Source organism: Euprymna scolopes, chromosome 22 (genome assembly GCF_053919585.1).
Source record: "Euprymna scolopes isolate OS-2025 chromosome 22, ASM5391958v1, whole genome shotgun sequence".
NCBI lineage: Eukaryota > Metazoa > Mollusca > Cephalopoda > Sepiida > Sepiolidae > Euprymna > Euprymna scolopes.
This window is the reverse complement of record NC_136503.1, coordinates 35,226,794-35,292,764: the sequence shown is the minus strand read 5'-3', so window position 1 is coordinate 35,292,764 and position 65,971 is coordinate 35,226,794. Positions and strand designations below refer to the sequence as shown.

General features: G+C 34.4%; 1 protein-coding gene across 1 annotated transcript; it reads right to left on the bottom strand.

The window, feature by feature from the left end:
- Positions 1-6,597: 6,597 nt before the first annotated feature.
- LOC145243964 (uncharacterized) lies at positions 6,598-34,952 on the bottom strand. Its single transcript, XM_080107093.1, has 2 exons — positions 31,673-34,952; positions 6,598-6,892 (listed from the first exon to the last, which is right to left on the bottom strand). The coding sequence occupies exons 1-2, from the start codon at positions 33,098-33,100 to the stop codon at positions 6,638-6,640; spliced, it is 1,683 nt and encodes a 560-aa protein (XP_079963219.1). The 5' UTR covers positions 33,101-34,952; the 3' UTR covers positions 6,598-6,637.
- Between the last annotated feature and the right edge of the window lie 31,019 nt (positions 34,953-65,971).

Genomic DNA, 65,971 nt, shown 5'->3' with positions numbered 1-65,971 from the left:
AATTCTTACAGATTCAAAATGGCGTTAGTGACTGGATGTTTCCACAATTTCTGACACAATAAGATACATCATATATCATTCGTGCTGCATTTGAACTACATAAGCTCATGTAACTGCGCTATTTCAACCTGAGTAAGTTGACAACTCTATATTTTTCTTATTTTAGACTTTAATTGCATTTACAAACAAAAATAAAATGATTGCTGCGGTTTATTCTTTGAGACTTTGCATTCAATTTTTAAATTCGTTCTTTATTTCACTATTTCATTGTAGTTCTTTTTTCTCTTTGCATCCAAAATTTTTAAACAAAAAAAGGGGCATCTCTTAGGTTACAAATAAGTATTCAGTTTAGGGGTTTATTCATTTTATGCAGAACGTTTTCATTTGGAAAATGAACACATTCTAAAAACAAATTGGGTATTTATGCATCTACAGTACTGTACTGAAGTAATAATATTATTTCAAAAGTCATTCTTAACGTAGCAATGGGGGGGGGGGTCTTTCTTACTATTTTGTACTTTCATCTAACAATGTAATATACAAAAAACACCGTAGAAACTAAATTAACTCGAAAATATTATTAAAAAAAATTTACACGTTAGTATAGATGCTTAAGCATCTAAAATATTAAAGAATAGTTTAACAATTAGTCAACTCACAATATCAACAATGGCTTCCTAAACAATCTTCTGCATTTTAGTGATCCATATAAAATACTAACCTTGCTTGGAAGGACATTAACTCGTAAAACTTGTGAGCAAAGTTTACACAGCTACAGCTGAAAACGATGTGCATTCTCATAGGCTGATGAAGAGAGCAATTCAAGCTCCTAAAGTGGTTGGTCTCATCTCAGCTTCGCCTTGCTTTACCTATAGGCAGTTACATGTATGATGTTCATGCATAGGATGCGGACAACGTCTATATATATTAGCATCAGAAGTTAAAACATCAAATATTGTGTATAGAAGAGCTTTATACCAATGCTCCATTCTTTAAACACATTTGCTTACAAAAGAAATCATTTAATGAGTTTGTATTACTACACACATAGATTCGAAAAAGTGGTAAAAAATCAAATATATAAAAGAATAAATGTTATCGAAGGCAAGATAAGTTACTCTTCTACCTATCTGCAAAAGTTTTTAGTGGTTTTACTCACTTTAAAACGTGTAATCGGTTTGAAAATCATACAGTGTTTATCGATATATTTGAAAAAGAAAAATCGCAGCATGCTCGCTGTTGAACATGGTAAGTTTGAGAAAATGAGTTCAAACAAACAAATTATACAAAATACTATTAGAAACCCACCAAATATATGTCTGCCTATGTCACTGTAACATATATTGAGTGAGTTTCTAACAGTATCTTCTATAATTTTTTGTTTAAACTCGTTTTCCCAAACTTACCGTGTTCAACAGCGAGCATGCCGCCATTTGCATTTTTCAAATATATGGGTAAACACGGTATGTTTTTCGAGACGAATAAACACGTTACATTAAATAAAAACACTAAAAAATTATCCAGTTAGGTAGAAAAATAATTTACCTTGCCTTTGATAACATTTATTTTTTATATATTTGTTTTTTGACAACTTTTTCGAATCTATGTGAATAGTAAAACAGACCCCATTTAACTTATATAATTTCATATCTATATGTACTGCGACTCTATCAAACACCAAACAAGTGTCAGGTATGAATAGCCAACCTCTTTATTAGTTCACTTTTTTCAACAATTTTTTATCACATCCACTATTCTAGAATACATTCATAAATAACAACTTCTATTAATTCTTATATCACATATCACATTTTCTTTACTTTATACAATCACGGCTATTCATTAATGATAATTAAAAGGCAGTTTAGAATTTTTTTAAAAATCTTACTTCAGTCAACTAAACTGCAAAACATTTTTGCTGATAAGAATAGATCCCTTTTGGAAATACATACGTCTGTTTGTGCCAGATAATTATATTTTCATGTGTATGCATGTGCACAACAATTTCGTCGATAACTTATTTTCATTTATTTTTCAAAAATTTACCTTTCTTTCCACATTCAATTTTTTGATTGGCACTATTTTATGTGACTCACATATGATGATGCACCAGATAATCATAGTTTAATTTATTTGTTTTGGGATCAAGGGGAAAGGATTCTCTTAGTGAATCTATTCTGGCTTTGTACCATACTTCCAGTGAGCAATGCTAGTACATGGTTACGTAGCAATTCAAAAAGAATATCTAATAATATTTTTTTACTTAACATTTTTTATATCTCCTCAGGCAATGCCGAGAAACGGGTCCTGCTAGTACATTTATAAATTATTTAAAAGAAGCATAAGAAAGACTTTAATACAACTTAGAACATTGTTGATGAGATATGACGTTGCATCTTTTTACAATATGAGATTTTTTTCAGTAAAACCGTGAGTGCATGTAGAGAATAGTCGACTTTGAAACAAAAACGCATTTTAGGTGAAAACATTATTACATACTTACATGTCATCTTGAGATTAGTGTAAATTCTAAAAATTATGAAAAATGATCCAGTAGAAGTTGTGCTAGATCCAGTTTTTACAAAAATATCATTCACAATAACAGTTCAACATTTTGCATTTTGAAATGGGAGATTGTCAAACTGATTAGTTGCAGTTACTTCCCCTGGATTTTGAGAACTTTTCTATGTTAAAACACGTGATAAAATTCTACAAATCGATAAACTCAATAAATTCTATTTTTACTCATAATTATTTTTCTACTAGATCAGTTTTCATAATTTTTGGAATTTATACTAATTTCGACATGACACATACATGCATAATAATGTTTTCACCTGAAATGTGTTTGCTTTTAAATCCACTATTCTGCACGAGCACGAAACGGTGTTGCTTCCTTTCCTTTTCCTCATCTTCCTTCATCCTTTTGATCCAATCCAGTTTCCTCTAATTCCTATTTTTGACATAGATGTTGTATCACATACAGATACAGCTTATTAATTTAAAGATATCACTTATTCGTTTCCCTAATAAGTAAACTAAATGAGACACTTTAAAAAAGTTTTATTGCATTTTCACCCCAAACAAGGCACAGTACCACTTTGATGTAGGGGGCTACTATCTGAGACATAATTTCTAGGGGTACTATGTAGGGCGTTGAGCAGCAAGATGTCTGTTTACATTACATTTGAATTCTGCGTGTCAGTACAGTCAGGGAAACAGGTACCTGGAAGGGAATTCCAAAGTCTAGTAATTCTAGGGAAGAAACTATTAAAGTAGAAGGCTTTCTTACATCTAGGGATTTCTACTGTTTAGGGGTGGAATTTTGCTGCTTGGGTTTGTTGGAGATATTTACGTCAAGGGGGTACAAGGGCATGTAGTTCGTTGGAGCACTTATCATTAAAGTACTTGTAAAACAGGCAGAGGAATGCAACATTTCGTCGATGGGACAGCAGTTGAAGCCTAGCTGATAGTGCAGGACCTATTAGATTGGTGACTCACTTTTGAACGTTGTGAAAGAGGGAGAGGCTAGTAGCAGATGCACCAGCTCAAATGTGATAACAATACTCCATGCATGGGGGAATAGTGGCCTTTTAAAGTTACAGGACATTAAAGATGGCTTTCCGTGTGGGAGGGATATCTCCAAAGAAGACCCTAATTTACCTTATATGTGCTTCCGGGTTGCACTTGCTTACACCACTGCATTTATATTTGCCCTCTTTCGCCCCCACAACAGCGGAGTTACTATCTTTAAGAGCATATCTGAGAAAATTGACCACATCCTGTCTGCTAATCCTTCAGCTAACATTCACATCTGTGGTGACTTCAATGTCCAATATGGAATGGCTGACCCATTCAAACAAGACAGATGATGAGGGGAGGTTCTGTCATGACTTCTCCATTACCTATGACCTCCTGAGATTGTTCACGAACCCACCCGTGTGCCCGATACTACCGGTCAGTATGCAAGCCTTCTAGACCTTTTTCTCACAACTTCCCCTGAGCTATGTTCATGTTCTGTTCTATCTTCTCTGAGATTGTATCAGTTAAGATAAAAATGAAATGCAACAAGTCTTCAGATGTACCTCTCCACTGTACAGTATATCGATACTCTATGGCTGACTGGGATAGCTTCCGCACATTCATATCTGATCTACCTCTGCATTCCATGTTTAAAAAGTATGTGTCCTCTATAGCATCAGACCTGACTGAATGGTTAATTGTAGGTATAGACCGATTCATACCATCTAAAAAATTCCAACAAAAACCTAACAGTCAGCCATGGTTCTCCCCAGAATGTGCTGCTGCCATCGCGCACAGAAATCACTTTTTCCATGGCTACCAATGTAATAGATGCACTGAGACTAAAGCTGCTTTCAGGAACGCCAGCAACCACTGTAAAAGAGTAATAAAAAATGCAAGAGAGCTATATGCTCAGTCTGTTAAATCCAAAGTAGCTGAGCAGCGGCTTGGTTCCCACCAGTTTTGGCAAATAACAAACAGGATCCTGAACAGAAGTGTGCGTTCTATCCCAATCATCATCATCTCGTCAGCATCAGACAAAGCTAAGCTATTTGCCAAGAACTTTGCAGCTAATTCTACCCTATGGGACCAAGGTCATCAACTCCCCATATTTCCTCCTATAACAGACAACACACTATGCAACATACAAATATCTGTGCATGATGTCACCAAGCTAATGAAGAACCTTGGTGCCAGTAAAACAACTGGCCCTGATGGCATTCCAATTATAGTGTTGAAAAAACTTCGACCAGAACTTGCCTTACAAAACTGTTTAAGCATTGTCTTAAAGAGAATTACTTCTCAACACCCTGGAAAACCTCATCAGTATGCCCTGTATTTAAGAATTCAGGTGACAGGTCATCTCCCTCTCAGTACAGACCAATAAGTCTCCTGTGTGTCATGAGTAAGTTGCTGGAATCCATAATAAATAAAGAAGTAGTCAACCACCTCAGCAGAAATAACCTTAGTGATATGCAATATGGTTTCCATTCTACTAGATCTACAGCAGATGTGTTAACGGTTATATCTCATAGGATTAGCGAATCTCTCGATAAAGGCTTCCTTTCTAGGGCAATTGCTCTTGACATATCAAAGGCCTTTGATAAGGTATGGCATAAAGGACTATTTCACAAGATTTCCAGCTACAGTATAACTGGAAATGTTTTCTCAATTATTAAATCATTTCTCTTTGATAGGTTCATAAGAGTAGTGCTTGATGGGCAGAAACTAGAAGCTCTCAGTATTAATGCTGGAGTCCCTCAAGGGTTCATCCTGGGCCCAACTCTCTTCCTGATCTACATCAATGATCTCCCAAAACACATACTTAAATCATTCGTTGACATCTATGCTGATGACGATCTATGGCAACACATGAAAGGTTGTAAATGACAAAGTTCTCTCTGATTCTCTCTCCTCTGATCTTGAGCGCATGGTACAATGGGGGAAGAGGTGGCTGGTTACTTTTAATGCATCTAAAACCAAGCTTCCATCTTTACAGCATCAACGTTCTGATCCCCATCTGGCATCAATTGAAATGGATGGCTCTCGTCTTGAGGAGGCTCCATGTTTTGACAAGCTTCTGGGATTGATCTTTACTCCTGATCTGAAATGGAACACGTACACCAAATCTGTTGACAAGGCCGCTGAAAAAATGGTGGGATCCTTCTACCGCACCAGTAGATATCTTACTGCTGATACAATTCTCTATCTATATAAAAGCCAAGTACGTCCAAGGATGGAGTACTGCTGCCATATCTGGACAGGAGCTGCTAAAAACAGTCTATTCTGCTTTGACAGAGTACAAAATAGACTTCCTAGCCTAGTGAGGGATGCCCTGCAATCTCTCTCCCACAGAATAGACGTTGCGAGCCTGTCTTTATTTTATCATTATTTCCATGGCAAGTGCTCGTCTGAGCTCCAATCTCTGGTCCCCCCTTGCCAATCTTTCTTGAACAACACCCGTCTAGCTGAACCTACTGTCAGTAATTTCCCCCACTCTTTATCTGTACTTAAATCAAAACGTAGATTCCATGAACAAAGCTGCTTTCTTAGAAGTGCACGCCTGTGGAACTCTCTTCCGTTTGCCTGTTTCCCACCTGACTACAACTTGGATGTCTTCAAGTCCAACATAAACAAGTTCCTGATGAACCGCCCCCTTAAGTAAGACACTTTATCAGATCTCCATTACTAGCGATTACTATGATATTGTCCCATTGATTACTGTACACGCAATAACCTTTATCCCGAGTGGCTTCCAGGTCTTGATAAGTGGTGACTTCCTTGTAAAAAAAAAAAAAAAAGTATACTCTCAGACATAAGTAATTTTCTAGCATGGTAGAGAGAGCCCACCTTCTTTGCAGCAGCCCTGGCAATGCTCTCAATGTGTCTGTTCCGACTCATCTTCCATGTGAATGTTAAGCCGAGGTGTTTGAATGAAGTATTTTCCGGTAATGTATAATTAGCCATGGTTATTAGTGGTTGAGAATTTTTCTTGTAGTTATTAAAGGAAAGGAACTTAGTCTTGGTATTGAAATAAAAAATTACAAATCAACAAAATCAACACGAAATCAAATCTTACGAATTAAATTCTCTCTTTAATGAAAGGATTTTTTATTCAACTACATGAAAACCGTCGAGAACAGATGTTCATTTTGGTAAGTCCGCAATGTCGAAGTTTAGATCCACTATGTTTTAACTTTGGCGTATCACAAAGGTCGAGTAGCCTGTCTCGGTCTTCCACTTCGTCAATCGCATCGTCCAACAGATCCTGATGATCCAAGCAGGCCCGTTGCACTTTAAGGATCTGGATGTCCCTGTAAATCTGCAGGAATTGGCGGGCTAGATTCTCATCATGATGCCGTAATTGTACCTGAAAACACATCAACAGATTAAAATTTAAAAAAAAAAACAAATGACATTAAAAGAAAAATTAATAACTTTTTTTTCACATTATTATATGATTGTTATACTAAATCTCAACTAACAAGGCCCCATTATAGAATATTTTTATATAGAAAACTTTAATTCCAAAATGTAAAATAAGTTTATGGGCATTTTATACAATACACAACAAAATTAAAAAGTGGCCAAGAAACAAATGTATAACAAATAAATGTTATTAAAGGTTATTAAAGACAAGTTACTCATCTTCCTAGCTGGAGAATTTTCTAGTGTTTTAACTTATTTTAAAGCGTTTATTTAATTAAAAACAAGTAGTGTTAAGTATATATATATATATATATATATATATATATATATATATATATATATATATATATATATATATATATATATATACTAGCCTTTCAGCCCGGCATTGCCCAGGTGTTTGAAGGTGTATGTTGAGCAAAAAAAAAAAAAAGGCGGTCAATTTTTTTAACTTTGACCCCTATTATGACCCTTAACATTTATTGTTTTGGGCTCAAATCAAGTTATTAAGTAAGATCCATGCCCAAGGAACTTAGATCTAAAATTTCAAGTGTTTAGACCCAAAATTGGCGGAGGAGTTTGGTAGAGTTCTCAAAGGTCAAATCGTTGAACTTTAACCATTTAACAGCATAATTTCTGGCCGGAAATGGATTACAAAGATTTTCCAAAATCTCAGTACCCTGTATATCAAATTTTGAGTCTGTAGACTGAAAATTGACAGAGTTATTGCATAGGAAAATGTACACACACACACACACACACACACACACACACACACACACACACACGTTCACTTTTATATATATAATAGATATATATACTGCATAATCATGTTGACTCACCGGTTCTCATTGGGTCACCAAAGAAGCAACGTTGAGCCTGGTCAGTACCAGGTGGGTGAGCATTTAGAAAAGCAGTCACTGTTAAGTCGGAGGACGTCAAAAACCTTCTACCCTAATAGTTTCTTCCTTCAGACTGCTAGACTTTCGAACCCTGTCATAATTTCCTGCTTCTCTGACTGTATTAATATGCATAACTTTAAATGTAATATGAACAGACACCTCGCTGATGAACTCCCAACATGGTCCCCTGTAGATATGGTCCCAAATAATAACCCTTTCATTCGTCAAAATTTGTAATATATTCAAATAAAAAATTAATACCATCATTGTAGTTTTATAGAATGTTGTGTTTCTGAATTTTGGAGATGAGGATTGATAATTCGTATTGTTTCGATTATTCAGACTACTGTTCTCATCTTGAGGAGTGTTATTTGCACAACGTTTCAGCCGATGTAACCATTGAGCTTTTTCAGATGCGTCTTGTTGAAGTCACGAGTCTTTCTGTCAAACTCGGGAATCTGCATAGAATTTTGAATGAAATCCTTTACTTAATCCACTGGAGTAGAATATGCTTGTTGCACCAGCCATGACTATGTAGAAGTTCCAAGTAATTCGCAGTGGTATTTGGAGTGTCGTTTGCACTGAGGATCGAACCTTCAACATCGGGAAGTGTAACATTTACAACTGAATTTTACTAAATCCTTGCAGACAATTCTAAATATAATTATAACCAAGTATAAATTTTAGCAGCCTTTAAAACTATTTTTTCTAAATGTACAGTCTTACCACTTATCAATAAATATGATTATTTATTACTACATATTATCACTGCGCACACACACACACACACACAAACACACACACATATTTGTATATTTTAGCAGCAAGTCATTATTCAAGCACGTCTGATTGAACTCCAATCTAATAACGAAAAACAATAATAATAATAACACCACACTAAACAAAACTAATGTAGTGTATGAATTTATTTGTCCCTTCAAAGAATGTCTCCAAACCCACTCTAAAAACTCATACAAAGCATACATAGGCCACACCACAACAACTCTCCCAATGATTAACCTATCATTTAGCTGACAATAGTGCCATAAAATAACACCTAACATTCCATGATAAAAACTTACGATCGTCCAAGATTAGAAATATCTTAACTAACAATATTAAAATCTGATACCTTAACAATTTCACACAAAAACTAAAATTATTAGAAGCCTTACTAATTAAAAAAAAAAAACTACAGCAAAGCCTCTTTGGACTTGTGGGTCAGCGCCAAGTTCTACCCCCACACCTAGGGTCCACCACCGGCCACCTGATTGCACCTGGAGATCACCACACTCTTCAGCACATCCAGGTACATTTTGGTGTTGACTTTCAAGCCGACTTCGAAGATGCGAGGTGGCATAATGTGGCCCTCACTTGAAACCATACCAAAGACCATAACCATGGTTGGAAGCTTTGTTTTCATCACCCTGGGCACGTCCCTATTATTCATGGCAATCCAGAGATGCATTTTGAGAGTGTTGGCAATGGTCCTATTGTCATAATTTGGATCGGTAGAGAGCATGAGTTTTACAGAGATGCGTACACAACTGGCCAACTAGTAGATGGTCTATAACAACAAAAAGAAAACTGGTTTTCATCAAACAGAAATGAAATCATGTTATCTTTTCTAGGGCGACAATTTTATCATTCTACCCTGTGTGTGTATCTTTTATATATATATATACATTCTTATATAATAAAATGACTGCAAAAATTCCTCTCTGGACCAAAGAAGTATCGTAGGCTTGCAACAACAGACGCCACACACAAATACAATACATCTAGGCTAATAGCCACTATCTTATGTAGTTTTCGAACACCATTTTAGACAAATTCAGTCGAGAATGGTACATTACATCTGACGAGCAACACAATCACAATCACAACATCTTCAGAGGAAGGATTCCCTAATTTTTTTCTCTAAATATTTAGTCCTACCACTGCACCAGTTTACATCAGGACCAATTCTGTGATTACACCTATCATAACTGGCTCATAGATACATAGACATAACATAATCTTTCCAGTATTTGATTCATAAATAATAAAGTCTCCCTCTCCAAATTCCGTCCATTCTGTTTGGCTGCACTCTGATAGTTCTCATATTCCGGTATCCAGTTATTCGCTTTATAAATGAACGCTACTAACATTAAAATATGGCGTCACTAAGAGACATATTTTTGGTCCAGGATTCATGTTCATTTAATGCATAGGTAAGATACATAGGTTAGAGAGAAAATCATTGAACAATCTTAAAATAACCCATTAAATTGCTTTCTATTATAAAGTTTAAAATAGGATATCCCCTATAAGATTCTTATTTATCTTTTCCTAAACATAGACAAAAATAACAACTCCGATTTCTTTGTTGACGATGACGACGCCTTCTTCAAAACATCAACAAATCTGATTTCTTTTACCATGAGACACTACATTGGTGATGTTTCAAAACTATGCATTTCATATGTATTTATATATTGAAAAGTTTACCTCCTGAATATATGTGACTTTTATATTGAGATTTTTCTTTAACAAAAACAATACTGCCGCCAATGACTACACCTTTGTCAAAACATCAACAAATCTTAGTTCTTTTACCATAAAACACCCTGCATGCACACTGTTGCTGTTTCAAAACTGCGCATTACATATATACTTTTATATTAAGGAGTTTAGCTTGTGACTTTTATATTAAGATTTTAATATTTCCTGAAAACATAAAAAAAAACAATGACGACATCTTTGTCAACGACGACCTGTTTGTCAAAACTTCAGCAAAACTGAGTTCTTATACCATTTAAACACACTGTGTGTACATTGGTGATATTCCTATTTACTTTCTTCCCCACGAGAGCAGAGTTAGATAAAAGGTTGGTTTTTAATGTTGGGAAAATCCAGCTCCCCCAAAAAGGGCACTCTGTATACTCTGAACAAAAATAAAAATTGTCTCAGTCATGAAGGATTTTTTTCTCCACTGAGCGAGAACAGAAAAGGTGAAGTGTAGCCTCAGAACAGATACTACATTGTGATCTTGACCCACTGTGATGTTTTAAAACGACGCCTTTCATATGTATTTATATATTGAAGAGTTTAACTCCCAAATACTTGCGACTTTTATATTAAGATTTTTCCTAAAACCATAAAAAAACAGCGACGACATCTTTGTCATAACTAAATTGAAGGGGTTAGCTCCCAAATATTTTTGTGTTTTTTAAGAAAAATACGGAAGTTTATTAAACGGAATGAAACAAACTTAATTTTTGTCAACAGTTTTATTTACGATACATATTTCTTTTAATAAAATTCAATAATTTTTTCTTATCGGAATAAATTCACGGTACATTCATTTTATCCATGGGTGCCAGTGCCCATTATTATACTGGTCTGGTTGTGACACCCACTAACAACCGTAGTTTAATTGATTTCTTTTTACAAGTGGAGGCATACTTCAACCGTACAACGCCGATACACGGGTCTTGCTAGTATATATATATATATATATATATATATATATATATATGCAAATGATTTTTTTTCAGTTGACACTTCTATATTAATGTCGGAACAGGTTATTGTCATTTAAGTCAATAATACAACACATTTTGAAATTTTAATTTTTAATTTGCATAACTATTTTATAAACAGTCCATAATAAATTAATCTTTGGTGTTATTAATTTTATTCTTTAAAGCAGTGAGGTAATGAGATCTCATTACCTCACTGCTTTAAAAGACAGTTACCTTGGATTTTACCGCGCAATTTGGAACTAAACCTTTATATCCTTTTCATCAATTTCCTCTGCTATGTGACTTCTATTTAATCAATTTTTGATTATGATTTTCCATGTCTAACTGACTTTAGCAAATAGGGTGAATACCGTTATATCTATTTGCTAATATTTTCTCCTCTGAAGAGATGGTAGGCATCGAAACCCTATAGGATAAGGAGATAAAATTTCTAAAATATTCTTTGTCTTACTTGGAATAATAAAAAAATCCTTGATTTAAATAAAGGTTTTTTAGAATTTTATTGAATCACTATATATATATTGTATACATTTATATATATATATATATATATATATATATATATATATATATATATATATATATATATACATACATACATAGCATACTCCATATAGCTACTGTCCAATCCTGTTAAAATTCCATTCTAGCATATTTAAAGTATCATAATTATTGAATAATCCCCTGGTTAATCCCTTGGATAACCCTCTCTCTCCTCTCTCTAATATATGCCCCCTATAACAGATCCCCTAATATACCATTGCTAGATGTCACATCCATATCTTGTTACTTAATATAATCCCTCCTCTTCTGATGAAAAGCGTTATGCTTTGAAATGTCTGTCATAAAGAGCTTTCATAACCGCTACACACTGTATTGTATTCTCTTGTTTCAAACTGATTAATAAATCTATATACATTTTTTTAAATTTTCTTCCTTTGAAGATTGTACTGCTGGGTATGGGGAAGCCAAATCAGCTGCCAACATTACCCTGCTTTTTATTGAAACCAGCCGAGAGCTCTTTTTAGTATCCCTGTTTTTCCCTTAAGTGCAATTGTTTGGATCTCTTTCGCACTTGGTTCACCAGGAATATTAGTTAGGTAGGATTTCAGGTTCTTCTTCATAACCCCTGTGGCACCTATAATAACTGGTATGATTGGTATCTCCTTAAGATTCCAGTTTCCTTTTTTTTTCTTTTTTCTTTTCATATCATACATGAAACCTTGATATTTGGTCTGTTTCTCCCTTTCAGCTCTGTTCAGACCTCCATCATTAGGGACACTCACTTCAACCAAGGTTGCTACTCTCTCTGACTTATTCCATATAATTATGTCATGTTCCACAGCTGCATTTTCAAGGTAGGTGGCTGTAGGGATTACATGGTCGTATATCAGTATAAATTTTTCTGTTTTCAATATATTTTCCTCTTGTGTCTAATCTCCTCCTCCATCTTGAGCTTTTTATTATATCAAATATTCTCTATTTAAAGAATCCTTGTATACTTCTTTGATCCCCATTAAGCAACACGGAATTTCCATGCACAGGGTTTCTTTCCAAGAACTTTTCATTTGTGGAACATAATAGCACAGGACTGTTACTCTGCTGACTACAGCTTGATTGTCCTTAGTCCAATGCAACAACTAGTTATCAAGTCATCTTAAGTAATCAAATTCTATCAATTAATTATCTATCAATTAATCTATCCATTTAAACCTATCATTTCCAATCCTCTGATTATAATAATCATCATCTAAGTGACAATTTCACTTATTCTTCTCCTAAAGTGGCTTTTGGCCTTTGTAAGTAGCGACTCTCTTCTATATAAAAAATAGATGTAGTTAAACACGACACGCAAGGTTAAATAAAGCAAAATGACAGCGTTAGGTATGGTCACGTCTACGTCAGTAAAAAGACATTAACGTTAGAATAATATTGGTTGGATAATAGACCATTTTTGAATCATTGATGACACTCCCAGCCAGTTATAATAAACACTGCGCCTGTTCCTGACTTACATGTAAATCTGTGGATATTTTTGTAACAAAAAACTCAATTAAATGTTGAGTCAGAGAAATAATGGATTCAATTTTCACGTTGTTGGTTTAAGCCATGACTCAATATTTGTTTCATTAGAAAATTGTACAAACTCTATAATCAAATAGTGAAACAGAGAACTTGATTAATAAAACGAGTTTCTATTTATTTTCCTCCCCACAAGAGCAGGGTTAAACACAAGGTCGGTTCTTAATGTGAAAGGAAATCTAGCTCCCTTAAAAGGGGAACACTGGGATCTGTTTTTTTGGTTTTTTTTTTACTTAATCACTCCAAACAAAGCATAGTGCCATTGAGATGTGAGGGATTACTTTGAATTAGGATTAGATTTACAGGGGCATGCTAAGGGGGGAGTTGTACAGTGAAATGTTTGTTTGCATTACATTTAAATTCCTGCATATTGATTCAACAAGAGAAACAGGGAACAGAGAAGGAATTCCAAAGGCAAGCAATTCTGAGGGAAGAAGCTATTAAAGTAGAAAGTTTTCCGGCATCTGGGGGCCTCTACAGTGAAGAGGTGGGATTTTGCAACTTGTCAGATTGCTCAAGTGAAGGGGCACAAGAGCAGCAAGTTCGTCAGAGTACATTTATTCCGTTGAAGTATTTGTAAAACAAGCACCGAGATGAAACAGAGGCTGGAACTTTGCAGACAGTGTGGGACCTATTAGTTTAGAGGTTCTTTTTTGGACCCTGTTCAAGAGGGAGAGACTAGAGGTTGGTACAGAAACCCAAATGTGCAAAACTGCTACAGTCTAGAAAGATTTCTCATTCATCGACTGAGGACAGAAAAGATGAAGGATAGTATCAGAACAGATATTACACTTTGCGCCTAGCCAAAACGCTAGCATGAGTCTTTCTCTTTATTTGTTCTCTATAAACATGGAAAGTCCTGAGTGAATTTTAACTACATTTAATACTTAGATGACAAACTGCTCAGCAGGGATATCTTTTTCCCTTGACCCTACAATCAACAGAGTCTTTGCCATTCTTAAAATGGTATTTTCCCTGTTGATTGCGGTATATTACTGATCTTGTGCAAGCTTTTCCTGTTCTCTTTAAGAAGAGGTTAGTTTACTGCTAATCGCCTGAGTCGTTTCTAGCGGGGAATGCTCACGGAGCTGTCCAGGCATTTTTTGTAGGTCAGGTTGCTCCTCCTTTGGGGCGCTGGCTCTTCACTCCTACTTTCTGACCCTTGTGTCTCATCTTGCTATGGGAAATAGATACTAGTAAACTGAAACCTCTTGAAAAATTGAAAAGAATGTTTTTTTAATATATTTTTTTAATAATGTGAGATTTTGATGTTCAAGCCATGTGCTGAGAAATGTAACATTTAGAGTTTACTAGCAGAGTGACCCGACGTTGCCCGGGATTGAATGATGATCAACAAATGTTTCACATCCCCATATTTTTATTGTTATCAAAATCGGTGAAATCGCTCATTTTTCAATCAAATCGATTGATTGTCTTCTCTAGTTTAGGACCCATCACAATGCACCAGGAGGAAGCTCACATGCCTTTCCACGGTAACTATGTCCAGAATATATTGTAGTCTACATTGCACTCTAGAGAACCTACTTTTAATTTTATAAAAATTATTTTTTATATATAATGGCTTGAATTAATGCTTAAAATGCAAAAGTCAAGTATCATACTTCAATTGTGCTCTAAAGAGAAGCATTCATTTCGAATGCGCCCCTTTCATATCATAGAACCTACTGTTTTTATATGCCTGACCTTAGTGCTTGTGTGGTGATAATGGCTTAAATTTAAGTTTAAAATGAAAAAAAATCAAGTATCATCGGACAATTGAGGTTTAAACAGAAACATTCATTTCTAATGCTTCCCTGTCATATCAAAGAACCTACTGTTGATTTTATATGTTGAGCCTTTCGATTTGTGTGGTAATAAAACTTCTCAAATGCACTTGTGATGTTAGGCTGTGTAAGGTGTTAACCTTGATCAAAATCGCCTGTTCCTTCTTTCATTGGATTATTTTGATTATCGATTATTGATACTTATCAAAGATATTCGGATTTAAAATCTATCTAAGCACATAAAGTACTTTTGTGTGAAATTTTATAAAAATCAACCCAGCTGTTTTTGAGTCCATAGCGAACAAACTCACACCCACAGAGACAAAGTTTATTTTTATATACAAGGGCCCGACAATATTTTTCGGACACTTTAGTATTCCAAGTACCAAAGAGTGGCGAGATTCCTTCAATAGAAAAGCATAAACATATAAAGACAATACCTGTAATAAAAATGGAAGAAAATCAATTAAGTAAGAAAAAATATTTAATTTTCATCATTTTTTACAAAACACATGCAACATTATTTTTTGGACATCGTTGAAAAACTGTTAATAGTTTGCAATATCACCTTTCTTCTCAATAACTTTTATCAATCTCTCTCCATAATGATCAAACATATGCACAATAACATCTCTACATTTTTCTATTAGTTGTTTTCTGGCATCTAATATTCGTTCCCATAGTTGAGCCTCTTTCATTATTTCAGGTCCATCATAGACATGTTGCGCAAGCATTTCCCAAACATTTTCCATTAAATTTTGATCTGGGCTTTTTGCAGGCCATTCCAAAGTAGTCTTTAGCCATCCATTCTTTCATGAGTTTTGACACATGGATGCTGCAATTGTCTTGCTGTAGAACAAAATGATTCCCCATCTCTCTTCTTATCCTTGATAGGACTTTCTCATCCAGCAACTATTTGTAGCTTTCACTGTCCTATCGTCCTTTCAGCCACTCCAACCATATATTTCCATTAGCAAAGATCATACCCCAGACCATAACTCCTCCTCCTCCTCCTCCCATCTGTCATTTGTTCTGTACAACTGGCTCACCCCTTTTCAACAAAGTACACCATTCAGCGGGGCCCATCAAACTTGAAACGCTTCTCATCAGTAAATATAACCTTCTTAAAGTCAACATACTTTGTTAACCACCTTTTAGCACTCTTTAGTCTTGCTCCTTTGTGTTTCTTTGTTAGTGTAATTTTTTCTTAGCCTTTGCATACTTCAAACCAATCCTATGCAGCGTTCTTTGTACTGTTTGGACGTTTACATCCAATTCACATTTCTCCTTCACTTTTCTTGCTGTAATTTTTCTCCAGATGTCAAAAGCCGTGTCACGGTCCTTTTCATTCTTCTTTCAGTCCTCTTGCTAACTGATCTTTTCCATCCTCTCTTCTTTTTCCACTCGGAGTTTGTCTTCAGCATGTATTCGACCGTTGATTTTGACAGCTTCAAATCCATAGTGATCCTTCTGATGCTGAGACCATCTTCCCACTTCTTCTGTGCCAAACAAACGACTTCTTTTGAATGCATTTTACCTCATTAAACTTAATTGCTTTGCCAGTAGAATAGAACAGATAATTGATTCTAATGATGACAGCTAAGTGTACAAGCAGAAAATTTGCATACAGCAACATATACATGAACATAGCTCTTAATAAAATAGGATTTTTTCTCATGTCCGAAAAATAGTGTCACGCAAGTTTTTGCAAAAATCACAAAAATCTAAAATTATCAAAGCCAAACTAAAAAAAATGATTACACTAGTAGTGGATTTTCATTCCTCAAGTGCGTACTGACAATCGCAAAAGTTTTTGGCACTAGTAACCACATTGAAGTACTTTTTTCAAAGTGTCCGAAAAATATTTTTCCTGTAATAGTAGAGATAGAGAGAGAGATATTGAATTGAGGCAAGTTTTACAATCAGTTAATAGAGATCGTTTTAATAGCTGTTAACACTTCAATGTCATTGCTCATAGAAAATTTTATTATGAAAAAATTCTAACCTGGGTTTAAGTAGGGATTCTCTAAGAAATAATCTCAATTGAAATAAACATTTGCTTTTGTATATTTAAAGTTGCTGTCTCTTCATTTATGGGAAATTTGTTAATAATTGTCAAATTTATTAATTAACTAACTGTGATTCTTCATATTTGATACTGATTTCTTAATATTTGATACTTAATATTTGATACTAACATTTGATACTAATATTTGATACTAATTTATTAATTAGCTAACTGTGATTCTTAATATTTGATACTAATTTCTTAATATTTGATACTTAATATTTGATACTAATATTTGATACTAATTTATTAAATAGCTAATTGTGATTCTTAATATTTGATATGTAAAGCACAAAACTGATTTCATAGGGGAGTTTTCCCTTTTGTTTTTAAATGTTACATCAATTATCTTAGAAAATTTATATCACGTCTAGTAAAATATTCCAGTTGTGCAATTGCCTCATCTCTTATAGAGATATGTTAAATCGGTAAAGATACTAAAAAAAAACAAAAAAACAAATGAAATAAACATAAATTTAGAGTGACTGAATAATGTGGTAATATTGACTTCGGCAGGAAGGGATAATTTTTGAAAACAAACACTAACTTAAAAATCGATTTAAAAATATTCTAATCTGAAAAAAAAAAAAAAAAAAATTTGCTTGAGCAGCAAAAATCTGAATATTACTTTAAAAAGAAATTAATCAACAGACATTTGAATGGGTCATTTGGATTATTCGAACTATTCTTCTCATCTTAGGTGTAATTCGTGTTGGTTGATGAAACCTCCGACCTTCTTTGGATGTAGCTTATCAAATTCTGGAATCTTTTTGTCTCAATAGTGTGATAGTGTGTGTGTGTATATATATATATATATATATATATATATATATATATATATATATATATATATATATATATATATATATATAGTAAGTTATAAAATATATATGGCGATTAAGCTACACTGAATATTCCGTGTTTCATCCACTCTAGGACTCTTCAGGCGGAATATTCAGTGTAGCTTAATCGCCATATATATTTTATAACTTACTAGCTCTACCTACATATTGAGCACTGTTGAAGTAAATACTTAAAGTTTACACATAAATTTATACTTTCGTATATTAATTTATGTGAGTAAATGAAGTATATATATATATATATATATATATATATATATATATATATATATATATATATATATATATATATATATATACGGCATAATCAGATTGACATGCAAGTTCTTGTCAGATCACCAAAGTTAAGACACTTTGAGCCTAGTTAGTACCAGCTGAGTGACCATTTGGGAATTCTAGGCACTGTATGCACATCCACTTATCTCGGCATTTGTTTCCAGTCGTCCTGTACATACACTTCACTTGCCACTGGTATTTAACAATGTTGACTTAGGAGAGGTGTGGTTGGAGATTGTGCATCTCCTGCAGATACACCTACATGGGTATCCATAGTCTGTCAAAAACTGAAGGAGCCTGTATATATATATATATATATATATATATATATATATATATATATATATATATATATAAAATGTATATATATATATATATATATATATATATATAGGTTTAAAAGAACTCTCTTTTCTGTCATATATATATATGGCAGAAAAGAGAGTTCTGTTCAACCCAATACATCTTTCCATCTTCATCATTTGGATTTTAGAAAAAAGGGAAAAAGAAAGGAGGAATTATGCCTCTTCAATTTGAAGTTATTTTTCTAAATTGACGTGAACACTAGACTATTTCAATTAAAAGTCAAATATGAACAGGTAAAATTATAGAAGAATAAAAACCAATTAAATGAGGTATAGTTTGTTTAAACAGTTACATTAAATTTAGCTTAAATTTGCAGTTTTTGAAAAAATTACAAGTGCGGACTTTCTTTTTGGCGCCTATATATATATATATATATATATATATATATATATATATATATATATATATATATATATATATCTTTAAGTAATAACAACTTGAGGAAGATGAGTCAGTTTATGTCAAGCTTTCATAATAAAATGAACCCCCGTTTAAAACTCGAACAAAACAATATAAAAAAAATTATCTGAAAAAGTTGTGTTTAATCGATAAGAATCTTTAGATTAAAAAGAAATTAAATAACAAAAATGTTAGAGAGTGGAGAATTAATTTGTTGTATATGACAGACCCCAACTGCTTCCACACACCCTGTATTTTAATCAGAAACTTTTGCACCAGGAAATTTTTCCCTCAATCCCAAAATTAACAGAATCTAGACCAGCGTTTTCCAAACTTCAAAACACCATGGCGCACCTGAGTAGGGCAAAGGTTTTTCACAGAGCACTAACAAAATAATTTCTGAAATAAATATGAAAAACATCAATTTCAAATTATAACTTATACTTGTTCATTAGTTGTTTCTGTTTGTGATTTTACTATATTTTCGTGTTTACAACCATTTTTTGTTTTTGATTAATCAAAAATTGTTGCATTTTTTGTTAATTTATTTTTTATTTACTTTTTCATGAATCATCCTGAAACTCTTTGCATCTATAATTTTATGTATCATATCTCTTTCAAGTAAAAAAGATTAATAATTAAATGTCTGCAATTATTTGATTTTTCCATATAAAGCATTTGGTCTTCTTTAAGAAAGGGCTTACAGAGACCCTCAGCCTCATTCACGGAGTCCCAGGACTCCATGGAGCCCACTTTGGGAAACTGGTCTAGACCATTTGTGTAAGGACCTTTTTCCTGTTGATTGTGATGTAAAAGTTGGTCCTGTACAGTTCTAGGAAGTCTACTGTCTCAGAGGACCGTTTCCAATTCAACTTTCCGACACGTGTGTCCCATTTTTCACTGTGTGAGAAAAATGAATAACTTCATCAACTTGTTAAAATTCACAGATAATTTTAAACTGGCAGGGATGGTCATGTTCATTGACAGGATATAAAAACTTTTAAATTTTCAAGATTCAAGTGTCAATTAAGTTAAGGGTAAGAGTGAGGAGGAGGAGAACACTAATAAAAAAAAATAATGGTTTCAGTATTCTAATGATGGGTCAATGAAGAAGAGTCAAGAGTTCTTTGGAGAACAAGGAGTTCCTCTGCCACAAATGAGCCTGCAAGCCCTGCCAAGGAAAGAGGAGCGCCATATCATGTCTGATAGTAAAGAGCCTAGAAAAATCTTCTTTACTAATGATTAGTCTATAGGGAAGAAGCATGAATCATCATCGTTACGAAATTAAAATATTCATTGACTCCTCTTTTTCAATTAATTGGCATCAACTTTTAGAGAATCACTTCTTTTTTTTTTCCGGAAGTGACAAATTAATTAGCAATTTATGAAGTACCCTTCACCTTTATATATATATATATATATATATATATACTAGCAGAGAGACCCGACGCTGCCTGGAACTGAATGTTGATCAACAAATGTTTCATACTCCCATATTTTTATTGTTATCAAAAACAGTGAGATCGCCGATTTTTTAAAACAAATCAATTGAATGCCTGCTCTAGTTGAGGACCCATCGTGGTGCACTGGGAGGAAGCTTCACATACATCACCACAGTGACTTAGTCGACAATACATTGTAGTTTACATTGCAATATAGAGAACCTACTGTTGATTTTATAAAATTATTTTTTATATTAATGGCTTGAATTAAAGTTTAAAATGAAAAGTCAAGTATCATGCTTCAACAGAAACATTCATTTTTGAACACGCCCCTGTCATATCAAAGAACCTATTATTGATTTTATATGCCTGATCTAACCGCTTGTGTGGTGTTAATGGCTTGAATTTAAATTTAAAATGAAAAAGTCAAGTATAATGGCGCAATTGTCCTTTAAAAAGAAACATTGACTTCGAACACACCCCTGTCATATCAAAGAACCTACTGCTGATTTTATATGTCAGGCTTTTCGGCTTGTGTGATAATAAAACTTCTCAAATGCACTTGTGATGTTAGGCTGTATAAAGTGTTAACTTTGATCACAATCGCTTGTTTCTTCTTTAATCGGATTTTTTCGGTTGATTATTGATACTTATCAAACACATTCCAATACAAAACCTATCTAAGAACACTGCCAGGTACATGAAGTACTTTCATCTAAAATTTCATAAAAATGGGTTCAGCTGTTTTTGAATCCATAGCGAATGAATTCTCTCACACAGACACAGATACACATAAACAAATTTCCTTTCATATAATAGTAGAGTTTATATATATATATATATATATATATATATATATATATATATATATATATATATATATATATATAGTAAGTTATAAAATATATATTGCGATTAAGCTACACTGAATATTCCTTCACTCTAAGATTCTTCAGGCTTATGCGCATAAGCCTGAAGAATCCTAGAGTAGATGAAACGCGGAATATTCAGTGTAGCTTAATCGGCGTATACATTTTATAACTTACTAACTAGCTCTACCTACGTATTGAGCACTTTTGAAGTAAATACTTAAAGTTTACGCATAAATCTATACTTTCGTATATTAATTTTATGTGAGTAAATTAAGTAGTTATATATATATATATATATATATATATATATATATATATATATTTATATATATATATATATATATATATATATATATATATATATATATATATATATATATGAAAAGAAATATGAATTCCTTGAACAGTTTTGGACCACTTTATGTCCCCTAAAAATCAAAATATAATGCTATTATACCTTATGTTTAGAATCCTTATTCTCATTTTGATCAAAATGATTTTGATTCTAGAAAATCTTTAAATTTAAGGTTTAAAGAGTATTAAGAAGAAACTGAAATTCAGGGAATATTGCTTAATTAATGTCTAATGACTCTGGATCAAGATCAGTCTGAAATATTTGAATTTTCAAATGGGAGGTTGTACCCATACTATCATGGTTGCCGAAAGTAAAGAAGGCTGATGCACATGACAGCGTGACGTCATTAACAGATCCACTTGTAGGTATATGGTCTAGGCTATCAGCAGTAATTTCGTCTAGTTTTCAGTTTGCTGTCTAACATGGTGTATTCTTGCATTGTTCTAAATTTCCAGGGAAATTATCCAAAAGGCCTCAAAGTACATATATTTTCTTTTCTTAAATTTTCTCAATTTGGATACGTGCCATTAGAAGGGAAAATTTTATTCCAACCAAATATAGTAAAGTAAGTAATGTTATTTGTTAATAATTAAATGTGTATTTAATTAGAACTGTATTCAAGTACTTTCATAGCATTTAATAACATTGTTAATATAAATTAAAGAAAAAATTCTATTTATTGCTAATACAGCAAATATTATGTTGATATTTTTAACTGTTGATTTTCTTATAAGGCTAAAAAGTCTCTCAGGAATGTTGAAAATTTGATTCAATCTTGTTTTAGTTTTAAAATTATAAACAAATAATTTTTACATGAGAATAATTGTCAAAATGTCTTTTTAATCATAAATAAACCCTTTCATTGAGTATTTCCAAATATTTTAAAGTTCTATGTTTTTTCTAAAGTCGGTTTGAAAATTATTCACCACGCGGCTATTAATGAAATTAGCTGTGACTGAACGTTATATATTACAAGTGATTGTTTCTTTTTAGAATTATAAACAAATAATTTTTACATGAGATTATTTGTCAAAAATATATTTTTTTTAATTTATTTACTTGCCTCCCCACGAGGGTACAGTTAGACACAAGGTCGGTTTTTAATGTGGGGAAATCTAGCTCCCCAAAGAGGGGCACTCAGGATAGGAACAAAAAAAAGATAAAAATTGTCTCACCCATGAAGGATTTCTCCTCCACTGACCGAGGACAGAACAAATGAAATGTAACATCAGAACAGATACTACACTGTGATTATTATTATTATTATTATTATTATTATTATTATTATTATTGTAAATGTTTGTTTACTATCTTTTCTTAGATTTTAACAATAGTTTACATTATGGTATGAATGCTTTCTTTAATTATGTTTTTAGGTATGTTGCCCTGCTCTGCGGATGTAATAAAGGAGAAGTTAAGATTCGATGATAAAACGTTGTGAAATAAACATGCAAGATGAGAACATTCGTCCAAATAATCTCTAAAGTTCCAAAAAATAACATTCAACCCATGTGATTTTTCTCTACATTAAATTTAAAAAAATATTTCTGCACTAGTAACTTTCATTGTTTGTTTGTATTTAAATTATTTGTTTGATTTCAATTTTTTGTATTTTATCGTTTGTTTTCATTCTTAAAATTATTTATCGTTTGTTTTCACTTTTAAAATTATTCATCTTTGGTGTTTAATGTTTTTTAATTTGTTTCCTGAATTTATAATTCAGTTTTATCAGTATTAAATTGTATATTGCTTTAAAATTACTTAATTTTACATAGATAATATTTACATTTTATATTGAATAAAGTTCAGTTTCAGTATTAATCGAACTGCGTTCCTTTTTCTTTTTAAAAAATGTTTTATTGCTCTTTTTCAAATGGCCCTCATATAGTACTGACAGTCTGGCAAATCTTACCTACATTTCTTGCTGGCATTTTTCAGTTAACAGGCCGTCTTCTTACTCTCAATGACCGTGAACCTTTTAAAATACTTTAATGAAATTGAAATTCGAGGAACATTTATTAATTGATAACCAATACCTGTTGATAACATTTCACAAAAATTAGAGGTATTTGACTTTTCATAAAGGATTTCCACACACTTTTTACCTTTTTTACATAAACCTAAATTAAACGAAATATATCCCATATTTGGACACTACAAGCCTAACAGTTGTATTCGAAAATTCATAATGATCGATTAACTAGCTTAAGATTGTAATCCTGTACATACTAATATATACAAATATGAACGTACACTTATATATATACATATGACAGAGTACCACAAAATTATTTTGGGTGGTCATGGCTGTGCAAAAGCCACGCACACACACTTTGCCTATGTTGCTTCCACTGTGGCTCAATAAAGATGAGAGGCAGCCTCCACGATGCAGGTTACATCGACCTGCCGGGTCTTTGATTCACCAAAAACCCACCTTGCCACCTGTCCGACAGGCGTTGTCCTGCTCTGCTGATGCTTTTCGTTCTGCTGTTAGGATCTTATTGGCTTTATTTCAGGGTTTTCCATCACCTAGCCTTTGTCTAAAGAGGCAAGCCCTACAAGGCAGCAGGGGAAGTCAGATTGTACCGTCTGACTTCTCGGTATATATATATATGCATGAAGCTAGTTGGCCATTGACCCCAAAAGGGATTAACCCGCCCTTTGAAAGGTCTTGTTTTTAATCCTTTTGGGTGACTACACCTTGGAAAACCTCATCAGTACGCCCTGCATTTAAGAATTCAGGTGATAGGTCATCTCCCTCTCACTACAGACCAATAAGTCTCCTGTGTGTCATGAGTAAGTTGCTGGAATCCATATTAAATAAAGAAGTAGTCAAACACTGCAGCAGAAATAACCTTCTTAGTGACATGCAATATGGTTTCCACTCTGCTAGATAAACAGCAGATGTGCTAATGGTTATATCTCATAGGATTAGTGAATCTCTCGAAAAAGACTTCCTTTCTAAGGCAATTCCTCTTGACATATCAAAGGCCTTTGATAGGGTATGACATAAAGGCCTACTTCACAAGATTTCCAGCTACAGTATAGCTGTAAATGTCTCTTCAATTATTAAATCATTTCTCTCTGATACGCTCATAAGAGTAGTGATTTTCCTGATCTACATCAATGATCTCCTAAAACACATACTTAGATCATTCGTTGACATCTATGCTGATGACACAACCATCTATGGTAACACATCAAAGGCCGTAAATGACCAAGTTCTCTCTGATTCTCTCTCTTGAGCACGTGGTACAATGGGGGAAGAGGTGGCTAGTTACTTTTAATGCAAGGTTCTACTGATCTGGTATCAATTGAAATGGATGTGGCTCATCTTGGGGAGGCTCCATGTTTTGACAAGCTTCTGGGCTTGATCTTTACTCTTGATCTGAAATGGAACACGTACATCAAATCTGTTGCCAAGGTCGCTGGAAAAATGGTGAGATCTTTCTACTGCTCCAGTAGATATGTCACTGCTGATGCAATTCTTTATCTATCTAAGAGCCAAGTACATCCAAGGATGGAGTGTTGTGTCCACATCTGGGCAGGAGCTGCTAGAAGCAGCTTATTCTGCCTGGAAAGAGTCCAAAATAGACTTCGTAGCTTAGTGGGAGACGCCCTTTTCTCTTCCTTGCAACCTCTTTCCCACAGATGCCACTCAAGGATAAGGGTTATTGAGTGTACAGTAGTCAATAGGACAATGTCGTAGTAATCGTTAGTAGTGGAAATTTGGTAGATTGGATAACTTAAGGGGACAGTTCATCAAGAATTTGTTTACATTGGACTTGAAGATAACCAAATTATAATCAGTTGGAAAACAGGCAAACGGAAGAGAGTTTCACAAGCGTTCAGTTCTAAAAAAAAAAGCTTTGTTCATGGAATCTATGTTTTGGTTTAGGCACAGATAAAGAGTGGGAGGAATTATTGACAGTGGTTTCAGCTAGTTTCAGTGGTTTCAGCAATTCTATTTTGGGTGTCACCCACACTAAGGATTGAACTTTCAACCTCCATAAGAGTGTAACTTTTACAAATGAATTTTACTAACTACTCTATCTACTGTGCCATAGAAATATTCTTAGAACAATTTTAAAAAGTAGATTTTTTTTTAATTATAAATATTTTACCCTCCACTCCCTTACCTGTACTAATCTAGTCCCTACGGTTGGGAGGAGAGAAAAAAAGGCTTTCTTTTTTCTGTTCTTAGTCTTCGGGCCAAGATGCTATTCTAAATGTAATTTGTTTCGGTCAATGCAGGGAAAACCCTCTATACTGAGACAATTAATTATTTTTGGTCTCTACCAGAGTGCCCTTTTTGCTTTTCTTTTTTTTGGGGGGTGGGGAGCTGGTCTTCCCCTCGCATTAAAAACGACCTTGTGTCACAGTTTTGCTTTTGTGGGAAAGCAAATAAATACTACTAATCTAGTCCCTACTGACGACCAGCATATGCATGGTAGTCTTTATTTTTTAATAAGCTGATCAAATCCGCATTGGATCCAATGATGTGAGATGTGTAAGCACTTTACATGTTGTTTCTGACATGTTTACAAGACATGTTTACAAGACATGTTTATAAGACATGTTTACAAGACATGTTTACAAGACATGTTTACAAGACATGTTTACAAGACATGTTTATAAGACATGTTTATAAGACATGTTTACAAGACATGTTTATAAGACATGTTTACAAGACATGTTTACAAGACATGTTTATAAGACATGTTTACAAGACATGTTTATAAGACATGTTTATAAGACATGTTTACAAGACATGTTTATAAGACATGTTTACAAGACATGTTTATAAGACATGTTTACAAGACATGTTTATAAGACATGTTTACAAGACATGTTTACAAGACATGTTTATAAGACATGTTTACAAGACATGTTTATAAGAAATGTTTACAAGACATGTTTATAAGACATGTTTACAAGACATGCTTTAAGACATGTTTACAAGACATGTTTATAAGAAATGTTTACAAGAGATATTTACAAGACATGTTTACAAGACATGTTTACAAGACATGTTTACAAGACATATTTACAAGAAATGTTTACAAGACATGTTTGCAAGACATACATCACTGAGACAGAAAATCCAACATTTTATAATAGAAAAGATTAAGTTAAAAAGAAAATTAGAAAGATGTAATATTGAGGGAAAAATAGAGACAGATAGAGAAGGAAAGGATATAGTTAAAGAGTGAAAGTAAAAGATGGATGATTAGGAAGAGAGAAAGAAAGAAAAGCAGGAGGGACGAGATAATTAGGAAAAGAGATAAAAAGAGAAAGAAACAGGGAGTAAAAGAGAGAGAAAATCACAGAGAAGAAAAGTAGTTTAAACGAGAATGTGAGAGTAAAAAATGGTGAGAGAAAGAAGTAATTAGGAAGAGATAAAGGGAGAGAGTTAAACATTGAAAGAGAGAGAGAGAGAGAGAGAGAGAGAGAGAGAGAGAGAGAGAGAGAGAGAATTAAACGAGAAAGAAAGTATAAGCCTCGTCAGAATGGTAATATTTGATTGGTTTCAAGTCAAAGAAAACAGGTCAGACCAGAGTAATTATTAAGCAGGTCCTCGCAAAACTGATTTAATGCAAGAAATCTCTTAAATACATGACTCCTTCCTCACCATTCGGATATAACGCATCTAATTCGTATTATTTGGATTCTTTGGACTACTGTTCTCATTTTCAGTGTTATTCACACAAGGTTTTGTTCGATGTAACCTCTGACATTGTTCAGGTGTATCATGTCAAACTCAGGAATCTTTCTGTCGAATTTGAGGATCTTTCTGTCGAACTTGGGAACCTGCCCATAATTTTGAATGGGACCCTTTATTTAATCCACAGGGATAGCATGCTCTCATTCCATCAGCTATGACTGGGTAGAAGTCCCAAGTAATTCACAATTGTATTTTTAGTGTCACTCCCACTGAGGATTGAACCTTCAACTTCCAGAAGAGTGTATGTTACAACTGAATAATACCAAGTATGACACGGGTCCTTGTGGAATAACACTCAAGATGAGAACAGTAGTCTCAATATTCCAAATAATATAAATTATCAGTCCTCATCTCAAAAATTCAGAAACATAACACATCTATTCTCCAAAGCACGCATACACTCATACTCTTAGGGCCTTTATAAACTTTAAACTGAGGTATGTTTCTGAACTTCCCTCTTTCCCCACTTGGGAGTGTTTACACTGCCTAATGGGAGATGGTAGTTGTAAAACAGGCACAGAGATGCAATATTGGGACAGAGGTTTGGGCTTGGCAGACAGTACAGGACCTATTAAATTTGAGACTCTTTTTTGGACTCAATCTAAGAGTGAGAGACTAGTAGTAGATGTACTAGCTCAGATGTGGCAACAATACTCCATGGATGGGCGAATTGTGGTTTTGTAAAGGTATAGCATGAGTAATTTTCTAGCACATTAGAGAGAACTCATCGTTTTTTCAGCAGCCTTAGCAATGTCCTCAGGATCCAAAGGTTCTTAGTTAATAAGGTTGGGTTTATTATTAGTAAATAAAAATAGAATATTAACATGTTTTGTGGAGAGATAGCAACTTGTAATTGAATAGAATTGATGCGAATTGATAATTTTGATTTTACTGCCCTTTTCTTTATGGTATCTCATGTTTTCTACAATAATCTGCCACAAAACTGATATATATATATATATATATATATATATATATATATATATATATATATATATATATATATATATATATATATGACGTGAAAAGGAAGCGGAAGACTGGAGGCTCGACGTTTCGCCCGAATTATGCAGGCTTTTTCAAGAGGTGTGGTCACTGACGAGAGGGTCGATATTTTTAGTTTTATATATACTGGGGGAGTGTATGCAAATAAAACTATTATACAAAAAAAGAACAAATATATATTTATTAACCAGTGTCTAGATTATTTTCGTGCAATATTATTTTAGATAAGTGGAATGACCATCATTTCGATTTCGAAAATGCGACCCTCCTTAAGCATATACATAGTAGGTCAATGCGCCGTCTGCTGGGATCTGCTCTTATCTCTAACTCTACTAACACTATCAAACAGATAAAAAGAGTTTTTAACATTTCTTTCCACTTATCTAAAATAATATTGCACGAAAATAATCTAGACACTGGTTAATAAATATATATTTGTTCTTTTTTTGTATAATAGTTTTATTTGCATACACTTCCCCAGTATATATAAAACTAAAAACATCGACCCTCTCGTCAGTGACCACACCTCTTGAAAAAGCCTGCATAATTCAGGCAAAATGTCGAGTCTCCGGTCTTCCGCTTCCTTTTCACATCATAACATCAGATTGTATTCATTTTAAAATTCATATATATATATATATATATATATATATATATATATATATATATATATATATATATATATATAAATAAACACACATATACACACAGAGGCTGCTTCAGTCTTTGACAAACTATGAACACCTACATAGGAGTGCCTGCGCATGAGATTTTTGTGGCAGTAGGTGTGCAATCTTCAACCACACCTCTACTGAGTCAACATTGTTAAATACCAGTGGCAAGTGAAGTGTACAAACAGGACGACTGGAAACAAATGCCGAGATAATTGGAGAGCACATACAGTGCCTAGAATTTCCAAATGGTCACCCATCGGGTACTAGCCAGGCTCAATGTTGCTAAACTTCAGTGACGAGAACCGGTATGTCAATGTGATTATACCATACAAAATTTCAAGCGCAGATACCCCTTTGTGGGTATCCATAGTCTGTGAAAAACTGAAGGAGCCCCTTATATATATATATATATATATATATATATATATATATATATATATATATATATATATATATATATATATATATATATATATATATCTGTAGAAATATATTTTCTTATAATATATAACAATCCTTATTCAAGAAGCTCAATGTAATTACAGAGCAATATAGAGAATAAATGACAAAAAAACTATATTCCAAAATTCATGATGTTGACCATCTTTACAATTCTTGACAGTATCTGTTTCGTAGCGCAAAATCAATCAATAATGGATTCACTGATTGATATAATAATTAAGTGATTGATTTTGCACTATGAAACAGATATTGTCAAGAATTGTAAAAGTCAACTGAATTAAAGGAATAAATTATAAGATGGTCAACATCATGAATTTAGGAATATAGTTTTTTGTCATGTATTCTCTCTCTCTCTCTCTCTCTCTCTCTGTCTCTCTCTCTCTCTCTCTCTCTCTCTCTATATATATATATATATATATATATATATATATATATACAGGGTGACCCCCCAAAAAAAAACAAAACAAAAGGTAAATGGAGACCATCTAGAAAATATGCTGTAGAACGGAGAAAAAAAGGCCATAGACCCTAATGTCTTGATGTGATGTTTTGAATATAATAAACTAGTTATGACTAAAGTTTCATTTCATTCGAACAAAACACTACGAAATGGGGCCTAATTAGAGTTGGGCCCGTTTTTTGGGGCCACCCTGTATATATATATATATATATATATATATATATATATATGTGTGTGTGTGTGTGTGTGTGTGAAGGGTGTGAGCTCCATTATAGAAGTGTTGATTTAATTTGAATAAAATAAAATACACATCAAGTGAGCTTGAAAGCCAAATCACAACGCAATATTAGGAAAATAAACTATATTTTACTTGTTTGAAATTTATAATTTAAATATATTTTGAAGTCAAACTCCATCCTCAGTATGTTGTTTTCTTTCTTCTTCTTCTTCTTCTTCTTCTTCTTCTTTATTGCCATGTTGTAAAGTTGGAGAAAGAAAATCTGTAAAGATCCGTTCGTTGTTGCTCAGCAGTTGTATTTTGAAATGTGGAAACAGACTTTTCTTTCTCCAACATCTTGTACACGTCTACCATGTTGCAATTTTTATTAGAAATTCTCGGAAATCAAATGCTCAGATTAAATAATAATCACCATCGAATTTTGCCTAAAAAAGCTTTTACTAGAAAAAATGTTTAATCTTGTTACAGGGCTTTGTTATAGATAAAATAAAATGTTTATTGACCTCGCTTGTTAGCATCTTGTATACGTCTATCATGCCATTTCTTTCAACTCGGTAGCGCATTGACACTAAATTAAGCTTTTATGACCTAGTTGAACTAATTCGTTCAGTCCAGTCCTAAATAAATGAATATAACGGCATAAATAAAGGGGGAATATATTCAAACACACCTTGTACATATTAGTTCAGTATCTGAGTAGTAAATGCCAGATACCTCCAGATTGCAACTGTCCATTACTTACATTCAGTCTGCCGCCATGTGTCTCAGAGAGTGGAGGATTTCGTCTGTTGTCATAAACATACTTTTTTCAAGCACTATGGATAATAATCAAGACAAGTTTATGAAATGCAAAATTTCTCAATGGTAGTTTAACTATTGAACTTCATAATTTTTCCCGGTTTGAAGGCAATCATAGTTCATTACCCTTTAAACAAAAATTAACAATAAATATTTTTTTAACCATCTACATCATAATTCAAGTCATAAAAGGTTAATATTTTGTACGCGTCTATCATGTCATCTCTTTCAACTCGGTAGCGCATTGACGCTAAATTAGATAAACCTTGATATCTCTTCTTCAGGAAAAAGGCTATGCAGTGTGTAACTCTTGCTCCATGCCTAGTCTTCTTCATCACTGCTATTATTTTAATATAATACCTGGATTACACCCAATAACCGTGCTAGTATTAAAATAAATAAAAAAAAATTCTTTATACTTACAAGTTCAGATTGCAAAAGATTAAGTTTTTGTCCAAAATCTGTGTTTCCGTTGACAGGACACCCACCATTATTATGACCAATCATCAGCTCTTTGGCCAGATCTGAATTCTTGCCATGCTTGCCATTGGCGACCGACTCAGACAAAGGGGACGATGTATCGGCAGGTGAAAATGTTGTATATGGAGAATAGCACAGCGATGAAGACGACGATGTGTTGGATGTGTCAGAACCGTTCCCATCACCTTGTCTCCTGCCTGATATAGTTCGGCCTTTCTTCACATCATTTCGTTTCCTTCTCAGCACAGGGGCATTCAGATTGGTCGGTTTGCATGCAGCATTGCCCTGTTGAACATCTTCATCATCCTCATTATCATCAAGAGAAGCCCCGAGGCCATCATCTTGACGATCGGATGCTTGGATTTTTCCAAAGATCCGTGCGTTGGTCTTTGGATTTTGTTTGTCACCATCTGCTTCATTTTTACCCGTTTTCTGTCTTAAAGGAGAAAAACGGCAAAATTTGCTTTCTAAATCTTTGGTGTTTGAATTGGGATGTCGAAATGGCATTGATGGGGAAGATAATTTGGATGGGGTTATTGCTGGCTTCACTTTGACCTTTGCACCGCTAACATTTTCTTTGCGGGGTTTTGTTGCTGGTGACAGTGACGTACATGTTCTAATAATTTCTTGTTTTGAGTCACAGGGATTCGTAAGCCGAGATTTTACGTTTAATTGTCCGGAGCATTTATTGTTATCTTCTTTAGCGGAGGAGTCTGAGACTGATTCAAAAGCATCATCATAATCAGAATTTGACATAGTTTGAATTGCAAAGTTCCTTAATTCCTCATCACTCATTGAAATAATCTCGGTACCATTTGAAGTTTCTGCATCCGTATCATTTTCTGTATCAATATCCACTGCAGCTTGGGAGAGAAGGGGGCGCCTTTGCCGTCCTGAAGTCCTTAATGGTGTTTTGCTCTTCTGGCCAGAGTTCGAAACCATGGCTGATTGGTGCATTTGATTACAGGAACCAGCCGCAGTTTTTTGATTCATCTTAAATTGTTTCTTCAGATCTCCTGATGTGGAAGCATTCAGCTTTTGGCTTGCACATTGTAATGTCTTAGAAACTGGTGGCTTTTTCTGCAAGAATGGATTCGAGCCAGTCTTTTCATCATTGACATCATAGACCGATGACAACGTAGAAGATGCAGATGTAGATGTGTTACCATTATCCTGCCGATTGCAACCAACATTGTCCTCATTGCTGGTGTTAAATGTCCTGTTGTTTCTTCGGGTGATTTGAAGGCACATTTCTTCATGAAGACCAGGAGCTGCAGTCAAAACAGGATTATGCAACTTTAACTTTTGGGCAAGGACCATGACTGTAGTCAGACTATCACCGGTGATTTGTTGGGGCTGAGAAGGCCACATGTTTGAACTTGATTCTATAGACTTCCTTTTTTATTTAACAAGTCTTTTCATTAACGAGGTAGTCCAATGTTCACCCAGAGTAGACTTAAAAGTAAAGACAAAATATCAAAATTTTTTTTGTAGCTTATCTCATAAATTTCTGATCAGATCATCAAAGTTAAAAAACATTAATATTTAGATGGGTGACGAGTTCTCTAAGCAAACACACCACCTAAGTGTATGAATGTGTGTCTTACTGGAAGTAGAACTAGTAATCAACTAGTACAACTAGTGGGATTGTTTAAGTCATCCGTTGAAGTACCTGTCCTATGAGCCTTTGGGTTGATGAAGGAATTTTGTATGTCTTTTGTTTGCCTTGAGAATTGATGTAGTCTTTATGGTTGAAATTAACTGAACTTTCTTTAGTGAAGATGAGAGCGCAAGTCAGCGCACGCGAGAGAGAGAGAGAGAGAAAGAGAGAGAGAGAGAGAAAGAGAGAGAGAGAGAGAGAGAAAGAAATCAGCAGATGATCTGAAGTGACACCTTAAATCACACTAGAGTGATCATGTGATTTTTGATTACTGAATAATTGTTGGGTGGCGATTATCTGACAAGATGAACTGATTTCTGTCTTTATGTCATTGAGCACTTTTTGGTATCCACTGTGAGCCTAATTTCCTCGAACCAATGCATTGATTTGAATTGTTTAAGCGAAGTACTCTTATATTCTTATTTACATGAACGTTTCTGTGTAGCTTACTTGCCATAATATATTTTCATACTATATATATTCTTGGAAGTCTTTTAACCTTGAAAACTATATAAAGAATAGTAATAACTTTTATTTTATGTTTTTTTTTAGTCCTTCGTTAGAAAATTATTTTGTCAGCAAGTCATTTAATCTCCTGCAATTGCTGAATCAACTTGCTTTCTCGATTTCACAATAGTCTTAAGTTTTCAGGGATCATCAGTTGTTTACTATGAAACATTGTTTCAGAGATTTAAAAACAATGCAGTATATTAAATTATGGTTCCCCAACAGTGTTTATCAAACACCACCTAGTAGGTGTTTGACTTAAGACTTGAGAAAAATTGATAGCTACTTAGAAAATAAATGTAAAAAAGAAACGACACCTGTCAGGAAATTTTTGTTTTGTTCAACAATTTTTGTTTAAATGAATATTTGGTATATAAATATGTATTTGTTTCAGTATTTACTCTAACAGTGCTTATTATCACATTAGTAGAGCTTACTATTATTATGGACATGTAGCAATGGCAAGCATGCTACACAAACTTTTCTGTTGAGAAAAAGAGGAGAGAGAGAGAGAGAGAGAGAGAGAGAGATGTGTGTGTGTGTGTGTGTGTGTGTGTGTGTGTGTGTGTGTGTGTGTGTGTGTGTGTGTGTGTGTGTGTGTGTGTGTGTGTGTGTGTGAAATGGTAGTTCTGGCCTAAATGCAAGTCTGTTGACGCCCCAATTAGAATAGTGAATGATGAGTGTCTATCGCCTCTTAAAGTCTGCAAGTATTTTAGAAATAAAAAGTTTAAACAAATGAGAGTCTAAACAATTTTTCCAATATTGATAATGCTACGAAATAAATATAAAATTATTTCCAAATGTAATAAAATAAATAAATAAATAAATGAAAATGACCGAGAATAACAATACTTTTGATGGAAAAATTAATGGATCAATTTGTCGGAAAACATAAATTTTATATTCTAGTAAAATATCATTTTTCAAATTGGTAACTATACAAACCGTATTTTTTTTTTTTTAGTTTTATTATTTTGTGCAGATCGTTTTCTTAACTTTTGTATGTAAGTATTTCTGGAGACTGCAGTCTTCCCACTTGATCAAGTCAAGCGTCGTCATTCTATATGCATAGATAGATAGATGAATATATATATATATATATATATATATATATATATATATATATATATATATATATATATATATATATATATATATAACTACTTAATTTACTCACATAAAATTAATATACGAAAATATATATTTATGTGTAAACTTTAAGTATTTACTTCAAAAGTGCTCAATACGTAGGTAGAGCTAGTTAGTAATTTATAAGGAGTCCTAGAGTGGATGAAACGCGGAATATTCAGTGTAGCTTAATCGCCATATATATTTTATAAATTACTATATATATATATATATATATATATATATATATATATATATATATATATATATATATATATATATATAGAGAGAGAGAGAGAGAGAGAGAGAGATAGATAGATAGATAGATAGATAGATGTCAATAATAGTTTTTAAAAGTGCAGTGTAATGCTTATTAATGACTAATCAATTTAATTTGATGTAATCACCAAGCAATGTATAATTCTCAATTCTTTCCATCAAACCACTCAGTTGTCTGACCCTGAAAAGACACAAAATAAAAACAGAAATAAATAATTTCATTAAATATTTATTACGCATGAAATCAATGATTCACACATACTAAGATATCGACTCTTATTTTCAGACATTTTCTCACAGCAACAAAAACGAAGTTGAATGTCATTATATATTTACCAAAAATGAGATACGCCAAAAATAACAAAAAAAAAAAAAAAAAAAAAACAGAAGTGAAAATAGAATTGTATTTTTATTTTTATTAATAATATTTTTTATTAAACTAATTTTATTTTAATGTTTAAATAGAAATATAATTTTACAATCCTATATGTTTGCATTCATATTTTTTTCAATTTTCTTATTTTTTTTTATTTTTGCTGGTGGATGGGGCATTCTACCAGAGGCTAAATATTCACCACCTTTTTCAGAGACCTCAACCAAGAAATATTTTTAGAATTGTACCCATCCCTTTAATGGCAATTGTCTGGATGTCTTCTGCACTTGGTTCACCAGGTATATTCACCAGGTAGCTTTTGATTACTGGAATGATGGAGATCTTCCTGAGATTCCAGTTTCTTTTCATATCGCACAATATCGACATATATGTCTAAAAACTGTGGAGTCGGTACTTGAATTGCTTGAGTTCAACTTTGATTTCAAAAGGTCCGTTGGGGCTTTTTATTAATGCGTGGCGTCTCAGATCACGTGACTTCAGGGCACTCACAGTCACCCATTGGTTTATTCAGCCAAGTTGTAATCAATATTATAGTTGTGATTCAGAGGAAACACTCTCTATTTCCCTATTTTTCAGCTGACCGTCAAAGTGGAAATGTAACAGGCTTATGATGATCAGTGGTTGTTGTATTAAAAGTCGGGTGCAAAAAGACTTTTTGTGGTACTTGTAGGCATTGGATAGGTGGAATGGAATTACAAGTTGATTGAGAGCTGATAATCAGTTTATGTTCAAGAAGTGTAAGTATTTCATTAAATATTTTACAATCAACAAACGAGAAGACGAGAACTCTGATGTGGAGAAAGTATATTTGGATGGCAAGGCTATTAAGGTTGTCTAAAAGTTTTTGCCTGGGTGATACCATTGGAGTACAGGGAGGTTTTAGTGTCGGTGTGATTGCAAGAGTTAGGAATGGATGGGGTAAATTCGGAAAACTTCTGTCATTACTAACTAGCAGAGCAAAAGAAGAGTCTATTAGGTTAGGCACGTGTGAACAGACACGTGATGAATAAAAAAGAAACCTGACCAGTTGCGGACATGTGTTGCCTGAAGAGAAATGATATGGAAGTGATATGATGGATGTATGTGGATCTTAAAGACAGACTTAAATTTGATGATTTCATAGGAAGATTAAATTTGAGCAGTATAGTGAGTTGTATGCAGAACAGGAGACTTTGTTAGTTTGGTCACATTGCAAAAAACAGATGAGAGTTCTTCGCTTAGTAGATATAAAACACTTAAAGTAGCAGATCTAGTTTAGAGGAGATGACTAAGGAAAGCATGAGAGTTGAGGATGTATTTGGAAGAAAAAGAGATAAATAAAGACTTGACTAGAGGTAGGTTGGAAGTCAATTTGTAAAAGCCGTCTAATATGAAATAATCATGTTGACATACATGTTAAATCACCAAAGTTAAGAAATGTTGAGCTTGGCTTGTATCAGATCCGTGATCATTTAGGAATACCAAACACTGTATGTCAGAGGACAGCAAAACCGCCCAGAGAAAAAATACAGACCTGAAGATATCTTTAGCAAATACTACAGTATAACTGGATAATTTACACAAGTGTTGACACAATGGAATAGCTGCCACCTGAATGCAAATTCTGTTCTCAGTTATGTGATGAAGCTCCTCAGAGAGTTTATGCAAATCATTCAATTTTTTTTTTAATCCTTTCCCTTGCATATATAAAATGACAAGTACTCACCTCGAGAAGTACGTCAGCTGGATTACATTGCACAATTTTAGACAGACATTCAATACGTTTCTGAGAACAAAAATATGCTTTCGATATATATCTAATACTTATTTCAGAAACTAACCCTTGCGTTTTAATTTTATTGCAGACATTCAAACCGAAGATCGAACAATATTTTCGTTAAAAAAATCGTGTTCTTTTCAGCAATGAAGATATAATATGTGATAATATAATATGAGAAGATATCCCAGGTTATATGTACCACTACCATGTTGTAAAAATTGCTTCATCATTTTCACAGCATTTCACACACACTGGCAAGCGCGCCACACAAAAATTAATTACATACAGAGTTTTCAAAAATTAAGTGATGTTGAGCCTGGCCAGTACCACATGGGCAATAATTTGAAAATACCGGGCATTGTATATGGTCTTATGTTGAAACCTCTTCCAAAAAGAAAAAAAAAATAACCCTGGAGATGCCTCTAGCAAGTACTTCAGTATAACCTGATAATCCACACATATGTTGACACGATGGAACAACTGCTGCCTCAGTGAAAGTTCTGTTATTAATCATGTGGCGAATCTCCCGGAGAAATTATGTGACTATTGTCTAACACATGCCAGCATGTAAAACATAGTTAAACTGAATATGATTATTGTCGTCATTGCCGCCGTCGCCATCATCATCATCATCATCATCATCATCATCATCATCATCATCGTCATCGTTGTCATCCGAACTGAAAGAATCTAGAGACAGTATATGGCACTGATGGTAATAACGATTGTAATTTAAAACATTTTTATTGCATTCTTTTGACTAGCGGAGAGAGGTGCCCAGCTTTGCCCAGGCGTAAGATATGCTTAAATAAAATATTTCAATTTGTCCAGATTTCGTATATATCATTATAGAGCAGTGTTTTCAAAAGTAGAAAAAACAGTATTTAGGTGCCATCAGCTAGAAACGAAACTGAAACTGTAAGCATTCAAAGCTGGTGACGTTACCACTGTACCAACATGACACACATATAAATTGATTAAAAAAAAAAACTAAGATGAATGTACAAAATGTTTAACGATTTTTTCAATTTTGACCCATTTTTGACCCCTTAAAAACAATTTTAACCGGCTACAGACCCATAAAAGAAGGGCCCGTAAAAAATCCAACCATTCGCGGCCTCTAGCACCGCTCTGCGACTTTTAGTTTCAAAGGAGATAGAGTTTGAAAATATGGAGACAGACAGCCAGATCGCCAGACCGCTATTATTTATTAATTCATGCATTTAAATTTTATTCCACTTTATTTAACCTCCTACCTTTCCTCATCTTTTTCACTTCCCCTTTCGCTTTTTACTCCTTTCTTCTTACATGCTTTCTGTTCTCACACCACTTCTTGTCTCATTTGTCCTTCCTCCTTAAATATCCAGTATGCAAACAACTAAGCATGCTTATTAGAGGATATGTTGTACTTTTAGGTGATCACGTGTCTATCTTTGACACAAATCGGCCGTAAAGACGTTGTTTCAAAATCATTCTCTTTTCACGGGTTCTTTTAGCCTAACAAGATGCGATTTTAACTCATTCTGTGAAGATGGGTATTTGCTACACATTTCTATCGACACTAGCTATGAATCCATTCTATTAATCCAATTTATAAAATTCACTATATCTATGTGTCTGTCTGTATGTCTCCATTATTTTCAAAGTGCGTCTTCTCCTGGACACAAGGTTGTAGAGTGGTGCGAAGCAGTTCAAATGATTTTATTTTTTATGGAACATTCTTTTTTTTTTTTTTTTTTTTAGCTGCTAAAAATAGCTGCTATGGGATCAAAATTTAAAAAAAAACTGGAATTTGGTAGGCGTAAGTCAACTAAACGTGTTCTTTGTATATATGCATAAATATGTACATTTATGCATTAGAGTCGATTCATTTAAAATTATTTCTTATCCATTTGATGATAGCTCAAATGGTAACAACTAAGGCTGGAGTACTATATGTTTTGGTTCCGATTCTAGCTGATGACACCAAAGTCATATTTTTTTCTTTTACTTTTGAAATCACTATTATATATTGGGTACAATATAATATATAATAATCGATAGAGAATTGATTCTATAATAATAAATGCGAAATCTGCATAAATTAAAATATCATACTTAAGCATATTTCACAACCGGGCAACGCTGGTGGCTCACTAGTCACATATATACATCTTCTCTCGTACTTGTTAACAATTAGTCTAAAACCAATTCTTATAACAAACCCTCTTTTTCAAAACTTTATACACATATCCAACATCTCTTGAAAATTCCATACTAAAAATAAATCCTTTTTTTTTCTTTTTTTTTTTAATTTTTTTACTCATGTTCACCCCTTACAAAGCAAATCGCCACTTGAGCATAAGGGGCTACTATTTGGGGCCATGTCTAGGAAAGATTAAGATATTTGTTTATGTTATATTTAAACTTCTGCATATCAGTACATCCAAGGAAGGGAATTCCAAAGTCTAGCTGTTCGAGGGAAGAAACTATTAGAATAGAAAGCTTTCTGGCATTTAGGAACATCAACAGTGAAGGAGTCAGATCTTATTACTAAACGGGTTTATCGGAAATATGTACGTCGAGAAAGTACAAGTGAAACGAGTTCATCAGAACACATTCCATTAAAATATTTGTAAAACAGGCACAGTGATGCAACATTGTGGCGATGGGACAGGGGCTGGAGCTTAGTTGATAAAGTGGGACCGATTAGATTGACAACTCTTTTTTGGACTTTATCTAAAAGGGAGAGACTAGTGGTAGATGCACCAGCCCAGATGTGGCAACAATACTCCATGCATGGCCGAATGGTGGCTTTGTAAAGGTATAGGAAACTCTCAGATGTGAGTAGTCTTCTAACTCGATAGAGGACACCCACCTTCTTTGCAGCAGCCTTTGCAATGTCCTCTATGTATTTATTTATTTATTTATCTATTACTCTTATTGTAAGATATACATAAACGTTTCCATCATCGTTCTATCACTTCAGCCTTAAAAGGATTTCTCTTTCAACCACTCTCCCAATACACAAGCCTCTAATACATCCTTCACATCAAAATGGCTTTATGGAAGCCAGACAGGTAAGTGGCAATCGTCTTCTTACAGGTAAATATGTAAACACACATGGTTGTCCATCATTAAATTGAATGATAAATGTTTAAAGAATATTTTGGTCTGGTTTAGTTTGTGGGTTTTACAGCAGATCACCTCTTTATGTATGTATGGGGATTATTTAATGCTGATGACACAACAGTTATTGTTAAAGATTTATTATATACAATAAATTTAACACAAGTTGCTACTTTAGCTGGAGATAGGATGAAACACTTCAAAGTCCGACAACGACTAAGATCTATGTGAGTGTCTATCTTCCAACGTTGAGCACGTGGTGCAATGGGGCAAAAGGTAGCTGGTAAATTTTAATGCATCGAAAACCCAGTTTCTATCTTTTCACAATAAACGCTCTGATCCCCATTTGGTCTCAATTAATATGAGTAGCTTTCATCTCAAAGAAATTCCTTGCTTTGACAAGCTGCTGAGTCTGAACTTCACCTTTGACCTAAAATGGAAGATCTAAATCAAATCTGTTGCTGGAAAAATGATTGAATCATTCTACTGCTCCAGAAGACACCTCACTCCCAACGCAATCCTCTATCTGTGTAAGAGTCAGATATGTCCTAAAATGGAGTACTGTTGCCACATCTGAGCAGGAGCTGCACAGAGCACACTATCCTGTCTTGATAAAGTTCAAAACCGACTTTGAAATCAAGTAAGTGATGCCCTTTTCTCTTCCTTGCAATTTCTTTCCCACAGAAGACACGTTGTGGGCCTGTCTTTGTTCTATCATTATTTTCATGGTAAGTGCTCGTTTGAGCTCCAATTCCCCCCCCCCCTGCCAAACCGCCCCCCCCCCAAAACACTCGTCTAGGTACAACCACTATCAACAATTTCCTCCACTCCCTATCTGTACCTAAATCTAAATGCAAATTCCATGAACAGAGCTCCTTCCCTAGAACTACCCACCAGTGGAACTCTTCCGCTGGCCTGCTTCCCAGTTTATTTTAATATGGTCGTCTTTAAGTCCAATATAAACAAGTTCTTGTTGAGCCGTTCCCTTATATAATCAAATTTCAATCACTAATGATTACCACACTGTTGTCCCAGTGACCACCATACACTTATTATATTAGACTCGAGTGGCCTTTGGGCCTTGATATGTGGTGACTCCCTTGTAAAAACACGTGGTTTTATGTAACATTTTCACTGTAAACAAGTAAGCAAACAGTTCTACATCGTCGTTTCCAACAAATGTCTAACAGACACAGAAGGGGAGAAAGACACTCTAGGTTTATTTCTGTGTTTTTATGTTTTTCCTCATTGTATTGTTTTATATTTTTTTTCTTTTTGACTAATTAAGCACTGTTATCTTAGTTTTTAATTTATTTTATTTTTTAATATCCTGAGATTGCTCTCCACACTAGAACTTCTGTAAAATTTCTACAATATTCATTAAGGACTAGACTTTTGTAAAAGTAACATCGCCTGATGATGTCTCTAGTTATGACTAGTTGGCTGAAACATACTCATGAATGTGTTGTGAGATCTAAATGTTTAGGTAAAAATAAATAAAAAGTATATCTTGCTCTACTTTGGTATTGAGCACTCTCATATAAACCTCGTTAAATTCATTGGATGTTTTGAATAATATTAACCTGGAATAATTACCACTATTATAAGTTTTCCCCAAAACCTCTGGCCGTGATGGATGAGAGACTAAAACTTGTTTCTATGGTTTCAAATGATCTGAAATAACAGCAAGTATAGACTTGATTCCTAATATTTCTCATATGTTATATTTTCCCTTTTTTGGAAATAGGGTACGACTATGAATAGCTCCAGTATCAAATAATCCTTATACACTGTGAAATTTACTTGATATATGAAAACCAAAGAGGGGAGATATAACATATAAGAAATATTTGGAATCAAGTCTCCTCTTGCTGTTATTTCAGACCATTTGAGACCATAGCAGCAAGTTTTTGTCTCTCCTCCATCAAGACCAGAAATTTTGCAGAAATATCAGATATTTTGTAATTCATATGCAAAACTAGGAAAACAAATGACTATGATTGAAGGCAAGTAGCAAGTCAAGCACCTCCTACTGTCAGTCTATTTCCATAATGAGACATTGTTTCCTTTTTCCTTTTTTTTTAACTTTCCAGTTTGAGATGTTTCTTTCTTTCTTTCTTATTTCTCTTTTCTAAACCTTCACCAATTTAGACGTTATTTTATGTAAATAAGAATGTTTTGTAAATAGTCACACAGTTTCTACAAATCTAACACATTTCTGAATTTTTGAGATGAGGATTGGTTATTCATATTATTTGGAATCTGTGGACTACTGTTCTCATATTTAGTGTCATTTTCACAATATTTCGATCAATGTAACTCCCAACTTTCTTCATGTATACATTTTCAAACTTGGGAATTTTTCTCTTGAACTCAGGAATTTTGATGAAATTTAGAGTGGAACCCTTTAGTTACTTCACAGTGATAGTATGCTCTCGTTCTGTCAGTCATGACTTTTTTTTTTTTTTTTTACAAGGTGATTACCACTGGATAGAGGTCCTAAATAATTTGCAATTGTATTTTTCTTTTCAGTAATTAGAGTACTTGGAGAAATCAATTGTAAAAGTGATATTCTCATGAAGGTTGATGGTTCAATTCTCAGTATGGATGATTGAAAAAAATACAATTGCGAATTATTTAGGACCTCTATCTAGTCATGGTTGATGGAACAAGAGCATACTACTCCTATGAAGTAAAGAAAGGATTTCCATCAAAATTTCCGAGTCTGGCAGAAACATTCCTGAATTCGGTGACTAAACTAAATATATTACATTCTTCTCATAGTGTTGTACATCATCTGACAATCTCATTAAGCCTTATCCTCAAGCGGCTTTTGGCCTTGGTAAGTGATGACGCAATAGTAATTAAAAAAATTCATATGAAAAGCATTAATTTTTCTTTCGTTTAATGTTGCAATGAGATTGAGTGTGTTTTTTTTTTTGGGGGGGGGGGTTAAGCCATGGTAATAAAAGCCGTTAACAACAGACAGGGAATGCATAAAACTTCGTAACATCACGATAGTTAGACAACACAGAACTCCGAAAATGTGATATTGATAAATGTTCATTCACATAAGTTCTGAGGCAGCACGTTCAGGATTGCAGAACACAATGCGAAAGGAGATCGCCGGCACATTTCTGAGCAAACACCGATGTGATTTTATGCAAAGGATCTAATGTGAATTTATATCGTCGCAGGTATGGTTTGTTCAACCGCAGCACGGGGCGATATTTAAGCATTGAAATAGGGTAAGAACCATGAAATAATCTGTAAGCAGCAGATGCAACTGTCACATTCCGGCATTTAAAAAAAAAATTCGTAAGAAGTCCCTATTTACTTGCCTCCACACAAAAGCAGTTTTTAATTCATATTCTCCAAAAGATTGGATTGGGACAAAAATTAGAATTGCCTCAGTCTATAAGGATTTCTCCTTCACTAGGACAGAAAAGGTGTGGATTAGAACATATACAACATATACAACGTAAAAATGAGTAAAAAAATCGAAATAAAATAAATAAATAAAATAGTCGATTCGATAGTCCGTAACGGTATCCATTACACCAATAAAGCAAAAGCACTCCATAAAAAAATGTTTTGATCTCTGATATTTGGTAGCAGTAGTACGCTGTCTTTCCTGTTCATCTTTTAAATGTTTCATTATGAGTCATAGGTTGCCATGGAAACTGGAAAAACTCATGCCGGCACCACACGTTGATACGATAACCTAAACCTGATGTCATTGTGTCCGTGTGTCGGCCTTTTTTTTTTTTTTTTTTTTCCCCCTTTTTTTTTTCAACCCCTAGTTTCAATATCTTTCGCTTTCCCAACCAAGGAAAAGCAAGAACTACTTTCTCCTTTCCCCGGTGACCATGTGTGTGGCTTATGACGAACGCTTGGTTTCTCACTAGCGACACCAGAGGATGTGATTCACATGATCCTCTTCGCGGAAACAGAAACAAGTTCTTCCGATGAAGATTATTATGGATTTCCTTAAACCATTTTCAGAGATGATTCCATCCGGACAAAACGGATCAGATCCGGAATTAGGGTTTTCTTTATCAAGTTGTCTGAATAAATAAATTTCAGTCAATAATAATTCATCTTTTAGTCTCTCTCACTCTGTTTCTACCGATCACCCCTCTTTCTCTCTCTCTCTTTCTCTCTCTCTCTATTTATCCCTCTTTCTCCCCACTCTCTCTCTATTATTCCGCACCCTCTCTTACCCTGTCTCTTTCTTTCTTCCTTTCCATCTCCCTTCCCCCTTTCACTCTCCCATTTGTACATTCTCTCTTTCTTGTCCTTCTGTCTTTAAGTCTCTCTCTCTCTTTCTCTCTCTCTCTCTCTACTCTTACTGTCCCTCTTTCTTCCTATCTTTTTTCATCCTTTTCCTCGTCCTTTTATTTTTCCTCCGTCTCTTTTTTCCTTTCTTTCTCCTTTTTTTCTTTCCTTTCTGCTCGTCTTTCTTTTTTCTTCCCTCTCCGAGAGTTTCTCTTTTTCTCCATACTCTCTCATCTCTTTCTCTCCCTTATCTTCTTCTTGTGCTCTATCTTTCCTTCACTCCCTTTTTATCTTCTTCCCTCCTTTCTCTCTTTTTATTTCTTTTCCATTAATATATTTTATTACCCCCACCCCACACCCTTCTATCCTTCATCCTTCTTCCTCCTTTTCTTTATTATTTCTAGATGGTGAAGAGCACTGGAATTTTGAAGAAGCTTATTGTCACTCAAATTCCAGGGAAAGAAAGTCAGCAGGTGATATCATAGAGAAATTATTGATAAACAGATGTTGCAAAAACACAGTGATTTATAATAATCACTGAAAGGTGAGTATTTAGCGTCTGGGGTAATTTGCTGTCACTCAGACTCCAGTGAAAATCACTTACTGTTTACAAATGAGCAATCAATATCAATGACTCGTGTGCTAACTCTAAGTAAAAGCGAAATGTATAAAATCTTTTTGGATACGGAGGTACAAGCAGACAAAATTATCTTCCTTCCCTCCTCCTCCTCCAACAACAACAACAACAACAACAACAACAATAATAGTCGTCGTCGTCGTCGTCGTCGTCGTCGTCGTCGTCGTCGTCAACATCACCATCTGTTTTTACATGTTGACATGTGTTGAACAGCTTTTAGAAATCGACTTCCAATCTAACCTACTTTCTGGCCAGGGTTTTCTTTGTTCCTCTTTTTCTCAAATCCATCATCATAACGTCCTTCCATGTTTCCCCTGTCCTTCTTGTGTGAACTGACTCAACTCAACTCAAATATCAAATGCTTGTAAATACCTGAAAAAAAAAATATGTTGCACCTGACTACCTGAGCAGGGAATCTTTTCTCTTTCTGTGGGCTTTTCGACGTTACAACCACTGATCATCACTTTGGTTTTGGTAACATTCGCTCTCACACATTTACTGTCATAGTATTCCGGTGATCTCATTTTGCATTGTGTTCTGTAGTCCTGGACGTGCTGCCTCAGAACTATGTGAATGAACACGTAACAAGTAAACAGCTAAACACTAAATCATCAGCGTGCAGTATCTCTTTCGAACAAGCATTATGAAGCATTAGACAAGGCTTCTAAGACACAAATGAAAGCAATAGACTCAGTACAGCTACCTGTTGTACTCTTGCTTTAACATTGCTTTACCATTAAAGCTTGTTTCGTTCTCTCCCACTGCAAGAACTTAGACACCAGGGTCGGAAAGAGAAATTGAGAAGTCAGTGACTCCAAAGAGGGGCACTCTGACCTGCAAAAATTGCATTTCCCGGTAAGGGCGCCTCAGCAATAAACTAACCCCTTCTCAAAGAGAGAAGGCAAAGCCTAGGAGGGTGAATCTCCTAGAACTGCACAGAACTAAACTGTCACTGCAAAATCAACAGGGACCAGATCATTAAAGAAATGGTGAAGCTGTGACCATAGGTGCCGTTAATTCTAACATGACTGATCATTTCTAACCCTTATCCCTGAGTGGCTTCCGGGCCTTGATAAGTGGTGATCACCTTGTAAAAAAAAAAAAAAAAAATTTGTTTACTTCTTATTTACGTAAAATACACCAACCTCCCTTGATACGCTATCAAAAACTTTTTCCAAATTCGCAAAAGCAAAATACAGGTTTTTCTTAGCAACATATTTCTCTTACATTCACCTAATATTAAATATAGTGTGAATGGTATCTTCCCCAGGCATAAAACCAAACTGCATTTCATGTATGATCTATTTACTTATTGGACTTTTCATTAAATTCTAGTTAAATTTTAATGTGGGGAATATCTAGCTTGCTAAAAAGTGAGGGGGGGGGGCACTCTGGACCGGGCAAAAATAAAAATTGCATCAGTCAAGAAGAATTTCTTCATCTTTAATTTAGGACAAAACAGATACTACACTTTGAATTATTTATTTGTTATAAAAGGTAAAAAATTTACAGTATAACAAGTAAGGCACAAGGCCATCGAAAGTGTGGAGAAAATTGGGATCGCTGGTTACCCTTGGTAAAAACTTATAAAAATGTCTATCCTATTCTTAACTAGAATCATCTCAGTCACCACAATACCACATTTACTCTAGGAGTCGTCCTACTTAAGATATTTCCAAATTTGTTGGGAATATTTTTTTCATAAATATAAATAAATTCTATTTATAAATTTATTTGGAAAAAAAACTGCAATTGGGGAAAGAACAACAAAAAAGCAAAGCCTAAGTAAGACCCTACCAACGCTTTTTAAATAATAGACCACACACTGTTTTCCTGTGTATTCAGAACTTAGAATGATAATCTACACTTTGATCCTAGTCCAAAAGTCGAGTGTTTATCTTAATATTTCACATATAAGGTACAAGTGATGCAATGGCTCTGACAGAACTTGAACACGGCACGCCGGGTTCAGAGTCGATGCCGATATAACCATTGCATCATATTTGTTCTACATTTTGCGACAAGAAATTCAATATAGCAAGGTCTTCAGATTACGTAACACCGCTTACTTCTGGCGAGATTCCAAACCGGAAGTCGCTTGGATCGGTAAATACGTAAGATTGCCGTTCCATATTTTGTAATAATAGTTGAACAAGGAAATTCAAAAAGCTGTGAACATTTGATATTCTAGATTTCATGCTCTTTCTGATCACATGTTGTCAGGTATATCTTTCATATACACGATGTGTTGTGTCATCATGAATAATACGCACGTGTGTTGGACAAAAGAGGAAAGGAGAGAAGTGATGAAACAATTGGATTTACATAGATAAACACTTATTCTCACATAAACTGTTCTTTAAAGACGGACATAAAAGAGGTTACATGTAAGAAACATGTAATGTGGTACACTATATAATACACATGGGGAGAACAACAGCATAAAAACTACAAAAGCAATACATTATCGTCCCAATTACAATGATAAAGACACACGCCCGCACATGTTGCCAGGAGTCAGAGATAGAGAAATATGTGTAAGCATGTTACTTATTTTATGCTATGCGTTTCTGGGAGTCTCTGCGACTGCTAACAGAACATGTAATATAAAATACTTGCTAGTGTTTGCAAATGTTCCTAGAGATAGCTAAACGAAACGCCCATACACCTTGAATGATCAACTAGAAAGAAGTTAAGATCTTATTGGAAATTCTACACATGAGTAGTAGAAATGAGTTTTATTAAATTCCGAACAAGAGAGCACGTTCTCTAATAATGAGCAGAATAAAAGGGAGATAACCTAGATAATTCTACCTCAACAAATTTAGTAACTGATGAAAATGATAAATGTAATAAACAAAGTTTGGTTACTTATGAGGATGATTTATAACAAGTATTGGTCACTCCTTGACCTTGTCGAACATTTTTAAATTTGTATATTTTACATTTTATATATTTATTTTATAGTAATGTCTTTAGTTAATGTCTAGGTGAGAGCTTTTGGTACTAATGAGTCACAAATTGTCAAAGAAAAAAGTGACTCGAGCATAAGGATTAATGAGATTAATATACTGACATTGGAATGATGACGAATATTATAAGAGGATTGAAAAATGCTGAATGGAATGAACAAAGTTTGATTACTTATAAGGACGGTATTTGTTTATATTGGATTTAATGATGGCATTGTTGTAGTTTTCAGGGAAGGAGTCCTGTAGTAATGTGTTACACAGGGTTGATTTTCAGAAAACGTTGAAGCAGTTATATGATTACAATTTATTTTCTTTTGAGCAAGGTTATCCTTCCACAGGAAGTGATTATTTTCTAATCAGAACATTTTGCATGAGAGGCACTTCTGCTGAACTTTTTTTTCTTTTCTTTTTTTTTTTTTTAATTCTTATTCATTCCAAACAAGGCATATTACCACTTGGGGTTATGTTTACAGAGGATTATGATGGAAGTTCAGCAGCAAGATGTTTGTTCCCATTACATTTAAACTTCTGCATGTTTACAGACAGTTTTCTAGCATTTTTCTTTAGTCTGTGTTCCTGTCTTACACCCAAAATAAGACTTGATGAACGTAAGAGAAACGACTCATATCCAACCAATGTCGCGAATATACGCACTCTCGGCGACTCAGTTTGCTTTCATATTTTTGTCTACGTACATCTGCCAAATCCCACCTGTTTGTTGGCGAAAATGTAAAGAGGGAGTTTGTCCTTAATCCATACAAAACCCCTTCTTCCCTCTCCCCATGAGAAATGAGTGAAAGTCGTTTTCGACTTTTTTAAATTGTTTCTTTTTTATCCTTATTTCACACTTGCCAACATTTTTTTCCTTTCTTTCCTTCACTTCTTTGCGTTTATTTCAATTATATTATCTACTAGCAAGTTATTTTCTCTTAAACGTAATCAATACATGCTTCCTTCGGGACAAGATCAAAGTGTAGTATCTGTTCTTCAGATGCTGCACTTCAATTTCTTGTTCTCTGTCAGTGGAGGCGAAATCCATCACGACTGAGACAATTGTTATTTTTGTTCCTTTTCTCCGCATTAAAAAACGACCCTGGTGTCTAACTCTGTCACGTGGGGAGGCATTGTAAATAGGATTACATGCTTCCTTACAGAAATAACAGCGTCTGTTTATTTATTTATTTATTTTTCAAAGTATGATTTTTATGTATTTATAGAAATGTTTTTAGCTACATATGTGCATACATGTTCCCGTTGCAATTTCTTTAGAAATCCAACATCACCGGGACTTGCACGCAGAAGTTTAAATGTAATCTAAACCGACATCTCGTTCATCTTCTCTAAACATGATCCCAAATAGTAACCCCTTGTGTCCAATATGCCTTGTTTGGGGTAAACATGAGTGACTCAAAAAAAAAAAAAAAAAAAAAAAAATTAAAACCAGACAAACGCTTTCTGTTATTTGAATATGAAAAGAAGCGGGCAATAAAAGCAATACAAAGGTGAAAGAGAAAATGCGGGGGGGGGGGGGCATGAAACTTAGACTACCTCTAAGTAAATCTGAGAAGTATTTTATTTTTTCCTTGTATAAATTTATATCACCTTTGGTCGGTTTTATTTTTATTTTTCCTTTCTGACCTTATAGGAAGATGTTTATCTTGAATTGAAATCAGTATAATTTTTGATAAACACTGGAGTTTCATTGGATTTACATCTACAGCAATACAATCATTATATTTTTTGAATAATCCATTTTTTTTTCTCCTATGATCTCCATGCATTAACAGTGTTTTGTAACTTTTTTTCTTTTTTTTTTAAATTTTACTCATTGCATAACATTATGTGTGCCGTCATTTTTTTTTTTTCATCTCTATTAAATTATGGAAGCACAAAACGTTTGCTATATTCGATGCTTAGGTACATAAAGCATGAAAAATAAAGTCACTGGGCGTTTTTTGCTGATAAAAACAACACGTCGATAACAATAATGTGTTATCATTTTATATAAAAAATGAAGAGTAGATTAAAAACTATTTATTATCCAGATTCAGCATTTCTTCGTATTAGTTGGATTCTTCGGATTACTATTCTCCTCTTGTGCGTTATTTTCACAACGTTTTGGTCGATGTAACCTTCGACCTTCTGCAGGTGTATCGTGCAGAACTTAAGGAATCTTTCTGTCAAACTCAGGAATTTTTCTGTCAAACTTAGGAATCTGCACGAAATTTCGAATGGAAGCCTTTATTTAATCCACCTTGTAAAATTCATCGCATAGTGGATAGAGTACTTGGTAAAATTCAGTTGTAGGGTTACACTGTTTTGGAGATTAAAGGTTCAATCTTTAATACAGGTGATGCTCAAAATACAATTGCGAATTGCTGAGGACTTCTACTCAGTCATGGCTGATGGAACAAGTGTATGTTACACGCAGGAAATACTTCAGAGATCAGATTAGACTGATGAGCTAATCTCTAGACCTACAGAGCAATTGCATGATCATGGCCATCTTCATAAGTCATGGACGAACATCACCACCAGCAAAAGAAGCCACGGTTAGTGCTACTTCAGTTTGGGCCACATTCGATTTCTTATTCTTGATCAGTTGTCAATAGTGCTCCCTTAATTAAGCAAAGTAGGGTGACGCAAACATGCTGCTTCACTTCTGATAGGTTCCATGCAAATTCAACCTTTTCAATCCAATCATCCACAGCTTCAGTTAATTCTGGAATAATTTTCAGTCAAACTGGCATTCTATTTCTGCTAAAAGAGATTGTGGTTTAGTGAACAGATTTCTTGCTGCTCAACTCCCTACATAGTATCCCTGCAACTCATGTTTGTTCGGTTCACCTCTGATCTTTATCTGCTTCATCATGGTTTTGTATCATCGTTAAAGTGGGTTTACTTTACCTCACATGCAAATCAGCAATCAGTATAAATTATTAACGTCAATCATGTGCTTTACAGCTTTACAGCTTTTGCAAATGGCAGCCAAATCCAAAACGGGTAAGACATCGCAGGCAATTATCCCCTGTCACAAGTTTGTACTACAATATGAAATTATTTGGATTCTTCAGACTACTGTTCCCATTTCGAGTGTCATTTTCACAGCGTTTTGGTTGATGTAACCTTCAACCTTCTTCTTGAAAATGATGCTGATGATAAGAAAAGAAAAATCCAAATAATACGAATAACCAATCGTCATCTAAAAAATTCAGAAATGTAACATAAAATTATTCGCATTATTTAGATTCTCCGAACTATTGTTCTCATCTTGAGTGTTATTTTCACAATGTTTCAGTCGATGTAATCTCCGACCTTCTTCAGGTGCATCTTGTTAAACTCAGGAATCTTTCTGTCAAACTCAGGAATTTTCCTGTTGATCTGCATGGAATTTAGATGGAATCATTTATTTAATCCATAAAGGTAGCATGCTCTTGTTCTATCAACCATGACTGAGTAGCAGTACTTTACCCACTACCCCACAAGTCCTTGTGAACGTCCACAAGGACCTGTGATGTAATGGATAAAGTACTTGGTAAAATTCAGTTATAAAGTTACACTTTTCTCGAGGTTGGAGATTCAATCCTCAATAGGGCAATACTTAAAATACAATTGGGAATTACTTAAGACTTCTATCCAATCATGGATAATGGGATGTGAGCATGCTATTCACATCGATGAAATAAAGGGTTCCATTCGAAATGCCATGAAGATTTCGGAATTCGACAGGAAAGATTACTGAATTTGACAAGATACGCCTGGAGAAGGTTGGAGGTTACATTATCCAAAATGTAAAAATAACACTCAAAATGAGAACAGTAGTCCAAAGAACGTATGTATATATGGCACAATCACATTGACACACCAGTTCTCGCCAGATCACCGAAGTTAAGCAACGTTGAGCCTGGCCAGTACCAGATGGGTGACTATTTGGAAAGGTGAGGCGCTGTATGTATCGCAAGATAAAATACCAGGTTGAGAAATATCCTTCTGTCGAGGGTAGATGAGACTCTCTTAAGCCATGGTAGGCACCCATTTAGTGATGGCGTTATAATAAAAAATACCCTTGATAGCCCTGGTGAAGCATCAAGTATTCAGCTACCGACAAGATTTGAATTACACTACAAATTCATGTAGTGAGTTCAATATCAGCTATGGCCATACTGGATGGAGTCCAAAGAATCCAAATAATATGAATAATCAATCCTCATCTCAAACATTCAAAAAGATAACATAAAATTATGTATTACAGTTGGAATTAGTAGCCGCTGTTATCTTTACATTTTGAGTCACTAATTTTTTAAAGTTTTTTTGTCTTCGTTTTAAGTTATTTTGCAACCTTTATTCTTTGTTTTTATTTGGCTTTAATTGGTAGATTTGTTTTTTTTTAAACTTTTATATTTTCTTACTTTTGCAACAAAAACTAAAAGAAAAATTTCATGAAAAGATGATTTGCATCTGCAGTAAACATGACTCATAAGAATCTAAGTATGATCTTATTAGCCATTTCTGCTATCATGCCATTTTCATTTTCTTATTACTGAATTAATTCCAGGCTCTATTTGAAATAATTTATCCTGTGTTGAATAGTCAACTACAACCTAATCGATTAGAAAATGGTAGTAGTGAGATATGAACCCACATTTCCAAAGTGATTGGTGCCTAAAAACAGGAAGGAAGTAATTTACATGTGTTGAACATGACTCATAATCTTAGCCTTTTTGGCTAGAACCAAAGTGTAGTATCTGTTCTAATACTACATTTGATCTTTTCTGTCCTCGGTTATTGGAAAGAAAATTATGCTAGATCAGGGTAACTTTTATTTATTTATTTATTTATTTTTCAATCCAGAGTGCTCACTTTTAGGAGAACTTGATTTACTCTACATTGAAACAAATCTTGTCTAACTCTGCCCTCGTGGGGAGGCAAATAAATGGAGACTCATATGTAGATTTTCTCTTTTATCTTTCTTTGTCTATCTTTTATTAAGTAAAATAAAAGATAATGATATGCCAGGACACTTTCGTGATCGTCTCATTAGTATAGGAGGTGTGATTCTGACTGTGCTTTACACTCATTCCCACCTCTCCCATGTATGAGGTGCCTTCAACAAGTTTCCAGATTTTTTTGTGCAGGCATTTAAAATTGCTGTAGACTCTTGAAAATTCAGTATGTTATTGCTATACATTTTATGAGATGACTGATTAATTTTTATAATTTCAAGTTAAAATGAACAACTATAGCAGGAATTGGAATACACCCTACTAAAGCCTGATTGTCACAGCAGGTGAATTTCAAAAATGCAATCTGGATGTGAGGACAGTTTAGAAGAATACAATAAAATTCTGTTTTAAATTTGGAAAAATGCCACAGAAACGTACGAAATGCTTCAGACTGATTTTTGGCCATCTTACATGAATTAAGCATCAGTTTTTGAGTGGCATAAGAGATTCAATGAAGGCAATATGTGTGTGAAGGATGATGAATGGTGTGAGAGGAGTAAGAACACCAGAGTTGATTGGCCAAATAAAGAATTTCATGGAAAAGGACCGTTGTGTGTCTATAGAGACAATAAGAGCACAATTTGATGTCAATGTTTGAACTGTACACACAATTATTCACAAGAAACTGAAGATGCAGTAGATTTGTGCGAATGCACCAGTCCACAACTCCATCCTTGTCACAGACAATTTGACCAAGATGGACATCAGGACAGTTCCTCACCCCTCCCTATAGTACAGACCTTGCTTCCTGTGACTTTGGTTATTTCCTAAACTCAAGGAAAACCTTAGAGGCTGGCATTATGAGACAATTGAGGAGATGATGACATGCTCATATAAGAGGACATCCATGGGGCCTGTCAGGAGTTGTTGTAATAATACAACAAGTGCATTGCAGCTGAAGGAGATTACTTTGAAGGGGACTAGAGTTTCATGTGTGTGCTATCAATAAAATTGTGCATACGAAAAAAAAAGTCTGGAAACTTATTGAAGGCACCGAATTTATGCTCATTAAAAGTTAAAATAAAAGAATCTATATTTTTTATACAAATATGTTATTGTTTGCTTATTCTATGCAGCGTCCATTTTCAGCAAAAATTTCTACAAAATGCTGCTCGTTATGACGCCGACCACACACACACACACACACACACACACACACACACACACACACAAAATGGAGACAAGACCCACCAGTAAATGTAGCCGAGATCAATTCAAGCCTAATGGTACATATTTAATGTTTCTATCGTCCATGTGCCTATCGTTTTATCGTTTATCGTTTATTACCCCGGAGAGCAGGTTGTCATGTCAGGACATAACAACAGGTTCAAGAATACGTCTTCACACGGCAAACCAAGTAACCCTACCCGTGTTCATCGGATCATAGCTTGAATGGACACATCTAAAGCATGGCCATTCTTGTTTCTGTTGATCTATGGCGGAGGTATGCGCTTGGCTGAGTGCTATTCCTCTTAATCAATGTCAATGTCACGAGCAATGTAAAAGCATTTTTAGATTCTCAATGGAAACAGTTTTGGGAGAATAAATATTCACACAACGTTAAATAAAAATTGTCTTTGTTATTTATTTTTTATTATTATTATTTTTTATTATTTCTACTTGAATAATCTGTGAATCCCACACTCTGACTTGGTGTGATTCACACATAGTTAAATAAAAAAAAAAGAAGATACTGCACGAAAATAGAGTTAAAAATTGTTACTCAAAATTAGACATTACATTTCACAATGCATTTCGTTACAAGAAATTAAAAACGATTTATTTATGTATTTATTTATTCACTAGCAGGGAGACCCGTCGTTTCCCGTCAGCATTGAATGAGAATTTACAAATGTTTCACACTCCTATATTTTATTGTTACTAAAATCGGTGAGATCACCCATTTTTTAATTAAATCAAATTGCCTGCTCTAGTTGGGGACCCAGCGCGGTACACATACCTCTCTGCAGTGACTTAGTCCACAAAACATTATAGTTTACATTGCACTGTTGATTTATAAAATTATTTTTATATATTGGCTTGAATTCAAGTTTAAAATGCAAAAGTCATGTATCAGGGTTCAATTGTGCTCTAAACAGAAACATCTATTTTGAATGTGCTCCTTTCATATCAAAGAACATACTGTTGATTTTATATACTAGACCTTTCTGCTTGTGCGGTAATAAAACTTCTCAAATACACTTGTGATGTTAGGCTGTATAAGTCAAAATTAACTATTCCTTCTTTTATTGGATTTTTTTTTTTTTTTTTTTTTGATTATCGATACTTATTGAAGACATTCCGATACATGACCTATCTAAGAACACTGCCAGGCACATAAAGTACATTTGTGTGAAATTTCTAAAAAAAATCGGTCCAGCCATTTAGGAGGTTATAGGGAACGGACTCACACACACACGCGCGCGCGCACACACACACACACACACACACACACACACACACACACACACAAAATTCTTTTTAAATAATAGTAGAGATAGAGATTAAAAAAAACAAAACATTTCGCAATCTGGAGTGAATGTGATTTAGTGATTAAAGACTGAAGCTAGGAATAGCTTAGACAATTATAAGGTGCAGTGACAAGGATGACCATAGAGTCCCCTCCCCACACACATACACACATACTTTCGAATGGTTTTATGCCTTATTTATTTTTGATGATTGTAAAAATTTCCAAAATAAATTTTCTTAAAATCCCTATATATGAAAACTGTCTGTCTGTCTGTTAGTCCGATTTTTTTTTTTTAGAAGATCATGCATTTTTTAGTGAGATTATTTCTATTTATCTACTTTTCAGGGGGGGGGGGACACAAAGTGTTGGTTTGATTGAAAGTGTTTCTATGGAACGAATTGGATTCGAACTTGGCATATCCTGGTTTTCAGGTCATGTTGTTAACTATTTAGTCACCGCCCCGCTCCGCAATCAATTTGTAACATTATGCAATTGTATGTTTAAATGTTCTGAGAATCATCAGCAGTAGCAGCAGCAGCAGCAGTAGTAGGAGCAGCAAGAAGGTGATGGTGGTTCAGTGGTTAATGATGCAGGCTGACAACTTGAATATGCCAAGTTCAAAACCTATTGGTTCCATAGAAACACTTTCACTTAGGAATGTTAGCAACTTTCACGTGGTCCCTCCCGTAAGTAATCGATATCCTTCTAGAAAGAACTCTTAATAGAAAGATATTGGGGAAACGAATGCCAACAAACTCATCATGATGAATGATGAACAACAAATAAACAAACAAACAAACAGACTAACAAACAAAGAAGTAGCAGTAGCAGTTTGATGTTTATTTCACGGCATGTGTGCACGGCTTTAATAAATTGCTTTCCGAACTAACCTATCTCTGACAAGGTCTTTATTTATCCCTCTTTCTCTCAAGTCCATTTTCATTACTTCCTCCATTTTTACCTTGGACTTTCTCTGTGAACTTGACCTATTACCTGAACTATTCTACAGCTACTGAACAAAGAGCTCTCACCCATTCTTTGACCATATCACCAGTGTCTCCTGCTCAACACTCATTTCCTTACACTGTCCACATTTAATTTTCCTCTGAATCCATCAGAACTAAACCTGTCTTTCTCATTTTTGTCTATGCAACCATGCAACGCATGTCCTCAACCCTCACTAGTCGGGTTTCACTTCTATACACTATCACACATGACTAATACACTCTTTCCTTGGTCGACAGTGGTAATGCTCTGCTGATTGGTAATGGCAGAATTTCCCTGAACTTATTCGATCCATTTCTACCTCTTGCAATCATACTAACACCTGCTCCACTCTGTGCACCAATGGTAGCACCAACTTAACAAAATTATTTTGCAACCTCAATAACTTCATCATCCAGATATACTTTGTCTACATCTGAGTCCTCTTCATTGTCTTCCACTTCTTGCACCTACATTGATTATCTATTCGTATTATTTGGATTCATCGAACTACTGTTCTCATCTTGAATGTCATTTTCACAACGTTTCGGTCGATGTAACCTCCGACCTTCATTAGGTGTATCTTGTTGAACTTTGTGAAGTAAATAAAGGGTTTCGTTCGAAATTCCGTCCAAATTCCCAAGTTCAGCATAAACATTCCCGAGTTCAACAAGATACGCCTGAAGAAGGTCAGAAGTTACTGAAACGTTTGGAAAACGATACTCGATATGAGAACAGTAGTTCGATGAATCCAAATAATACGAATAACCAATATTCATCTACAAAATTCCAGAAATTTAGTTATCCGTTCTCAACCTACCAGTAATTCGACTGCATTTCTTGTGTACCCAATGCTTAAAAGAACTGCAAAAGATTAAATTGCACTCGACTCCTTTTCTACAAACTGATGAGCGAAATCGTTCCATTTTATTAGAACGAATTGAATAAAAATTAAAGACGCTAGTTTGAAACACGGGGTTTATCTAGGGATGATTACTAAAAACTCAATTTTCGCTAATTGTCTTCAAAAACTGTTTTCATTAATAAAACTCGAAACATTGAATTTCAATTAAAACCAATGGTATCTATTTAATTGTCATGTCACGGTAGTTGAAATATCCAAAAATTACCGAAAACTATTTGGTCGAAAATTAACTATTAATGAAAAGTTTTTGAAGACGGTTAGCGTAAATTGATCTATTAGTTATCTCCCCTAGATAAAACCCGTTTCTCACATTAGCGTCAGTTAAAATCTCTCTATATGAAAATTGTCTGTGTCTCAATCTGATTTTTAGAGGATCATTCATCGTTTTGCGACGTTATGTTTAAACGTTCCGAGATTCGTATTATTTCATTTGTTTCAACTCTCCCTTTCTTTTCATTAGACGTTGTCTCTACTAGCTACAGAATACGCACGAACATGGCTGAATGTCGTCCAAGTCGTACTATTATTAGACTAAGGTGTTTTGCTTGGTTTATGCTCATGTTTGTTCATTCAAAAACGTTGTCTATCCAGCTTTTCTTTTATCTATCTTTGAACCGGCTTCTTTGTATTATGCGTCCAATACATATTTTACATATTATTTCGAACATTTAAATAATCTCAAGACTTTACATTTGATGAGAGAACCTTGCCGGTATGTTAGTAAGGTTTCGCAACTCTGCGATACATTTATTAATACAAATAAAGTGGATGCATTGTTAAAAGAGTTCATGTTCATTTATGATGGTCAGAGGATCTTGTTGAATACAGCCTGTGGTGTTCCCTGGAAGCTAAGTGACAACACGTCTCCCCAGATTTTCCAGTACTCTCCACCTCTTTCGATAACATTTGCAAATAAAGTTGCATTATCGCAACAGCTGCTTGCCATTGATTTCTTGTTGGCAGTGGCCATTGGTATTTACTGGTATTTGAGTGACAATAAGCCTCCCCAAGGTCCCAGTTCTCTTCACACTTATACAGTGGAGGTCTGGTCAGTGCTCACTCATCGGTCTTTCCTTCCTCCTTGACTACTTGGCTATTCGGTCTCTCTTTTTTTTGGGGGGGGGCAATGATGTGGTTATGGCGGATGGGAGTGGGGTTAGAGAACTTATAGATATGCAGCTTCAATATTCTTGGTTCCATGTAGCACTTCATGTTTTGTCTCTGTAGCAGTTTGTCTGGTCTGCGTTTGTGGTTGGTGTGCGTTAGTTTCCCCATTCAAGGGTTCTCCTTAATAATTTTGCCCCCAAATCGTTTGTCCTTCATTTGTTCACACTTTTCTCAATAACCACTCCTTGGAGTTTTTGAAATTTTGCACAAACATTAGTCATGGTGAAAATAAAATTTTTCATTCATAGACGGGGTCCCTGCATGTTCAGCTTGTTATTATTATTATGCTCGTGCTGCTGATGATGATGTATATGAGAATACATATTAGCAAATCAAAATTCTAGTTGACCCCTAAATTGTCCCCCTCCCGCTTAATTCTATCAAATGTTAGAGACACATTTGGTAATCTTTTACTACTTCTTTCCTTTCAGAACAATTTAAAATATTTAATAACTGTAAAATGGAACAGGTAACCATTTTTTTGTACTATTAATTGGTTTCAAAGCCAAAGGCGATGAACGACAGGAGAAAAAAAAACAGCAGAATATTAGGAAAAAAAATACCTTAGTATTCACACTGGATTTAAAATTTCAGAAATCTTAGCTTAGCGCTCTTTTAATACCTTGAAGACAGTGAGCTATGAGATGGAGAATTGCAACAGTGATGCAAAAGCAATAGCAAGCAGAAATGAACGCAGCAAGCGTTTTGACTGTGTGCAAACAATAAAACTAAATCTAAAAAAATGAAAGTTGCAAAATAATCAAGGCAACTCAATACAGAACTCGACGAAAGAAAGGGACATCAAAGTGGTATTTTATTTATAAAAAAAAAAAAAGAAGAAAAATTTGGTTTGGCAATCTTAAGTAGGACGACCTCTGATGTGCTGTGACTGAAAATTCTATCTAAGATTAGCATGGGCAAATCAAAGGTATAGTGACAAAGATGACCATAGACCCTCTCCCTCCCCCAATTTTTTGATCGGCCTTGAACCTAATTTTGTTTTGTTAAACTTGTTTGACGAAATATAATATATAAATCAAAATGGCGACTATTAAAAAAATATTGAACGAGGATCTTCGCTACTCCAACAGTCATAAAGGCTAACTACTTACTGCCAATGTCCATGAGAACTGCCTTATGAAAGTCAAGAAACTCCCCAAGGTCAAATCCTCAGTCGAGCAAAAGATGGTCTGTTTAGTCTTAGGAGTAGTTGCACAATGCGTAGAGTAACAAGTGGGTAGTCTACAGTTCGCACAAAGTTCTTGAACTGAGATTGTCTTCGAACGTGTTTACAGTGATGATCACATTTTTTTTTTTTTTACACATATTCACCCCACCAAAAAAAGCATACTGCACTTGAAACGTAAGGGGCTACTATTTAGGATGATATTTAACAAGGGACTGTAGGAAGTTGAGTAGTGAGATGTCTGTTCACATTACAGTCAAACTTCTGTAGGTTAGTACAGTCAGGGAAGCAAGAAAGAGGGAGGGAATTCCAAAGTCTAGTAATTTGAGACAAGAAACTATCAGAGTCGAAGGATTTCAGTATCTAGGGACCTCGACAGTGCTTCATTTTAGATCAGTCGGGTGTATGTATGTCAAGAGAAACAGATAACATTGAGAGCATTGCCGTGGCTGCTGTAAGGAAAGTGGGCTCTCTCTACCTTACTAGAAAGCCACTTACACCTGAAAGTATCCTGTATCTCTACAAGGCCACCATTCGCCCATATATCGAGTATTGTTGTCACATTTGGGCTGGTGCATCTGCTACTAGTCTCTCACTCCTGTATAGGGTTCAAAACAGAGTTGCTAAACTAATAGGTCTCGAACTGTCAGCTAAGCTTCAACCTCTGCCCCATCGACGAAATGTTGCATCCTCCTGCCTGTTTTATTTTAATGGTAGATGCACCGACGAACTACAAGTCCTCGTACCCCTCCCCTCGATGTCAATACCCCCCCCCCCGCCAAACCCAACAAGCAGCAAAAATCCCACCCCTACACATTAGAAATCCCCAGGTGCCAGAAAGCCTTCTACTCAAATAGTAGCAAGTTTCATCATTCACGTGAGACATCAACACAAAAACGTCTGGAAAACATAGTCGCCATCTTTATAAACAAGTCCAGGAAAGGGCTGACTGAGGGAGAACGATAAGTAAAGTTTATGACTCTGTCTCTTAACTAACAAATTATAAACTTGAGTTATCATTCTTCCATAGCTAGTCTCTTTCTCGGTATTTATAAAGATGGCAACTATATTTTTGCGGCATAGTTTTCATTTCACTGATCTGTGTGTACAAATCAAACTTTCTATAACTTGAAGCTTTTAACGATGTTGTTGTTGATGTTATTATTATTATTATTATTATTATTACTATTATTATTATTGTAGTAGTAGTAGTAGTAGTAGTAGTAGTAGTAGTAGTAGTAGTAGTAGTAGTTATACAGAATACGGACTGTGATATTTTTAGATAGGATTTTCACGTTAAAATTAATTTTTTGCAATCTCTTTTTTTTCATCCAAACACTACCGTATATATGGTATATATGGTTAAGTGTCAGTTTTAGTCATTTAGAACTGCTTTAAAGCTTCACTGCTCACTTATTTTTCGACCAAATTTCAAACAATTATTACAGTTTATAGATCACCTTCCCAGCTATATTGTGAAAAAAAAAATTTCAATTTTCGTTCAGAAAAACAAAAGTTAGGATGAATTTAATGGTGCTCAAAATTGTAAAAAATGTAAGGAGGTGAGCGACGTTTTTTATGACTGGTTTCCTTAGCAACCACGTCTCTTCAGCGACTAGTGTTGCTACTAATTCACTGCTGTTGCGAAAAGAGAAGTAACACGTGAAACAGACAGAATGAAAGAATGAAAGGAAGATAATTGGGTGATTTTATTGAAGCAAATGAGTGCCATACATTGTTATTTTACGTATGTGTATGTTATGTTTATGGGGGCAAAAAAAAAAAATAAGACTGAAATTAAACAAAGAATAAGTGAATTTATTGGAAGCCTGGAAAAATTATGGATTAAAATAGAAAAATGCGAGCATGAAAAGTAATATGATTAAGCTTAAAGGACTAGTTTTTAAAACTGGAAAAAAGGGACAATATATTCTAGTAAAAAATATAATAAATTTATAACTTAAAATATTGCAGCATTAAGAATTAAAAAAAAATTCAATTTAACATTGTATAATCAATTCTTAATGCTGCAATATTTTAAGTTATAAATTTATTATATTTTTAACTAGAATATCTTGCCCTTTTTTTCTTCCAGTTTTAACGACTAATCCTTTACTTTTCCATGTTTAAGCTTTACCATATTACTTTTCATGCTCACATTTTTCTATTGTGATATTAAATTGTTAGGTGAAAGTATAGAATAGTTACAAAACGCCCTTGGTGTGGCCCCATGTTAAGAATGAGTTTCTAAATAATAACGTAATTTGGGTTTGTATTACTGTACACATAGATTCGAAAAAGTTGTCAAAAAACAAATATATAACAAATAAATGTTACCAAAGGCAAGATAAGTTACTTTTCTACCAAACTGGATATAATTTTCGTGTTTTTATTCAATGTAACATGTTTATTCAGCTCGAAAAGAATACAGTGTTTACCGATGTATTGGAAAATTCAAAATGGCGCCCGACTCTCTCTTAAACACAGTAAGTTCAGGAAAAGGTGTTATAAATAATAAACTAGACAAAATACTGTTAGAAATTCGCTCACTATATGTTACCGTGACATAGGGTGACATATATTCGGTGTTTTTTTAATAGCATTTTGTCTTGTTTATTATTTATAACACCTTTTCCCAAACTTACCGTGTTAAAGAGAGAGTCTGGCGCCATTTTGAATTGTCCAATACATCGGTAAACAATGCATGTTTTTCGAGCTGAATAAACATGTTACATTGAATAAAAACACAAAAATATATCCAGTTTGGTAGAAAAGTAACTTATCTTGCCTTTGATAACAGTTATTTGTTATATATTTGTTTTTTGACAACTTTTTCGAATCTATGTGTACAGTGTACAGTAATACAAACCCGGATTTTATCTTACATTTGGACGAATACATTAAGTAAAATGAACGAGATGTTTAAGCGGGCCCATAATTGAACCAAATACTCTTTTTTCGGTTTTCTTACCTGTTTATATTGTTGTCTTTTATTTCTAGATATCCTTCGTTCAAATGTGTAAAAAAAAAAAAATAATAATAATAAAGTCACATGAAGACGACAGCGACGACAATTTTCTTTCCCTCCGAATAGAGTAATTCATTTCAACTCAGCGACGCCGATGAGACTAAAAAAAGTCCGCAAGAAAAAGTCCGCAAGTTACAGATTTGTGGTGGTCGTGACTCGCGAGGAGACAGTTGCAGAGCGGAGGAGTGGAGGGTCGCGTTGAGGAGAAATGGGGGCGGGAATATGAAAGTATAGACATCTTTTGATGTCGCTTGGAAATAAGGGTAACTAAAGTTCGGGTTACTTTGTTGAAATGATTTTTTTCCTTTTATCCAAAAGGTGAGAAATGTTTGTAGTTGTACAAAAGAGTAGTAATATTTTTAAAAATGAGATGCGAGTTGGGTTAAAATATCTCGAATTATTTCACTTGAATTTGGCTCAACTTAATTGTTGAAATAATCAGTAAAGTTTTCTCTTATTTTATGTCTTTACTTAAATGAATATTCGATTAATCGAATTAATTAAATCTGCAATTATCAATTATACGTAACAGAAAAAAAAAGCGAAAAAGAAACAACAAATTTACGACAAATAACTTTACCAAACGCAAAAAATATATAATCTTTTATCAGCTTGCATAGCAGTTTTGACACTTTTAAAAGGTAATTTTGTTTTTAGATTCTGTATCGTCTCCTAGAAGGTTTGTAAAAAACGGATTCAAGATATCACGACCACGTAAGGTCGAAATCTTCAGCATAGTGCACAGTTAAAAAGGAACTGCGTGTGTTCGATCCCTAAGGACTCCTAAACGGCTACGCCTATTTTATGAAATTTAACACAAATGTGCTTTATATACCTGGCAGTGTTCTTAGATAAGATTTGTATTGGAATGTCTTCGATAAGTATCGATAATTGAAAAAATCGAAAAAAAAATCCGATGAAAAAAGGAACAGGTGATTTTTACCAAAATTAACAGCTTATATAACCTAATATCACAGGTGATTGAGAGGTTTTATTACCGCACAAGCAGAAAGGTCCGGCATATAAAATCAACAGTACGTTCGAAATAAATATTTCTGTTTAGATCACAATTGAACCATAATACTTGACTTTTGCTTTTAAGACTTTAATTCAAGCCACAATCACTGCACAAGTAGAAAGGCCCGGTACATAAACTTAGCAGTAGGTTCTTTTATACGACAGAGTCGCGTTCAGAATGAATGTTTGTGTTTAGTGCACAACTGAACTAGTATACTTGACTTTTGCATTTTAAACTTTAATTCAAGTCATTATATATGAAAATAATTTTATAAAATCAACAGCAGGTTCTTTACAGTGCAACTTAAACTACAGTATATTGTGGACTAAGTCAATGCACATACAGGAGTAGATTCCAAACTAGTGCAGGCAATTAATTAATTTGATTGAAAAATGAGCGATTTCATCGATTTCGATGACAATAAAATATGGGATGGTCATATATTCGTTGGTCACCCTGCTAGCATATATGTAAAGAATAACTTAAAAACAGTTTCAGTAACTTAAAAATAGTTTCAGTAAGTTAAAATATACAGCTCGGTTAACAATTTAATTTTTAACCGCTTAGTGACAGTTATTAGTTGTATTCTTGTTTAATTTTAGATTTTTCAGTTGTTCAACACTCAACATCCTAGTGTCACATCAAGTATTATGTAGCAAATGTAGACACAAGATCGGTTTTTGATGTGAAGAAAATTTTAGGATTGTGCCTCAAGGTGAAATTACTTTAAGTCTGATGCTATTTCTCCAATGAACTTAGCCATCCAGAAGACAAAATCCCTCCTCTCTTTCTCCTTCTCTCACTCACACTCACGCACACATACATACACGCACAGGCTCACATACACACAGCAGAACTTGGAAGCGAACCTTTATATGCTCTTACCTATTTCTTATTCAAGAACTTTAAAACTTCTCTACAGGTGTTGGCCTTTCAAAGTATATTTTATATCTATGTAAAATTGTTGATATATACACACATTTTGTTTGTTAACGCCTATTTTCTCATTTCATTCCTAAAATCTCGTTGTTGAGTTAGCTCTTGCTAACTGATAGTCCATTCATGACAATCATGTTTTCGTCCATCTTTTCTGTCCGTCAATTTAACTACACTTATATGAATTGTTAGCCTTGTTATTGGCACTTTTCAAAGACGTTCGTCAAAATACATTATCGGAAGTAAAAGAACGACACACAAAGTGGCAACTCCGACGTTTGCTGGACACCTCTCTAAATTCATTTTAGAAATTGAATGCACACACACACGCGCGCGCGCAAACACACACACACACACATATATATATAAAGATTAAAAATATGGGGTTCAGGGCTGGGTGTACGGATACACGGAGAGGAGGGGCTCATTTATGCCTGGGAATTGCCTGAGTGATAGCGAGATAAAATAGTGTGTGTGCGTGTGTGTGAGTGTGCGTGCGTGCGTGCGTGCGTGCGTGCGTGCGTGTGCGTGTGTGCGTGTGTGTGTGTGTGTGTGTGTGTGTGTGTGTGTGTGTGTGTGTGTGTGTGTGTGTGTGTGTGTGTGAATATATAGGCATTTTATGTAAGAATTACCTCCATCTCATCTCCTGAGTTGAATTTCGCGGAGAAGCCGGTTGGTCCTTGCTTCCGTTCAGAAAAAGGATTATGGACACCATCGAACAGTATTTCAGAAATATGTTTATTTCGAAAACTAATAATTAATTAGTCACCAAAGACCGCCCCTTGCTCCCTATCTCTCTC

Excerpts from the sequence above, each read along its gene's own strand:
- LOC145243964 (XM_080107093.1), bottom strand. The coding sequence starts at position 33,100 with ATGTGGCCTTCTCAGCCCCAACAAATCACCGGTGATAGTCTGACTACA. Across the intron at positions 6,893-31,672 it reads ATCTTTTGCAATCTGAACTT|GTACAATTACGGCATCATGA; the intron begins GTAAGTATAAAG and ends ATGTGTTTTCAG.